The 72,089-nt window shown below is 37.6% G+C and overlaps 1 protein-coding gene and 1 pseudogene across 3 annotated transcripts; both read left to right on the forward strand.

Annotated features, from left to right (window-relative positions):
• The first annotated feature begins 38,666 nt into the window (after window positions 1–38,666).
• Window positions 38,667–49,753, forward strand: ZNF133 (zinc finger protein 133). 3 transcript variants are annotated; one of them, XM_016146125.2, is made up of 5 exons: window positions 38,667–39,120; window positions 40,109–40,164; window positions 43,980–44,106; window positions 44,244–44,339; window positions 47,833–49,753. In XM_016146125.2, the coding sequence occupies exons 1-5, from the start codon at window positions 39,051–39,053 to the stop codon at window positions 49,428–49,430; spliced, it is 1,947 nt and encodes a 648-aa protein (XP_016001611.2). In that variant the 5' UTR covers window positions 38,667–39,050; the 3' UTR covers window positions 49,431–49,753. The 3 variants fall into 3 exon arrangements, with proteins under 3 accessions (XP_016001611.2, XP_016001612.2, XP_016001613.2); XM_016146126.2 differs by having other exon boundaries at window positions 47,836–49,753; XM_016146127.2 differs by lacking the exon at window positions 40,109–40,164 and having other exon boundaries at window positions 38,681–38,771.
• Window positions 49,754–62,855: 13,102 nt separating this feature from the next.
• On the forward strand, window positions 62,856–62,974 carry LOC118610615 (annotated as a pseudogene).
• The last annotated feature ends 9,115 nt before the right edge of the window (window positions 62,975–72,089 follow it).

The raw sequence follows: 72,089 nt of genomic DNA on the forward strand, positions 1-72,089 counted from the left end.
AGAAATGAAGAAGACATTATGTGAGATAAAGAGTATATTACAAGGAATAAACAGAGCGGATAAAGAACAGGATTGAACCACTGGTATAGAAGTTGGAGAAGCCAAGGACACTCAATCGGAATGGCAAGAACAAATAGTCAAGACTGTAACAATAATTTAAGGAGCCTATGGGATACAATTAAATGTAAAAATATCCATGTCATAGGGGTACCTAAAGTAAAACAAGAGGTTGAAGAGATATTTGAAGAAATAATGATGTAAAACTTCCCTCACCCTGTGAAGGAAATACACATACAACCCCAGGAAGCTCAGAGAGTCTCAAAAACCAGGAGCCCAAAGAGGCCCACACCAAGATATATTATAATTAAAACGCCAAAGGTTAAATACAAAGAGAGAATCTTAAAAGCAGCAAGAGAAAAGAAGCTAGTTACCTACAAGAGAGCACCCATAAGACTGGGCGCTGATTTTTCAAAAGAAACCATGCTGGATAAAAAAGCTTGGCTCAAAATATTGAACGTATGAAAATCCAAGATCTACAACCAAGAGTAAATACTTTATCCAGCAAAGCTACCATTTAGAGTCGAAGGACAGAGAAAGAGCTTCCCAGAATTCTTCAATGCCAAGCCAGTATTATAGCAATTGTTGGAGGGACTTCTTTAAGAAGAAAAAACATGTGTCAAAAACATGAATGAAGAATAGCAATAACTACATATCTATCAACAAGTACCTCAAATGGAAAAGAATTAACTGCTCCAACCAAAAACAGAGTGGCTGAATGGATAAAAAAAACAAGACCCCTACATATGCTGCCTACAAGAGACTCACTTCAGATTAAAAGACACATACAGACTAAAAGGAAGGAGATGGAAAAAGATATTGCCTTAATGAACCTAGAGGGTATTACACTGAACGAAATAAGTCAGATGGAGAAAGACAAATATCACATGATTTCACGTACATGTGGAATCTAAAGAACAAAACAAATAAATAACAACAACAACAACGAACATAGAAACAAACTCATAGGTACAGAGAATATTTTGAAGACTACTAGATGGGAAGGGAGCTTCAGGGGGATAGCGAAAAAAAGGCATTAAGAAGTACAGATGGATAGTTACAAAACAGGTGTAGCACAAGGGAAAGAGTTAATAATGTAATAAATATGTAATGAGAAGAGGGGTACTAGATTTAGTGGGGTGTTCACTTTTGTGAGTTGTATAGATCTCTAATCACTATGCTATACAACTGAAACTAATATATTATTGTATATATTATTGTATGCCAACTATAATTGAATTAAAAAGCTCATTGTATTGTACATTGTAAATATGAGCAACTAATTTTCTATTATATTTCAATAAAGCCTGGAAAAAAATAGTCAAAGAATTCCTCCCTCAGCATTAGGATGAACAGATGATGAAAAAAATGCCTGTAAGGGACATTCATGGAGAGCCTTACATCAGCATTGCTAGAGGATTTGGAGAGGCTGGAGCAGTGGGACAGTTGTTAAGGAAGTGGGCAGAGGCCAGCTGGTGAAAGTTCTAGTACCTTTAACTGAGCACTGTGGATCACAGTGGCAGGAGTCCCTGGTTGATGTTGAGTAGGGATGAGAACTGGCCACATTTGAGTTTTTAATAGCTGATTCTGGCCAGTGTGGGGGCTGGTTTTGAAGGGGATGAAATTAGAGTTAGCAAGTCTGATGAGAAGAAAGCTACTGTAGACATCTAGGCAAGAAATGATGAGGACTTCGTTAGGACCAGCAGTGTGGGAAGAAGAGAAAAGGATAGCCTTGGGAAGTATTTATAATATAGAAAATGTAACCGGTTGGCCCCATTTAACCAAAAGGCAACAAATATGTTTTGAACACATTAGTAAATGAATGAATATTAATCGAGCTCTTGCTGGGGACACAGAGGACTGTGGGGTGAGGCTGTGCAGGGTGAGCACTCCCCAAGGGCCGCCAGCTTGAAGGTGAGTGGGGTTATGAGGCCCACCTTGGACTCCACTCGCTAAGCACAATAGAAGAGTTTGTAGGTATTAACAAAGAGATCTGAGAGAAAGATATATTTCCCCCTCCCACCACTAGCAGTTTACAACTTGATTTATAAACCCAAAATATGGCTGTGATCACATGTGAACTGCTGATTCAGGCTGGGCGTGCAGAGTTTTGAAAAGGCAAAATGCCATCTTTCTGTTTTCTCACATAAGATAAGAGTTGGACTTGTTGGAAAAACAACTAACTTTCATTTCTCCCCCGTGGGTGAGATTAACCTTCAACATGTTGACTCAAGTGTAAATCAACCAATGAATTCAAATTTAGGATTTTCTTTCATCAAGGCTAGGAAGTGTTACCAGGACCCTCTGGACTGTGAGTTCAAGAAAAATTTTAGAAAGATGAGGAACTCAATAAATGAAACACTGAAGAACCTTATGTCAGCGGTTTTCAACCCTGGAGCCATTAGAAACATCTGGGGAGCTTTTTAAAATACTTGAACCCAGCTCCATACTCAGAGGTTGGGATACAGTTAGTGCGACAGGGCTCCAGCATCCGTATTTATGTTTTCATCCTCAGAAGAGTTGTAGGGGAGGTGCCTGCAAAGTCATTAGCTCAGGCACTGAAGGAAGAGAAAAAGCACATTGTGAGAGCAGCAGGGATCATGTTTCATTAAAGGACTTCTAAAATTACTAGCTTTTACTGTCTTATTTTATTTACATATTATACTAATCAATGTTCAAAAGTCTTGCTTATGTTCTCAGACCAAGCATTTAAGATTTAAGAACAAGAAAGCTTCAAAATGAAAAAATATATATATTCAAGAAGATTCCATCTTATTAATTCAAAGTTAAGCACATTATCAAGCACTTTGGAGGGTGAGTTGTTATCAGTGTGTGATGGGTTTAGAAAATCACTAAATAATTAAACAAACAGATGTAGTACTTGAAAGCTCTGATGATTAGGTTGACATCTTAATTTTGATGACAATTTTTGTTTCGTCTTCTCCCTGCCCCAAAGTAAACCATAAATCAAGGTTTACAAAGGGCTTAGAGGATTTTTTCTACCTAACAAAGTCCCCCAAAAGATGTTTCAGAGTCTGGGGAAAGCTACTTTTAATGTGCTCCTACATTCAGCTGCCGATTCTCCCAGTGGCTTTTAGCAATTTTTCTTTTCAGTTTCCCCATCAGTGTAAACAGAAAAAAGCACCCCACCCCCATGGACGACACCCACAGCAACAGGATACTCTACCAAGTACATTCAAATCACAGAAAAGTGTTCCCCTCCTCAGACATGTTTACATTCCAAAACAACACATTCATTTACATAATATTATAGTGAGCAAACAGAAAATTATGAACTCCTAAGTAAAACCTAGCTATATAGATATAGATAATGATATAGATGATGATAATGATATAGATATAGATGATAGATATAGATTTAGATATAGATATAGACATAGATATAGATATACTGCTGGTGGGAGTAATAATCTGTAGCAGAAGTCCTCAAACATTTTAAGCTCACATTGCCCTGAGCATCTCAGTAACTTGTTCATGAAACCCCCTAGGCCAACAAGAATACTCCAAACTACTGTTACTAGGTTTGAGTAACACAAATATTATATAACATATAGGAGCCTTTTGAAAAATAATACATATAGTTTGAAAAACATATATTTTATTTCTTTCTTAAATAAGTATCCTGAAATCAATTAAATATTAATGTGCTATTGGGCATTCACAACTTTTCAAATCTTGGGATCAGGTTAGATAATACCACTTCACTTTCTGTACCACATTGATCTTCACATATTTTTTTAAATCATAGCAAACACTGAAAACTTAGCTTTGTAATTTATGATATTGAAAGGAATGAGCATGATCTAAGATGAAAAATATGAACTGCTTCAAGCTAGTCTCAACCTCTCTGAGCCTCAGTTTCTTCCGTCCTGAAACAATAATAAAATAACTTGACATTACCATTGTAAAAAATGAGTGGCATAAAGTATAAAATGGTCTCTGAAAAAATAAAGCACTATGATAGTAGACACTCTTATTTCTAGTAATAAGTAATAAAAATAAGTTGGAAAATATAAAACAAATGGGGTTAAAAAATTAAATAATAAATCTTGAAAATTATTATCATCCTTTAACTCAAAATGTGATCTGAAGGCCAGCAGCTGCTGGGAGTGTGTTAGAAATGCAAATCTCAGCTCCACCTGAGCCTCACTGAATAAAAATCTACATTTTAACAAGATATCCAGATTATTCATGTGCACATTAAAGTTTGGGGACTATAGATTTAATTTATTTTTGTTATTTTATATTAGTTGTCATAGTAAAACTACTTGTCCCAACCATAATGGAATAGAAACCAACAACATAAAGTTATCATGGAAATCTTTAAATGTTTGAAAATTAAATACATACTTTTAAATAACCCATAAATTAAAGAAGAAATCACAAGGAATATTAGGAAATATCTTGAAACTGAATTAAAATTAAAATGCAACAAATCAAAATTTGGAATGCATTTAAACTAGTGCTTAGAGGAAAGCTTACAGGATTAAATTCTTACATTAGAAAAGAAGAATGGCCTCAAATAAATTACATAAGCTTCTACTTCAAGAATATAGAAAGAGAAGAGTATACCAAACCCATAGTAATCAGAAGGAAGAAAACAGTAAAGATCAGAGCAAAAATCAATGAAATAGAAAACAAAAAATAGAAAAATCAATAAAATGTGCAAACTTGGTTCTTTGAAAAAATCAACAAAATTAATAAATTTTTAGCTAGATTGATCAAGAAAAAAATAGTAAAGAAGTAAACTCCCAACATCAGAATGAAAGAGGATACATCATTACATGCCCTACAGAAATCAAAAGGATTAAAAGGAATATTACATCCGTATGCCAAAAATCAGACAAGTTGGATAAAACAAATTTCTAGCAAAAAATTACCAAAACTGACTAACAAAGTAACATAAAATCTGAACATATTAATATAAAGACATTAAATTAGTAATTTTAAATCTGCACAAACAAAAGCCCAGGCCCAGCTGGCTTCACTGGTAAATTCTATCAAACATTTGATAAAAATAAGTGGGAAAATACAATTCTACACAAATTCTATTAAAAAATAGAAGAGGAAAAACAATTTCCAACTCATTTTATTAGGTCAGTATTAGTCTGACACCAAAGCCAAAGATATCAAGGAAAGACTATAGATAAATATTCCTCGTGAACATATACACAAAAATCCTTAATAAAATATTAGCAAGTCAAATCCAACAACATATAAAAAGGAATAGTGGTTGCTTATACCTTAACCATTTTCCAGAGTTGCAACAAATTGATTCTGACAGTTTCAGCTCATTTTTTCAGTGTTTCTCTGAAGGGACAGGTCCTTGGAGCTGCCTACTTCACCATTTTTAATGATGTCATTGTCTCGATGACTTCTTGACAGTAACTCATGAGAGATTTTGATCCAGAACCATCCAGGTAAGCTACTCCCAAATTCATGACCCACAGAAACTGCGAAGTTGTGAGATAATAAATGTTTACTATTTTAAGCCAAATTCATATTAGGTTTTACTCTTTGTGTTGAACAGTTTAGAATTAAAGGTTTTTAACAAATGTATAATGTCATGTATCCATCATTACCATTTAAAAGAGAATAGTTTTACAGCCCTAAATATATCCTATATTCTACCTATATATTCCCACCAAACCTCTGAGAACCTCTGATCTTCTTGTTTCTATATTTTGCTTTTTCCAGAATGTCATATAGTTGGAATCATATAGTATACAGCCTTTTTCAGACTGGATTCTTACATATAGCAATATGCATTTACATTTCCTTCATGTCTATTTGTGGCTTGATAACTCATTTCTTTTTATTGCTGAATAATATGCCATTGTATGGAGATACCACAATACGTATATTTAGTCATCTATTGAAAGTCGTCTTGATTGCTTTCAATTTTATTGATTATGAATAAAGCTGGTATACATGTTTATGTGCAGGCTTTTGTGTGAACATGTTTTCAGCTCATTTGAGCAAATACCTGGAAGTGTAATAGCTGAATCATATGGTAAGGATGTATTTAGTTTTGTAAGAAACAGTCAGACTATCTTCCAAAGTGACTATACGATGATGAGAGTTTCTGTTGCTCCACGTCCTTACCATCAGTTTGTGTTGTCAGTATTTCAGATTTTAGCCCTCTATCAGGTCTGTATGGATATCTTGTTTTCATTTACAATTCCCTAGTAATGTATGATGTTGGGTATTTTTTCATATACAAATAACTCTTTAAACTCAACAATAAGAAAACAAAGAACTTAACCTTTTAAATGGCAAAAGATCTAAACAGACATCTCATCAAAGAAGATAACAGATGAAAAATAAGCATATGAAAGGATAGCCAACATCATACATCACTGGGAAATTGTAAATTAAAACAATAGTAAGATTCCTCTATAGCTCTGTGTTTTGTAAAGATTTTCTCCCAGACCTGTAACTTTGTTTCTCTCTCTTAACAGAGTCTTTTTGCAGAGCGATTTTTCATTTTAATAACCCTCAATTTATCAATTTCTTCTTTCATAGATTGAGCTTTTGGTGTTATATCTAAGTCACTGCCAAATACTTAGCATAATGACCTCAAGCTCTACCTATGTTGTTGCAAATAGCAGAATTTCCTTTTATTTTTTACAGCTAAATAATAGTCCAGTGTGTGTGTGTGTGTGTGTGTGTGTGTGTGTGTGTGTCTTACATTTCCTTTTTCCATTCACCCATCGATGGACACTTAGGTTGTTTCCATGTCTTGGCTATTGTGAATAATACTGTAATGAATGTGGGAGTGCAGGTATCTGTACAAGATCCTATTTTATTTCCTTTGGATACATATCCAGAAGTGAGATTACTGAATCATATGGTAGTTCTCTTTTTAACTTTTGGAGGAACTGTCATACCATTTTCCATAGTGGCTGCACCAACTTCCATTCCCACCAATAATAAGTTACCCCTGTTGCACTATCTAGTGTTGAACTATCTTTGCATTCTGGGGATAAATCCCATTTGATAATGGTGTGTGATCGTTTTAATATACTGTTAAATTTGGTTTGCTAATATTTTGTTGAGAATTTTTACATCTATGTGCATCAGAATATTGGTCTGTTGTTTTCTTTTCTTATAGTGACTTATCTGGCTTTGATATCAAGGTAATGTTAGCCTCATAAAATGAATGTGAAAGTATTCCCTCCTCTTCAGTTTTTTGGAAGTTTACAAAGTACTGGCTAATCTTTTAAATGTTTGGTAAAATTCATCAGTGAAGCCATCTGATCCTGGGAGGTCTTTGATTACTGATTTAATCTCCTTAATTGTTACTGGTCTGTTCAGATTTTCTATTTTTTCATGATTTAGTCTTGCTGGTTGTATGCTGCTAAAAATATATTGATTTCCTCTAAGTTGTTTAATTTGTTGTCATATAATTGTTCATAACAGTATCTTATGATCTTTTGTATTACTGTGTTATCTGTTGTAATGTCTCTTCTTTCATTTATAATTTTATTGAGTACTCTCTTGTTTTTTCTTGGTAAATCTAGCTAAAGTTTTGTCAATTTTGTTTATCATTTTAAAAACCAACTCTAAATTTCACTGATTTTTTCTATTGTTTTTCTATTTTCTATTTAATTTATTTCTGCTCTGATCTTTGTTATTTCCTTTCATCTGCCAATTATGCCTTGGTTTGTCCTTTGGTTTTCTAGTTCTTTAGGTTGTTTATTTGAGATCTTTCTCACTTTTTAATGTAGGCATTTATCACTATAAACTTCCCTCTTAGAAGTGCTTTTGCTATGTGCCATATGTTTTGATATGTTGTGTTTCCATTTTCATTTATTTCGAGATATTTTTTAATTTTGTCTTTTAGACATTGATTGTTCAGGTCTGTGTTGTTTAACTTCCACATATTTGTGAACTTTCCAGTTTTTCTTCTGTTATTGATTTCTAGTTTTATACTATTGTGGCTGGAAAAGATACTTGGTATGATTTCAACCTTTAAAAGTTGCTGAGACTTGCTTTGTTACCTAACAAGTTGCTTTGTGAGCTAACAAATGATCTAAGTTCTATGTGTGCTTGATAAGAATGTGTATTCTGCTGCTTCTTTGTGGAATGTTCTGTATGTGTCTGTTGTCCATTTGGTCTAAAGTTAGTTCAAGTTCAATGTTTCCTTATTGATTTAAAGTCTGGATGATATATCCATTGTGAAAAGTGGAGATACTGAACTCTATGCTATTATTGTATTATCTATTTTCCTTTCAGATCTGTTAGTGTTTATTATATCTAGGTGTTCTGATGTTGGGTGTACATATATTTATAATTGTCATATCATCTTGATGAATCGACCCCTTTATCATTATATAATGACCTTTGTCTCCTGTTATAGTTTTTGACTTACTGTTGGTTTTGTTTGATATTAGCTAACCCTGCTCTCTTTTGATTTCCATTTATAAGTAATATTTTTTTTTCCATTCCTTCAGTTTGAGCCTAAGTGTGTCCTTAAAGCTGAGGTATCTCTTGTAGGCAGAATATAGTTGAGTCTTTTTTTTTATCCAGTCATTCTATGCCTTTTGATGAATTTAATTAATTTATATTTAAAGTAATTATTGATATGTAAGGACTTTCTAATGCCATCTTATTTATTGTTTTCTGGCTGTTTCATTTGTTCCTTCCTCCTTCTCTTGCTATCTTCCTTTGTAGTATGATGATAATTTTCCATAGTGATATATTATGATTTTTTTCTCTTTATTGTGTGTGTATCTACCATAGACTTTTTTTTGTTGTTTTGTGATTACCTTGAGGTTTATGTAAAACATCTCATAGGTATAATGATTTGTTTTAAGCTGATAACTTAACTTTGAAGACATACAAAATTTCTACTCTTTTACTCCATGTCCATATTTTAGGTTTTCAATGTCACAATTTACAACTTTTTATACTGTATAAACATTAACAAATTATTGTGGCTTAGCTATATTTAATATTTCTGTTTTTAAGCCTTAATCTAGAGTTAAGTGATTAAAATGCCATCATTACAGAACCAGAGTTCCCACTAAGGGGAGCTCTTTCAAGCCAGGGAGTTCCTCTTGGCACTGAGCAGTGCAAGCCTGGGGGATGGGATGGTGGAGCAAAATGAAGCTGTCCTTCCTACTCTTTTGTAAAGTTCTTCTCAGATTTTATGTTCCACTCTGTTGCTAAAGCTTTTTAAGTAAACTCCTGAACTCTCCCGGAGCTATTTTCATTCATGGATAGTTGTCTAATTGTTGATCTTTGTTAGGGAATGAAGGCTGGGATATCCTGCTCCACAATTTTGGTTACCTATGCATATACTTTTTTTAAAAAAAAAATATTCCTACTGATTGATTTTTTCACTTAATAAATCATAAACATAGGGATTTAACTTCAAATAAAATTCAAGAGGTATTTGAATTCAATAGGTATTTGCATCCTTCTTATATATTACAATACACAAGTAGAATAGAGAAAACAAATGACTAGTGTGTAGGTACCAAAAAATCTAAATCCTCACACAAATTTGGTCCTCGACCTGCTGTGGATTAGGGTAAGTGATCCCAATTTGCCATATTAGTATTTTTAGTGCCTATTTTATAGTTTTTTTTTAAAAGGCTTAATTAAAAACATTAAAGTAATTATATTACTTATCCCTTAATTTCTCTTTCCATATAATCAGGGCAGAATAGCTTTCTCAGGGCATGATAAAAGATAAACAAAAAGAATAGATAATAATGCAAGATATAAAATACCCCAAAAATTAGGTTTCAAACTTCAAATTTAAGATTTCTTTCTCATCTTAGAATTTACTTGGGGAAGCAAGAAGATGCAGTTAAAAGAGTGGCTTTTGCACAGATACCTGTATTTGCATCCAAGCTTGGTCCCAACAACTAGCTGGCACCATCAGCATGTTTCTTAACCCATCAATGTAAAGGATTCTATAGCTGGTCTGGATTTCCTGTGCTACTATGTCGAAGGTCCATTTCCTGTGGATGACTGGGAGTTGCATAAATGCCCAGGGCTTACTGATGAGCAGTTTTCATTCTAGCAGCTAAAGGCTGCAGATGCCCCATGTGCTCAGATAAGGAGAGCTCTGCCCAATATGGCAGGAGTCTCAGCTTTCCCTGGACAGTACATCATTTTTTGTGAAAGAAGAATGTAGGTCGATGTAGGTCCCTTTTTTGTTGTTTATTTCCTTCACCTAGGTCTCAATTTCCTCATCAATGAAGTGGAGATAATAATCCTCATTTGTCAGGATGATTGTGAGGAGTAAGATAGTGCTCATCATAGAATGCGTGATCAGTAAGTAGATTAATAAGTGAGTTCAGGCTTATTATCATGTAACTTGATTAGAGACACCTAGTAACCCAGGGTTGGTTACAGATGCTTGCTGAGAGACACATGCCCACAAACCACCTTTAGTGAAAGCTCAGCATTCTCTCAGCAGTGGTCTTCCCAAAAGGCCAGCCAAAACATTAAGGCTTCTGATACTTCTGCCATAGAAGAGTTTCTGCAGAGAATGACCTCTATAGCTGTGCTGTTACCACTGCAGACTTAAGGTAGCAGACTAGAGGTACAGAGCAAGTGATGATGCTCTAGTAGGAAGTTTGGGAAGAAGTAAAAAGTGGAATGGATGGGGTCGATGTAGGTCCCTTTTTTTCAAGGTCCCTTTGGAGAAGACTGAGCTGGCTTCTCCAAGTCTGCCTTCTGAATAACCCACAGGACTGGGAGCTGTTGCTTGACTTCCAAGCATTCAGTTAGCCTAGGTGGTATTGATATACCTTTGAGGATTATAGAGAAGGACAGGATGAGACTCTGACATATTCTCTCCCCTTCTAATATTTACAGAGAGTGAAAGCTGGATCTTCTGGAAGGTCAGTGTGGTAGCTTGAAAATTAAGTCCACAAATTTTTTTAAATGCCTCCTCTCAAAAGATAGACTTAATCTCCTCATTGTCCCCTGCCCTTGAATATGGGCTGGATCTAAAGACTTGTTCCTAATGACCAGAATACGGTAGAAATGATGGCCTGTCACTTTTGAGATCAGATTATACAATTTCTCCCTGGCTCTCTCCTTTCTCACTTTTGGAGCCCAGCCACCACGTTGTAAAGGAAATCAGGCCACGTGCTGAGGGAATGTGCGGCTGTTTCATCAGTGGCACCAGTTAGGTCCGAAGCCTGTGGTCAGCATTAACCACCAGATATCAGTAAATGAGCCTTCAGATGATGCCAGCCCCAAATCTTTGAGTCTGATAAACTATTCCCATTGTATCCTGTCTGAATTCCTGTCCCCCAGAAACTATGAGAAATAAATTAATGTTTCTTTAAGCTGTCAAGGTTTGGTGTAACTGGCTATGCAGGAATAGATAGCCAATACAGCCAGTTTGTTGTGAGAAGTTAGAGCATCTTTAAAACAATTCCATGATCAGACCCATGTAATGATATTTAAACATAGGCTGCAGATGACTGTCATCCATTTATTTTCCAAAGGCATTGAAGGTCTAGACAAAAAAAAATCATTATTCAGTTTGATAAGGTAAAGCAGTGATTCTCAAAAGGGTATCATTCCTGGAGGGCATTTTGGAAATTTGTGGAGGCATAGTCGAACATAGAGCCAGGGGTTCTAGATATGCAGGTTCTAGATATTGCAAGGCAGTCTTGAAAAATAAAGGATTAGCTCATATCTCACACAGCCTTCAACAATTCTTTGTTTCCTGGCTTCTGTTAGTCAATGTGAGGCCCTGAGAGGAAAGTGGAGGGTGGTGGGAGAGAGGTCAGGATACCTACTGTGTTGTTTTCCTCCCTGCCCAGCAGTGGATCAGCAGTGGCTAAGTTCCTTTGCCCATGGCTACAGCTCTGATGGGGGACCCTCTCATTCAACTCCATGACTCACTAAGTTCCATCAATTGCTGCCATCCCTTGAACTTTCTGGAATCATTAGCCCCTCAAGAGCCTCAACCTGCCTATACATCCGTTAAGCCTTAAGCCTGCCTATACATCCATGAAACATTCTTCGCTTTCTCCTTCAAGCATGTTGTCTGTTTCACATTTGGGAACCTGTTGATCCTTCATATGTTCACCATTTCTCCTCTTTATAAGTATATTCATCCCAACATGTTATCCCTGCTTATGTTAAGATTATTTCCCTATTTCTCTCATCATATGCAAATAACTCTGGCCTATCTTATCTGATATTTTTATTCTACCCTCCACCTTTTTTATTTTTCTGTACTCTTCATCTGGAATGTATTCTAAACCACTTGCTTACTTTGAAATCCAAACTTAATAGTCAAAAGTAGTTATAACTATCAACTTCTTCACACGAGTGCAAGCATTTGCAATTTTGTTATGTTTTCTAGTGTTGTCATGCTACAGCAACTACAAATTGAAATACATATTACATATTATTTCTTTATAAATTACTTTTCTTCTACTTCTTTATAATATGGAATGTATATAATGTATCTATATGATGTATGTATATATACATATACAGTATAATTGGGTATATATATTTAATTATATAGATAATAAAGGATTTACCTAACAGTAATTATAACAGGGAAGTTGTTAGACCTCACAGAGTTGAGGACCTCTGACATATGCGTTCCATAGTGCTAGAAAAAGATTTAATAAAGTGTCCTTCATGATATTGACTTTGACTACACCACAGACCCCTTGAGTAACCTATAATTTTGTGGCCTTCCAGAGAATGGCAATCAACCCACAAAAAGGACTCCCAAGTGCAAAAAGCTCTTGTTTGAGCCCCTTCCCCTATGAAAGATCCGGAAACGTAGTTGGAATTCTTAAACCCACCTAACTACCTGGAAGCCTCAGAATTGCTCAAGCTGTTGAAGTCAAAATCTCCTAGTGTAGAAATGGACAATGTGTCTTCCTTGGCCTATTTTTACTTATCCTGTCCTTTATTTTCTAAGACATTGGAAATATATACCAACCTAGAATACAGTGGCATAGGCAATGTCATGAGGACCCTCTGAAGTAGATTGCTGGGTACAAGAATAATCACAATGGGATACACAGTGCCTCTTGGAGAAAACTGGGTGTTAAAGGTGGCTATAAGGGAAATACATCATTATAACACACCATCCTACACATTGGCTGGCATTCTTAATTCTCTTATCCTTCTATTTCTCATAAAAACTCCATTGTAATCTCCTTTAGAAAACTGCTGGTTATAATGAAACTAGACAGAGATGAAGTACACGAGAGCAGATTTAACTAAAAACAATTAGACTCTTTACTGCTATAATCATTGTGGCTTCATAATGTCATCTTTCAAGGAGCTAAGAACCATTTGTGGACATGACTTCATTTATCTATGACATATCCATACGTAGGGTATTATCATTCCATTGAGACAGTTAGGAGTGTCTCAAGATCACCTGGAAAACTGGCCATAAAGATGAGACTAGAAACTTAGTGCTACAGTTTTCACTTTAGTTCTGGACCTGTTAGAGCTTGTTGACACTAGCTGCAAGGAGCTCGAGACATTTGGAAAAATGCATATGCATGTTGCCATCCAAATATGAAAACAGCAATATTAAATCTTGGGTGGCTGAAACACTCTCCAAAAAAGGAAACAAAAAAGATGTCGCTAAAAGAAACTGTACAATATCTCTAACTAACACATATACCAAAAGGGCCCTCCAAGTGTCATGCCAGGAAAATAAAAAAAGGAAAAGATGTATAAATTAAAAAATAAAAAGATGAAATCACAAAACATTTCTGTTAACAAAAATAGTGCAGATAAGGGAGAAAGTTTCCTTTTGGAGCCCTCCACTACTAGAGGTGTTAACAATACTCACACATGAGAGGGAATCAAAGACAGAGGAAAAAATACATAGAAATAACACATGTGATAGGTTTATGACCCTATGGATTTGACATAAAAATTCAACCTTGAGCTAAAAATATCCCAGTCTATAATTAATACAAAGCTATTTTCTGAATCAGAAAAGTTAGAACTATAATAGAATAGAACACAGTTTTAAATTAAAATTGAACACAGCTCTTTAATGTATTAAGAGTTCGGTTTTCACCTAGCCCAGTAATGCAAAGCTGTCTGAGCCCACCCTTCTAGATTTCAGTGCACCTTGCAGAGTGGGATGGGGCACTAGACCAGGCTTGAGGGATGGGCACTGTACATTGACCTAGGTGACCTTGCATAAACCACAGTTCCTAAGCCTTGAACCTTCATTGTAGAGCCAACCCAGAAGACCCCAAAGCCCCTTTCTTGAGCTCACACCTGCTTATGTATGAAGTTGCTTGATAAGACTGTTTGCTGCTTTTCTTTGTTTCTCGCCATTTCTGGAGCCAGCTTGTGTCCCCCTTTGTGATGTGTACCTCAGCATGGTCAGAGAATTATCTGATTGAACTTTGTGTACCAACAGAATGTTAAAGACCTTTCTATGCTCACTACCTTGACATGGATATTTCTTTACTTTGTCTTTTCCCCAATGAGGCTGTGAGCATTTTGGGTGCAGATGCAAGGTTCCTCTCCTTTGAATCCCAGAAGCCTGGCTGAGGAGAACACAGTAAGCCTTCAACACTCGTCTGTTAGTTGTCTATATGTTAGAGCATGTTATTAAACTAACATAAATATGTAACTAATATATTAAAGTAACAAATATAAGTGAATATATTTGTGGGAGATATATTTATTTTTTAAATTAATATACTTAAATATTTACAATCTAAGATGACCTTTGTGTTTCTTTTTAAAAAGTTCTGAAAAAACTTGTTTCCAAGCAAAAAGGAAATGAATTTGACATCGATGAATTTAAACAGGCAAAATAATGGGACCCATTGATATTTTACTTTTAGTAGAATCTTGAACTCCAAGAAATTAAAAATATATCATATAAACAAGACTGAATTAGCTTTTGAGACAATTTTGAGCAATAAATTGAAAAATGATATAAAAGGTAACCACTTACTATCTGACCCCTTCCTGGAGCCCATAAATCAATTCCAGAGTTCTGAACTTTCAATTTACTTAGTGATTTTTTTCAGCATCTTTTAAAAAAAAATACTTTAATAGTCATCAGCACAGTTCTTTTTATTTCATTTTGTAAAGCCTCAGTCCACTAAAACCCCAGAATGTCAAGTATACAAAACAGGAAAATTTCTGGTTAAAGTTCTGATTTTTAACAATTTGAGTTTTCTAGCTAGCTAAACAACGAGTGGCCCACCGGGGCAACAGCAGCTTCTTCCCTTTGATCCCTGAAGCTCATCAAAAGTAGTTCAGCACTCCATGGGTGGGTAATTCGCCTGCCTATCTTATCATTCTTATATTCCCATTTCAAGGTTTCAAACAATTCTGAGGGTGTTAGGAAATGAAATGATACCAAAAGCAGTAAGGAGCTGTTGGAGGTTTATAAGTTCAGATAAATGGTCAGAGCTCTGTTTAGATGATAGAACAGAAAATTGAAAGGTGAGGAGCCTTCCCAATACCAGAATACTGGCTGAGAAGCTGTTGCTTTAGTCCCCGAGAGAGAAAGGACAAGGGCCCAAGCCTACATCCAAGGCTGAGATAATGAAAGGGAGAACCTGGCAGACTTAAGAATCTAGAGCAGACAATGGGAGCTTGATAAATGATTTAATGTTGGGGTGAAGGGAAAGGGAGATGTTGAGAAAGACTTACAAAGGTGGTTAATCATTTCTGAAAATAAGAGAGAAATGAAATTGATGGAGATCAAGAAACTTAGGGGAAGAGAGAGAATTGGAAAGGAAGAGAATGGGGTGAATTTCAGACACGTTGAGCTTGAGGCACCTGATGGTCAAGCAGAGACATCCTTTTGGCATTGGAGACTAGGTCTGGAGCTCCAGAAAACTGATATGGGGATGGATCTCATATTCTCTCACATATACAGATAGAGTTTGGTTTTGATTCCAGAGATTGCAGAGCTATTCTAATTTCAAAAAATGGAACAATACTCATTCGGCAGATGTGATAAAAGCATGAAAGTTAATCTGGCAGCTGAAAAATATGGCCCCAGGTCAGATCAAATGGAATGACTTTTGGGGGTTGTTTGTCTGTCTTTTTCTTTTGAAAGGGTATGTGTGCAATTTTGTTTCACTGTTTGTTGTTAGCTAATTGTCTTCTCTCAAGAACATACTTAATTGCTAAGACCTGGTATAGACTTTTAATCACTGGCATAAAATTCTATGTTTGCTTCCAGGTGAGAAGAGTTGGTGACAGGGGAAAGAGTAGAAATAACAATTACAAAATAAAATTATGAAATATGTCTCTCTTCTACATCTTTCTTACAGGACTTGATTAGACCTATCAGGAGAGCTGTTTGATATCACTGTGCAGGGTGTGCACAGAACAAAACTAGGGAGAGCAATTCACATCTTAGATGTTGTAGAAATGAATATCTATTATGAAAATTTTCAGGAAGATGGAAGTAAAGTACCTTAAGGAAGGGGGCATCCTTTTCTAATTGGCACAAAGATGTTGTCTGGACTAATAGAAGCTCTCTTTTCCTGCTGAAGGTGGTTCATTGGTGAGCAATGTAAGAACAGTAACATTTATTCATTTCATCCAGGTATTAGAAAGCTGAAAGGAAACATAATCCATTCATTTCCTATTTGCTGGAATCATACTATGGATGTCAGCCTGTAATTCAGTCTTTGATCAGAACAAGCACAATTCAAGATACAATCAGGCTTAAAATCCTTTTATGATCAGATATAATGTTCTTTTCCCAAAAGGGAATGTGTAGCTTCTCCAGCTGCTTACATCTTGTGGAAGTGTAGAAGGATGCCAGAACATATCTTGACTTCAGTTTTTTGCTAGGATTCATGTATCAATTCCTTAAGTAGAAGATGTTTTCTTACATGAACACACATCTTATCCTGTTTGAGCTGCTATGACAAAAATACTATAGACTGGGTGGTTTAAACAACAATCATTTATTTCTCACAGTTCTGGAGGCTGGGAAACCCAGGATCAAGGCACCAGCAGATATGGAGTCTGGTGCGGAGGGCCCACTTTCTGGCTCAGAGATGGCCATCTTTGCACTGCGCCCTTATGTGGTGAAAAGGGTGAAGGAGCTCTCTGGGGTCTATTTTAGAAGGGCACTAATCTCATTCATGAGGCTCTGCGCTTATAATCGAATCACTTCCCAAAGGCCCCACCTCCAAATACTATCACTCTAGGGCTTAGGTAACAACATATGAATTTGAGGACACAAACATTCAGTCTATAGCAACATATCATTGAGAATACCACAAATAATATTTTAATGTTAAAATTAATTCTAAAGAAAGAAATATAATCATAACACTTTCATTTCTTTACTTTTTAATGTATTTTTGCCTGGCATCCCCATAAAAATTGTAAGCTAAAAAGGTAGACACTTTGCCTTGTTTATTACCAAACTTTGAATGCCTGCAACAGTGCCAGGCACATAGTAAGTAGCTGTTTAAAAACTTTTGTGTGTGGTGGGGTACTAAGTGAATTTACTCAGCCTTTTAAAGCTGAAATTTAAAAGAATTTTGTCAGGATGAAAAGAAATCAGGAACTGGGCTAGTTTAAAACTCTAATGATAATCATGTTGATAAATATGGTGAATATTTATTGAGTAATTACTATATGCCAGGTCACTGTTCCAATGGCTTAAATATATGGACCCACTGAAACTTCACATGACTCACTGATAGTAGATTAAGAAAATCCCCTCCTTCCCCCTCAAATCAGCCAGTTGGTGAGTCGCAGAGCTGGCAGCCTGATTCTAGAACCTGGGCCATTCACTGCAGTTAGTGTTGTAGCTGCCATGGTCGGTCTGAACGCTATCCATTTTACTGCCCTGAGATCTATATATACAAAACTGAGCTGCCTTTCCTGTCTGACTTTCTTTCCAGAATGTTGTATCTATACACTTAACTTATTCAACAGTAATTTTTTTCAATTACCCCATTTTGTTAGGAGGAAAATTCCTGAAGAAATAGTAGATTTCCTACCCCCTGAGAAGTTTCATTTGGATACTGTATAGTATTTGTAAGGGCCGCACTCTTGGTTAGGTCAAATACGGCTCCACATATGCTTTCTAAGGTCCGAGACCCCATTTCAGCCACCATCTTAAAATGCTCATACAATATAAGCTTTAATGGGGACAGGTTTTTTTGTTTGTTTGTTAATGCCATAAACAAATAATATTGGCACATAACAGACCCTCAATAAATATGAATGAATAAATTTATGTCTGATAACCCCGGGACATAATTTGCAAAACCTATCCCTCTACATCTCCTACCCCCCTCCCTTCCCCCAAAAAGAATGGCCATATTAATTATCTGTTTGATTTTAGAGCAGTAAATTACCATAGATTATAAGACCATGAGTCATTGTCTTCTACAATGATATTCTTGCTTAAAATACAATTAAATGTTTCAATCTCACAAATATTTGGTAAGATACAAAATCAACAGATTTCTCTGAGGCTTTGGATATCCACTTGTTCAGAGAGAAGGCTGGCCTCTGGAAAACAGAACCCTGATTTGTGAGAACTTGTCCTGCTCCGCATTCTCCACCTGGACTGTCAAAAGAGCCTACAGGGAACGAATCACTGTGTTTAGGGCGCCCCCTGCTGCTCAGTGGTGCTGAGGTGCTTGGAGAATAGGGACAGGGCTTTCCATAGATGAGTTTCTTGGGCCAAAGGTCAAAGAACCAACTACTTTTCATTCCTGGAAAGGATCTAAGAAGTGATTAGTTCAAACCTACACATTAGAAATGGGGAAACTTCAGCCCAAAAGAGGTCAAATGTCTCGTCCATGGTCTTTCGACTGGTTAAATCTCAAAAGGGAAAGTAGTAGCTGGATTCCCTTTCCCGGGCCTCCCATCAAGGGAAACGGAACTCATAACTCGTTCTTTCTGCCTTTTTAAAAATTAAGACCTTCAAAAAAATTATTTGCTGAAATCTAGCCAACAAAACTATGACATTAATGAAGAGCTCACATTTAGAGGTACTGCGATAAATGGAATATTAGCAAGTATAGAATCCAACTTAATATATATCCAAGATTAAGCAATCATAGGAATTATGGTATAATTTATAGAATGTAAACTATGTAAATTTTTCCAGAATAAAAAAAAGTTCACAAAAATTGAGTGTTGGGGTAGTGTGTGTGTGTGTGTGTGTGTGTGTGCAGTCTGATTTCCACATTTCTCACAGAAAGAAATCAATAGGTACTGTCTAAAATCGAAGTATGTGGAGATTTTTGGAAACATGGCGGAGTGAGAGACGTCACCAGATCTTTTTCCTTGAAACAACAATAAGCTGAACATCTAAAGCTCAAACAAACAAGCAAACAAACAAAAAACCCCAAAACTGCACACCAGCACATCTGGGCATGTGATCTGCATATAAGAGATACCACAGTTCAGAACCCTGGGTGTCAGGCGGTAGACTGGAAGTAATAAAGAAGCTGCCTCTCACAGCTGCCAGAGCTCCCTGCAGGAGGAGGGGGAGGGAAAAGGAGCAACGAGTTCATGCCTCAAGTTCCCTGAACATCCTTTCTGGAATAGGTGTGAGCTCCCTGTGGCCAGCGGGCCATAGGGCCAAGTCATCAGGGCAGAAAGCAGAGAAGCAGGACAGGATCACAGAGGAACAGCAGCTGATCTTTGCTGGCTGTGGTTGCAAAACCAAAGCTGAGTCGCAGCCCCCAACAACCAACCCAGAGGGCACCTCCCCCCATACCCTCCAAGACCGATCACCGTGGAGCACCAGGGGAATCTGAGCAAACACTGCTGAGACTGTCGCTGACACAGGGACTGAAACTGAGGGTAGCGAGCATAATTGAATATCTACAAGAAAATTTTAAAAGTGTTATTAAGGCTTTATATAAAGCAGGGATCCAAGAGGCTTCGATGCCACTGACTGGAAACCAAAAGAAAAATGCCTTCTTTGCAACAGCTAAAGAGAGACCTTTATATAATAAATCTTCTTTCTGGAAAAACAGTAGAATGAACTTCCATTAATGCCCAGGTGGAGAAATAGTCCATTAAACACCATGAAAAATCAAGGTGACAAGTCATCTCAGAAAGGAAGAGAAAAATCTCTAGAAAATGAGCTTCAGACATAGAAATATGCAACTTAAATGACAGAGAATTCAAGTTGGTACTTCTGAAAAAACTCAGTGAAACAACTCAAATCAAAATTTCAAAACAACTAGATGAGCAGAGCAAGGAGATTGAAACCCTCATAAGGAACCAAATAGAACTTCTGGAGTTGAAGAGCACACTGCAAGAGTTGAAAAATTAAATAACAAGCTTGGGAAATAGAGTTGACCAAATGGAGGAAAGGATCAGTGATATCAAAGACAGAAAACTAGAAATAAATCAGAAGGAAGAAGAGAGGAACTAAAGAATGAAAAATAATCAAAGAGAAATTCAAGAAATAGCTGATACCGTCAGGAGAGGAAACATAAGAATAATGGGCATTATCAAAGGGGAGGAAAAGGAGCAGGGATTAGAAAGCATTTTCAGACAAATAGTTGACAAGAATTTTTCAAATCTAAGGAATGAGCTGGAGCTTGGAATTCAAGAAGTCAATAGAACACCCAATTATCTCAACCCAAAAAGGCCTTCGTGAAGACACATCGTATTAAAATTATCAAAAATCAATGACAAAGACAGAATTCTCAAGGCAGCCAGGAAGAAAAAAACGGGTAACTTATAAAGGTAAACCAATTAGATTATCCTCAGCCTTATCAGTGCAAAAGTTACAAGCCAAAAGGGAATGGAATTGAATATTTAAAACTATTAAGTGAAAGGAACTACCAGCCTAGAATAATATATACAGCTAAGCTCTACTTTAGATATAAAGGAGAAATTAAGACTTTTCCAGACATACAAAAATTGAAGGAATTCTCCACTACAAGCCCTGCACTGCTGAAAAAGTTCAGTTCACCTAAAACAAAATGACAAACAAAACAAAATATAATTAGGAGTAAAGTGACTACTATCAGGCAAATAGAAGCAGAAAAGTGCAACCCTTACTAAAAACAGAGCATTATGAGCTTAAATAATAAGAAGAGAATTGTTATAACAAGATAGTAATGAACATTCAGCATACATAGGAACAAATGGAGATAACAATGACTGTAAAGGGGGGGATTCAAAGATCCAAATTCGCAAAGGGGAATGGAGATAAGGCACGCGCAGAAGAAAAGGAACGACTATATATATATATATATATATATATATATATACATACATACACACACACACATATATATATATACACTATTTTATACATATTCGTAATAGTAACCACATGCCAAAGATTCAGAACTGAAGTATACAACATGAAACAAGAAGGACCAGAGTGAAAACCCACAAAAGCCAACCAAAATAAAGAAAACAGAAGCACAAGGACAAGGAAGCAATGGAAACACCGAGCTACCAGAAAACAAAAGATAAAATGGCTATAAGAAGACCTCATATTTCTATAATCATCCTAAATGTAAATGGATTGAACTTACCAGTAAGTAGGCACACAGTTGCAGAACGGATCATAAAACAAAACTCAACTATATGCTGCCTCCAGGAGACACATCTCAGTTCCAAAAACAAATATGGACTCAAAATGAAAGGGTGGAAAATGATATTTCAAGCAAATGGCATTCAAAGAAAAGCGGGAGTAGCGGTACTAATATCGGATAAAATAGACTTTGAAATAAAAAAGGTAAAGAAAGATACTGAGGGACACTTCATAATGATAAACGGAATCATGCACCAAGAAGACATAACGCTTATTAATATCTATGCTTCCAATCAGGGAACCCCGAAATATGTAAAGCAATTAATAACAGAACTAAAGGGAGAAACAGACCAAAACACTATTGTAGTAGGGGACCCAAATACCCCACTGTTGGATATGGACAGATCATCCAAACAGAAAATCAATAAGGAAATAACAATCCTTAAATGACACATTAGACCAACTGGACATAATTGACATTTACAGAGCCTTCCATCCCCAAACAGCTGCTTATACATTCCTCTCTAGTGTACATGGAACATTCTCAAGGATTGACCACATATTGAGACACAGAGATAGCCTCAACAAATTTAAGAGGGTTGAAATCATACCAACAATATTTTCTGATCGTAATGGTTTGAAGCTAGAGATCAACTGCAGAAAGAAATCAGGAAGAACCACAAATGCATGGAGATTAAACAACATGCTACTGAAGAATAACCGGGTCAGAAAAGAAATACAGAGAGATCAAGAGATACACAGAAAAGAATGATAAGGATAGTACAACATATCAAACTTTTGGGACACAGCAAAAGTGATCATAAGATATTGCAGAGACAGTGAGGAAGAAGAGTCGGAGTCTGGAAATGCCTTAACTAACATGGATAAGGGAGAGGGGATGAATGGCAATGTTAGCATCCTCCACGCATCTCCATGGTTTTTTATTCTCTTTCACAAAGCTGGCTTTGTTATTATTATTAGTTACTATCAGGTTAGTAATTACAAACTACAGCCAACTCCCAGATTCAGCCTCAAGGGCACCACCCTGTTATCAGCTTTTTCTTCTCCTTTGCTTATCTTTGTCCCTAGAGCAAGAAATCCCAGAATAGGTGAGGTGTGTGTGCACCCTCCCTGCGAGGTTTCCTTGTTGCTCCAAGCACCAGGCATCCTACCAGGACTGCAGGCATCTCGCACAACAATAAGAGGAAAGTTTACATCATTACAGGCCTACCTCCAAAAACAAGCACCAGCCAAATAAATAACCTAACACTTCATCTTAAAAAAACTAGAAAAGGAATAACAAATGAAGCCTAAAGTCAGCAGAAAGAAAGCATCAAAATTAGAACAGAAATAGATGAAATTGAAAAAAAAAAAGAAAAAGAAAAAGAAATGCAACAAAGAGCTGGTTCTTTGAGAAGGTTAATAAAATTGACGAACCTCTGGCTAGACTCACTAAAGAAAAAAGAGAAAGGACATAAATAAACAAAATCAGGGATGAAAGAGAGGAAATTACTACTGACATTGCAGAAATACAAAGGATCATAGAAGAATACTATGAAAAAATATACAACACCAAATTTAATAACCTAGAAGAAATGGACCAGTACTTAGAAAAATACAACCTTCCTAGACTGAATCAAGAAGAACTGGAAAATCTAAATAGACCGATTAGCAGTACGGAAATTGAAACAGTCATCAAAAACCTACCAAAAAGTAAAAAGGCCAGGACCAGATGGCTTCACCAGTGAATTCTAACAAAATTCAAAGAAGATTTAATACTTATTCTCCTCAAACTATCTAAAAAATCGAAGATAAGGCAATACTTCCCAACTCATTTTATGAGGCCAATATTACTCCGATACCAAAATCTAGTAAAGATAACACAGAAAAAGAAAACTACAAACCAATATCTCTCATGAACACAGATGCAAAAATCCTAAATAAGATACTAGAAAACTGAATATAGCAACATATTAAAAAGATTACACACCACAATCAAGTGGTCCTTATCTCAGAGGCACAGGGATGGTTTGGCATACATAAATCAATTAATATGATACATCGCATAAACAAATTAAAAAATAAGAATCATACAATCATATCCATAGATGCAGAAAAAGCCTTCGACAAGATACAGCATTCATTTATGGTCACTTAACAAAGTCAGTATAGAAGGAAAGTACCTTAACATAAAAAGGCCATCTATGACAAACCCTCAATGAACATTATATTTAATGGTGAAAAAATAAAACCCTTCCCTCTAAGATAAAGAACAAGGGAAGGCTGTCCACTCTCACCACTGTTATTTAATGTAATATTGGAGGTCCTAGTGAGTGCAATCGGACAAGAGAAAGATATAAAAGGCATCCAAATACGAAACGAAAAAATCAGACTGTCAGATGACATGATTCTCTAGATAGAAAACCCTAAAGACTCCACAAGAACACTATTAGACACAATAAACAAATACAGTAAAGTATCTAGATTCAAAATCAACGTTCAAAAATCCATAGTGTTCTGAAACATGTGAAGGACCTATGTAATGAAAACTACAAGACTCTATTAAAAGAAATCGAAGTAGATACAAAGAAATGGAAAGATAATCTATGTTCTCAGTTTGGAAGAATCAACATAGTCAAAATGACCATATTACCTAAAGCATTATACAGATTTAATGCAATCCCCATCAAAACCCCATCAGCATTTTTTAAAGAAATAGAAAAAAAGTCATCAGATTTGTATGGAAGCACAAAAGACCCCTAATTGCTAAAGCCATTTTGAGAAAAAAGAATGAGGCTGGAGGCATCACTCTGTCTGACTTCAAATTATGTTACAAAGAGACAGTAATCAAAACGGCATGGTATTGGCAGCGAAACAGACACATGGACCAGTGGAACAGAATCGAGAGTCCAGAAGTAAACCCATATTTATACGTGCAAATAATTTTGACAAAGAAGCCAAAAACATACAGTGGAGAAAGGAAAGCCTCTTCAATAAATGGTGCTGGGAAAACTGGAAAGCCACCTGCAAAAGAATGAAACTAGATTGCTGTCTATCACCACACGCTGAAATTAACTCAAAATGGATCAAGGACCTGAATATAAGACTTGAAACAATAAAATACATAGAAGAAATTATAGGAATGAAACTCAAGGACCTTGGACTTAAAGAGGATTTTATGAATTTGACCTCAAAGGCAAGGGACGTAAAAGCTAAAATAAACGAATGAGACTACATCAAACTAAAAAGCTTCTGCTCAGCAAAAGAAACTATCAACAAGGTAAAGAGACAACCATGAGAATAGGAAAATATGTTTGCAAGCAACACCTCTGATAAGGGCCTAATATCCAAAATATACAAAGAACTCAATACAACTCATTAATGACAAAAAAACCCAAATGATCCAATCAAAAAAAAAAAAATGGGCAGAGGATCTGAACAGACATTTCCCCCCACCCCCCCGCCCCGGATGACATACGAATAGCCAACAAACATATGAAAAAATGCTCAACATCGCTAGCTATTAGAGAAATGCAAATCAAAACCACAATGAGATACCATCTCACACCTGCTAGAATGGCTCTAATCAACAGGACAAGTAATAACAAATGCTGGAGAGGATGCAGAGAAAAAGGGACCCTCATAAACTGCAGGTGGGACTGCAAATTGGTACAGCCACTATGAAAAACAGTATGGAGGTTCCCCCCAAAACTAAGAATTGATCTACCGTATGATCCAGCAATCCTTCTACTGGGTATTTACCCCCAAACTTAAACAATCATATCCACAAAAATATTTGCACATCGATGTTCACAGCAGCATTATTCACAGTGGCCAGGACATGGAAGCAACTGAAGTGTCCTACAATAGATGATTGGCTAAAGAAGCTGTGGTACATATATACAATGGAATATTACTCAGCCATAAGAAGAGATGAAATACTGCCATTTGTGACAACATGGATGGACCTCGAGATAATCATGCTAAGTGAAATAAGCCAGACAGAAAAGGTTGAAAATCACATGATATCACTTATATATGAGATATAAACCAAAAGCAACAAATGAGCAGGACAAACAGGGACTCATTGACATGGAGTATAGAATAGTGGTTACCAGAGGACTATAGACTAGTGGTTACTAGTGGGGCGGGGGAGGAGGGGAGAGGTAAAGGGGAAGATAAAGGAGGTCAAATATAGGGTTTAGAGGGATGGTGAGTGGGTAAAGGGGATCAAATATATGGTAGCTGAATGAAACTAGACTTTGGGTGGTAAATATACAATAGAATATGCAGATGTCAAATGATAATGTACACCTGAAAATTATATAATTGTATTAACCAATGCTACTCCAATCAACTTAACTAAAAATTAAAAAAATAAAAAATAAAATTAAAAAATAAAAAATAAAAAAATAAAAAATAAATAACAAATAAAATAAAATTGAAGTATGTGGTTAAAAATTGTTTGGTTGTTCTATGTTTTTTATAATCTTTTTTCTTTATTTTTAGAGGTATAATTTAGAGGAGGGGTTCATATTATAAATGTTTAGCTGATGTTCAAAGTTCATTTAGATTGATTTAATTTCCCTCTTTCCTATAAATTCAAGTAAATCTAACAATATGTAAAATCTTTAAAATAGCATGACTAATATAATCTCAATGCTGTAAAACTATAACAAAGGGGTTAAGAGTATGAATTCTTGATTCAGATTGCTAGTATGACCCTGGATAAGTTACTCATGTTTTGTGTTTGAGTTCACCTGTATAATAGGATTAATTGTCCTTAGTTTATCATTTACAGGTAATCCATGTAAAGCACATGGTACAGGGCTCAAAAGTTAGCTATAATTATCTCTCCTTCCATCTTTGTTATTCATATCTGTAAATGACATTCACCAAATGTTAATGAATATAATTTTTGGGTGATGGGATTTGGGGTCTATTTTCTTCCTCATGCAGTTCTGTACCGCTCGATTTTCTTTTTTTACAGTGAATAATACAAAGCGGTTCCTTAAAAAATTAAGAAAAAATATATATAAATTTTAAAATTAAGGGTAACTAATCATATTGTGCCTATTTCTTACGATTTACAACTTCAACTTCCTATGTTAACTACTCATGTTTTCAATACATGATTTAAAAAATCAAACCATTTTTAAAGTTAACTATTATTTTTGGACCCCAATGGCTCCCCAGTAATGACTTTCCTAAATAAATGAAGAGAGGCTTGTTTCTTTTTAGCCTAGCCATTTCTTCCATTACTTTTCTTCATAGACTTCATATTTTAAATGTTTTTGGCCTACCAAAAAATTGCACACATTTAGAGGAAAATGTGTTTTCTCACTTTTAAAAGTACAGACACAATTGCCATGTCTGAGAGGTTATGCTACTAATATTATCCAATGATGTGAAAACCACTTAAAACAGACTGAGACAGAGCAAATATTCCGGAAATGTTAACTATTATGATTATATAATAGCAGCCAAAACCAAGAGGGGGGGAGCTATTTTTGTCAGTCTGTGCTGCATTGTGGTAAATTAATGTATCACTTCTATTTGACATTTTGAAATACACAATATAACAATAAGGATTCAAAGGTAACCCCAAGCATACCTGGAGGCCTAGGATCTCCAGCTTGGGGCCAACTGCTGCTAGCCATTGACTCTCCCACTCTGGGGGTCACTCTACTCTCATATGGGACTGTGATGCTCTTTGATTTAGGGTGTTAATGTGTGGAGCTTGTTGTCAAGGACATGCGCGTGCAACCCTCCAACCTTCCTTTCAACTCAGTGAAAAGGTTTTCTATAAACTAATTCTTACATACACATGCACATGCACGCGCGCACACACACACACATACACACACACTCACGGAATCTAATTAATATGCAACTGTTTTTTAAGATCAAAGGACTTCTCTAAAAGAAAAAGCTAATTACATTTATATAAAATTCTAAGACAGAATTCACTAACTAGTCATTGCTTTTGAGGCTGTGTGGATGAGGGTTTATTAACAAGGGACATGAGAGAACTTTCTGGAGTGATGGGGACATTCTATATCTAGAGAAGGGTTTGGGTTTCATAGGCATCTGCATTTGTCAAAATTCACTAAATGGTATGCTTAAGATTTGTGCATTTCATTGTAAGTCAATTTTACTTTTAAGAAGAACTAAACAAACAGTAAACTCTAGTTAATGCTATGAATGCTGATGTATTTACGGGTGAAATGAATTGGTATCTGAAACTGAAATGAAATAAAAATTAGATGGACTGATAGAGGGATGATAGAAGTGTGTGACAAAAAATATAGTAAAATGTTAACTGTGGTGGGATCTGGATATTCGCTATGATTCTCCCAACTTTTATGTTAGAATTCTCAAAGTAAAATATTGAAAGGAAAGAATTGAGGTAGATTTAAATATTTATTATCTTTAAATATGTTATTCCAGCTTATTCAACTTTTAGGATTCTGCTTTGTAAAAGGGCATTTACTATATTTCTAACCAAAGAAGTCTTCATAGTGGAAGACTAGTACCTTGGTGGTATTTCTCTGCATGAACGTGGCTTGACGGTAATGTACACATTCTTTGCCCCCTTAGTTTTTGTCAATGGAGGGCAAGGAGTGTGATGCGCTCATCTATTGATCCTGTGCATGGTGTGAGGTGGGCACTTAATTAATGTGTGTTGAAAGCAGGGTTTTGGAAACAAGTAGGTTCAGATTTGGGTTCTGCAACTTACTGGCTGCATAACCGCGGTGAAATTACTTATCAGCTCTGGATTTTTATCCATAAAAAGGGTGCACGAAGGTTCAATGACATGATGTGGGTAAAGCACATCGTGTCATTGGCTTTTGAAAGAGCTTTAAATATAGTAGCTCATACCTGAGGTTGAGTCACACCTTTGTCATCAAGCCCTCGCAGAAATACTGGGAACCAAAATCTCAATGGAATCACTAGGTAGTGACTGCTCATTCTCATCAAGACTGAGGTATCTTGTCAATCCACTTCCAGGACAGACCTCACTTGGCTGCTCCTTCTGAAGTTCACCTTCCTGTCATTTACAACATGCCTCCTGGAGAATGATCACTCTAAGCATAGGCCCCAACCAGGAGCACCTCCCTTACTGGCAAGCTCAAGTATCCCAATCACAATCTGCAACTTATCAGGATCCCCAGCATATTCAAGTCTGAGAAGCTCTGGTCTAAATTAGATGGGTTTTCTGATGATTCCCAGTTGCCCATTGATGATAAATCTCACTTGTCTTTACCACAGCTACCTCCAGTCCTTTATTCTCTTTATCTTATTGTCTTTAATCTCTTCATTCTTCAAGGATCTGCTCCTCACAGCTGTCAGCATTATTGTCATTAAAATAAAAAAAATCTGATCATGACATGCAGCCTTGCTTAATTATGAACATGGTAAAAAAAAAACTTATTGAGACAATCAGTTTTTCTGAATATATTTGAATATGTGTAGATGGATGTATTATTTAAATAAAAAATTAATATATCAACAAAATTCCTATCCTCAACAATAGGTGATCCTATGTCTCAACATAGGATCGAGTCTAGACGCTTCAGCCAGGCAGGGTAGGAAGTTCATGGAGTCCCAATTTCCCTCAGCAAACTTGCCTCCTGCCACGCCCCACCTAATGTTGCATTCTCTTATCCCTTTTACCATTGCTGAGAGTCCACAGCACTTCAGTGGTGCCACCCTCTGGGCTTCCCCACCCAGTTTAGCTCTGAGTTCTGAAATGGCAGCTTAAACTATTTCCTATAGTTGACTCATTTTTTCCCCTATGAGCAGGAATTCCATTTTTCCAAACCAAAACTCATCACCCAACTAGAGCTTTCTAGGAGGAGCCACAACATCTGCTGGCTCCAGTCTAGGTAAGGGAGAGCTGAGTGCAGTTGACACAGCAGTTAGTGTCAGGAAGGAGAAGACATCGCTAAAGTACTAGAGAGGAACCTGTTCTCACTTCCTAGGCTGCTATTTAGACTGCCTGACCTTGCCTCCTTTCCACATTTTCATTTTTACCTGAGATAGGGGTTTCTGGTATACTTTGTCTCCTTCCTTTGCTGGGAAACCATGCTTCCTCTCACTGGGCTTCTCTAGTTTACACAGTCTCTATTTGCGCATTTATTTCAGTTGGACTAATCTTAAATGAGAACCAACCCTGTATGTCCAAGCCTGCCCAAGAAATTGTATGTTGAGTGTCAGAGGGAGCTAATTAATACCTTTCTCTCTCCTACTTGGTTCGTGTATTCTAAGCCAATAAATTTGACTTAGGACATTTGGTCCCAATTGACTATATGATCATGGGCAAGTGCTGGTCTTCTCCAAGTTGGTCAATATCATGGATTCCAGTGCATGAAACAAAAGAGTGGCACTAATGTGCCCTGTGAAGAGACAAAAAAACCCCAGGATCTTGGCATGTGTCATACTTTAACTTTTATATATATTATGATCCCCGATCTTATGGCATTACATTTAAAGGGTTGTATTATAAGGAAATTAAGAAAAGAAAAAAATAAGTCTTACATTGTAGCATAAGCACCTGACATTAAGCTTTCAATTGCCAAGGCACCCATTATTTGAGACATCCATCTCAAATAAATGTTAGCATCTGTATGATGGCTACCAGCTTCACAGCTAGATAAGGAACCAGGGTGCCCTTTCCATGAAGGATCCTCTTTCAGAAAGCTCTAGGTGACCTAGGTAATTGATCATTTAAGTGACCCCACTTTTTCCCTCTCACACCCTAATTACTACTGTTTTAAATTTGGCTGTTGTATCCTTAAATAATTTTCAGCCTCTTTTTCAATTTCTTCTCCCTTTGTGTCTCCTCAAATTATACATATTTTAGACTTTTTGATTGTCCCACAGTTTACTGAGGCTCTGTCCAATTTTCTCTAGTATTTTTTTCTGTTTGTCAGATTGGTTAATTTCTCTTGATTTGACGTCAACCTCACTGACCTTCCTTTTGCCATATTCAATCTCTTAAGCCTGTCTGGTGAATTTTTAAATTTTATTTATTATACTTTTCAGTTCTAGAATTCCCACTTGGTTCTTTTTTCATAATTTCTGCCTTTTAGCTGAGATTTTCCCCCATTTGTTCACTCATTAAGTACATAGGTTTTAAAAATATATTTATAATAGCTGTTATAAAATCTGCTAAACTTCCAGGCCATCTCAGGATCTGTTTCTGTTAAGTGCTTTTTCCCCCTCTTGACTATGGATCATACTACCTGTTTTTCTATGTGTTCAGTAGTTTAAAAATTATATACTGGGAATTTTTGTTGACTAAATTCTATGTTCCTCTGAGGGGTGTTCTTTGTTGTAGGTAGTTTAATTACTGACTGGTCGTTTTGAACTTATGTATCCTGTATTCTGACAAGAAAGTAAACTAGAGAAGGTTAAGAAAATCATAAGGGAGAGAGAGAGAGAGAGAGAAGCTTGCTCACCTGGGCAAATAAGAGAGAACCTGGAACAAAATGTTAGTAATAGGTGAATCTGGGTAAAGGGTATATTCCTGTTCTGTGTACTACTTTTGCAACTTTCTGTAATTTTAAAATTATTTCCAAATAAAAATTCTAAAGTTTTGAAATATGTATTTCCAAATTTAAAAAAAAAAAACTATTCAATGAACTGTTTCTCTAAGCAAAAGTAAACCATACACTATCAGGAATAGAAATGCAGTAAAACTTGTGAGAAACCAACTGGTAAAGGTAAGACTAGAAGGCGATTGGAGGGGAATGTGAAAGCAACAGTAATGAACCCTAGCTAACAGATACTGAGTTCTAATCACTTCACGAGTTTTATCACAGTTTACTGTTTTCCATGTCATTCATTTATGCCTGTTTCTTTTTGCTATTTTTTTTCTAACTTGGGTTGAAGGTTCCATTTTCTTATCTTTTTAATCTTTTCTTTCAATAATAAAATCATTTAATACAGTGGATTTGCTATGATCAGAATCCTGGTTTCATATGTAGTATTTTTGTTTCATTTTCTAATGTAAAACAAAAACTACTGGAGCTTAAGAAAAAGGCTGAATTTACTACATGCTACATGCACCACTGGAAAAATTTCCTAAAGTTTTTCATTGAGGGGAAGTTTCATTTGTTTTAGAATATTAGAAAGTAAAAAGAATGTTTCATTGTAACTATTCACCGAAGATTAAAAACTAGCACTCTGGATAGGTCAGAATGAATCCATAGAACTGTTACATGATTGGTTAAAAGAGGTTCCATTTTTCAGATGTCAAGTAAAATTCTTAAGTTGGAGCCAACAAGTTTTTGTCCTAATGGAGTCATTCAAATTTCATGGTTCTTACCAGATCTAGCTGAAGGGAGATAGCATTCAGTTTTATTATCTCCTAAGTAAGAGCTGCTGTGAATAAAATATTTTCCTTTTACTATCCTTCCTTTTGGTCCTTTCTTTTCCTAAAATGAAGGGATGATCAAACCAATAACAGCCAAATTATCTCAATTCTACATCTCCAGACTTTTCAGAATCATTCTCATGATTTCCTTGTTTCTATCAGAGTCACTTCAATTCCCTTTTAATATGTCTGGTTTGAACCAATGGGTTGGTATCCCTGTCAAAGAATTTACTATCCTGTTAAAAATATACTTGACAGTAGCAACGATTATGAATAAGGACAAAAATACCCTAAATATCATTTGTAGAAGATTCTTCAGCCAACTTCCTATTTCACCAAACCATGTCATGTAAAAGAAAATTTGACAGTTGAGTTTGTCCTACCTGGGATACTTACTAGCTTTTTCTTGAACTTTATTATTCATAAGCATTTATCCAAATACGACTAAAGTGATAGCCAGCACACAAATGCCGACTTGTTTGGTGCACAAATATCTCAAAGCAATTCCTTGTCCACATCTTTGCAGCCAGTGATTTAAGCCTTTTCTGTTCAGTTTGTATAGTAGATACAGTTTACAGGGGCATGATTGCCAGAATAAAGGACAGGTGTCATATGTAGCCTACTAAATTCAAGCACTCAAAACCTAGGGATAAACTGGACACAAAGCAATGGAAACCAGTTATCTCTAACTCCTCCTGGGAAGTCTGCACTTCAACAGGAACGCTGACGAGAGAGGATTAAGTCATTTGAGATCTCAGCAAGGAGTACTGACATATTAAACCAACTAATGACATACTCGTATTAAACCAACTAATGACATACTCAGTGGCAGATTTCTTCCTTTCTCCAAGACCAGCATTATGTGGTGATCATACCTTGGCATGAATACATCAAGCCAGAAGAGGTACTACCAGTGTAAATTCGGTACATTCTATAAGTGTATTTCTTAGATGTCAGGAAATCAATGTACCCAAATATACCTAAGGTTATAATTTAAAGGTGTAATTAAATCAACTAGAACAAGGACATTGAATGTTATGAATGCTATTACTTATGTCCTGTAATTTAACATCAGCACAATTATGTATTATAGGTTTTACAGAAAAGCTAAAATATCATATAGCTGAAAAATTCATGTTATATTTTCAAAAATAATAACACCAACCACATACCTTTAAAACTTTTAACCCATTAAATGACCTTATTTTACCTCAAAACTGTTACTAAATATCATTTACCTGTCAGGTGCATTTTTGTGAATCAATGTGAAACGTAAATAAACTTTTTCTGTGGATGAATCTTATCACAATTATAGCTGATGATTTTTTAGTAGGATACCCTACTAAGGTACCTACCTCACTGGCTTTCCAGAGAAAGGGTGACAAACCCAACATTTAGTTAAAGTACCTGTTGCGGAGACGGTTAGGAAGAAGAGTCGGAGTCTGGAAATGCATTAACTAACATGGATAAGAGAGAGGGGATGAATGGCAATCCTCCCCAAGCCCTGTCTCCAGGGCTTTTTATTCTCTCTCTCACAAAACTGGCTTTGTTATTATTATTAGTTACAATCAGATTAGTAATTACAGATTACAGTCAACTCCCAAATTCAGCTTCAAGGCCACCACTGTGTTATCAATTACTTCCTCTACATATCCTTGTGTCTGGAGCAAGAAGTCAATGTGACCTTGTTGCTCCAAGCACCAGGCGTCCTGCCAGGACTGCAGGCATCTCTCACAACAGTAACTTATTTAGCTGTGGCCTTAATAATTCTTTGCCCCCAAATAGCAACTTTATTGAGATATAATTAGTATACAGAAAAATGCATGTAATTAATATATAATTTAGTGAGTTTGGACATATATACACACTCATGTTACTATCAGCACAATACAGGTAACAAACACATTCATTCTCTCCAAAAGTTCCCTTGTGTCCCTTTGTGTGTTTGTGTGATTAAGAACACCTGAGATTTACCCTCTTAAGAAATTTTTAGGTACACAATACCTTATTGTTAAGTACAAGCCCTATGTTGTTTGGCAGATCTCTGGAACTTACTCATCTTGCAAAACTCTTAACTTTATAAACATTGAACAACCCCTGATTATCCTCCTTCTCCAGTCTCCTGGTAACCATCGTTCTATTGTCTACTGCTATAACTTAGACTATTTTAGATGCCTCAGATGACAGAAATAATGTAGTACTTGTCCTTCTCAGACTGACTTATTTTACATAGCATGTTTTTTCCTGGTCCATCCACATCGCAAATGCTACGATTTCCTTCTTAAGGCTGAATGGCCTATTGATTCTAATAAATTAGTTGCTCATGTAAAAGATTAGTTCTAAAATTAGGAAGACTAAAAAAAGAAATATAAATTTTGTAATTAAAAGGAGTTACCAAGTAAACTTGCTCTGCTGGCCATGATGGAATAACTGGTACCAAAGCATCATTCTCATCATAAATAACCATAACACTGGAGAAAGTATGAGGCAACTATTTTCAGGCATTGGACCACAGCACATGACTGTGATCCCTGAGATATGGGAAACTCAGGTGAGTTCTGCACTTTTCCTGACTAACTGCTAGGCCTGGAGACAATTTATGACTATGATATAGGGTGGTGGAGCCAGCAGAACACACTGGTCCCACTAAGGTAAAGTGGCAGAAAAGACTTCAAGGATGGTAAAAAATAAAATTTATAGAGCAGATCAGAGGCAGGTAACTGTGCAGAGCCTGTCTTTGGCTGAGGGTGGGCTTTGCAAGGGTGAACTATGCAAGGATTACCAGGGAACAGCTGCTGTAGGGTTGAGAGAACAGAAATACTAGAAGTTAAGTAAGGCTGGCAATTGTAGAAATTCTGACCAACCCAGAATAGATAGATTTCATTAATGCCTCAATCTGAGAAACCAGAAAGGCCATGCCATAGGAGCAAAAACCACACTTTAAAGAAAGGTCTTCTCTAGATACACTCTAATAGAAACTAAAATAAAGACAATGTTTGCATGGGTGAAGGAACTTGGGTTGGTTCTCATTTAAGATTAGTCCAACTGAAATAAATGCGCAAATAGAGACTGTGTAAACTAGAGAAGCCTAGTGAGAGGAAGCATGGTTTCCCAGCAAAGGAAGGAGACAAAGTATACCAGAAACCCCTATCTCAGGTAAAAATGAAAATGTGGAAAGGAGGCAAGGTCAGGCAGTCTAAATAGCAGCCTAGGAAGTGAGAACAGGTTCCTCTCTAGTACTTCAGCGATGTCTTCTCCTTCCTGACACTAACTGCTGTGTCAACTGCACTCAGCTCTCCCTTACCTAGACTGGAGCCAGCAGATGTTGTGGCTCCTCCTAGAAAGCTCTAGTTGGGTGATGAGTTTTGGTTTGGAAAAATGGAATTCCTGCTCATAGGGGAAAAAATGAGTCAACTATAGGAAATAGTTTAAGCTGCCATTTCAGAACTCAGAGCTAAACTGGGTGGGGAAGCCCAGAGGGTGGCACCACTGAAGTGCTGTGGACTCTCAGCAATGGTAAAAGGGATAAGAGAAGGGTGTTGCAAGCCAGGCTGCCCAAAGTCAGAGGAAGCCCCTCGCCTGAATATAGGAATGACTCAGACCTGTAAAGATAAATGTCCTTCCTGACATTGCCCGGGGGACTAAGGTTCCAGGAACTGGAGACAATAGTATAATCCTTTCAAAACAGCGAGCTGTTGCTCACGTTACCAAGATAGATAAAGAAAGTTAAGAAGTTAAGACGTCTTGTGATTAGGTAACTCCCGCCTAAAGCTACATGTTCCCTCCCTTAAACCTGCCCCTATATATGTAACCCCCCTACTTACAATAAACAAGACTTGATCAGAAAGCCTGTCTTGTCTCCATTCTTTGCGCCTCTTGTCCCCCTTCTCCTTCAGTCCTAGGACCTCCGTTGACTGTCCCGCGGGCCGGGACAGAAGGGAACCTCAGATTAGTAGACAGCACATTGTCTACTCCTTATTAGGTGGATGAAAAATCTCCCCTGCTTATAGCAAGAACATCTAGGAACAGATTCCAGCCTGGAAAAAAAAGGCCTATAGTTCTCTCTCTCTCTCTCTCTCTCCTCTCTCTCCACCCCCCCCCCAACACACACATGCACGCACACACCTATCTACTTATTCTCGACTGTACATACACACAACAGACTTTCCTGGGGGGTGAGGAAGAGTCATGGGAAACATTGTTGCTGTCAAGTCCAATTCTAAGGTAAAGGTCAGTTATGCCTGACAGCTGCTTCCTGCATTGCCTTTTCTGGATTTAAAGATTTAAACTGTTCTGTGGGTCAGTTTTTAAATCCTGGTGCTTGGATTCCAAGACCATTAATTCCAGTTTCTATCCAACCAACATCACTTATCTACCATCTGGGTCCCATTCTGGCAATTATAGGGTTTACAAGCAAAAACACAGTTCCAAATCTTGAGGTGTTTTGAATTGAGGAAAATCACATAAAACATATATAGTCATAGTCTTTATGAATTTTAGGAATTTGGAGATTACTCGATCTAACTGTATTAGCTTTAAGGATCTGAGCCCTGAATGGGTTAAATCTTTGCTACCTAGTGTAGTCTGATATTGACAAGCTTCGTTAACATCATTTGGAAGCTTGTCAGAAATGATGATGCTTGGGCTCCACCCCAGGCATGCTGATTCAGAACTTGCATGTTTACAAGATCCCAGATGATATGTATGCCAATTCGACAAGCACTGATGTAAATATCAACCCTATGCAGTTCAGTAGTTGCAACAACTAGCCAACAATTATACTTTTGATCTTCCAAAACAGGGTCTTTCCTCCACATTATCACATGACACTTTCCTTCCTTGGGATGAAAGCAGCTTTGTTACAAGTAATGGATGCCAGGCCCCCATCCCAAACTCATAATCTCTTATAAGTAGTATTCAGGCACTGCATTTTTAAAAGCTCCCAGGTACAGCCAGGGTCAGAGGACTCTCAAGAAGTCACCATAAGATAGAAACCAGGGATGGTCTTGTGAAAGAGCGCTGGGAATTTGGTCTTGAAGGATAGATAGGATTTAGAAGAGTTAGAGAAGTTCTGGATGAGGTATGGAGTGGGGTAGAGTGGGATGGGAATTACTACAGTAAAGGAAGAGATGGAGAAACAAGCAAGCAGGAGTGTTTTTAGAAAGCAGGCAATCCAGATTTCTACATTGAAATACTATTAAATGCTGAGAACTCTTTCAAATATGAAACGTGAGGTTGGCCAAATCAAACATCTGTTTGCCACATGTGGACAGCTTGATGGCATCCTTGCCTATATGCATGAAAAACTGGACAGATGCAAAAGCATTCCCTACTGAAAAACACTGTAACCGAACCCAGGGCAGTCTTCCCCGTGGCTCAGACCCTGAGACTCTGACCTTGCTTCCTGCTCTCTTGCCAATTGCCTTTTTCCAATTCTTCAACTTGCTTATTCCCCTCAGCGGAGCTTAGACAGCCCCTAATCTTGGAAGTCTTCCCTAGTCTCTTACCACCAGGACCCTGAGATCCCAGTTATCCCTGCCCTTAGCACCGCTGGACACTTAAATATGGAAGTCCTTGCATAATTACTTTGAACGTCCCTGCGTGTTAATAACTTACTAGATGAATTAATGAGTTACAGGTGGGGCTGAGAGAGAGGTCAAGAGGGGTTCTCCTTTATCCGAGGCCAGAGATGAACTACTTTCACTAGGAACAAGGAAGCCTAGGGCCAAAAGAAGAAAACAGAGGCAAGAGAAGGGAACAGATTCATCCTTCGGGAGCTAAGAAGGAATATTCGAAAATTCTCCTCTCTTCCTGACTCTCTGGGCCACGTGGGCACTTTCTTGGTCTTACAAGTTTCAGAAAGCATACCTAAGTGAAGAGATTTGAGAGGGTGCCGGGATGCAGATTCCCTTCCACAAGTGCAGTGGGGCTTGCTCTCCCGCTCCCCAGTTGTGTCTCAGACGGCACCAGCGTAGCCCCGTCCTCAACCACAGCACCGAAAAAAGACCCAGAGAGCCAAGCCGACAGCAGGCTCAGCTCCAAGCTGTGGTCCAAGAATGAGGCTCCTTTCCCCCAAAAAGATGAATGAGTTTGCCCATAATTTTGTGTACTCCAATAGAGGAAAAAGGTCTCAAGGCACTCGCAATAGGATGTTCGGTTTGAAAACATGCGCTCAGAATCCGGGTCAACCTTGCACTGACGAGATCCCGCGAAGAATGATGTACCGCCCCCAGCTTCGATCAGGGTATGTGAGCTGGACGAGACCACGCCTGCCATGCTCTCAGAGAACACCGGACACAGTTTTGCAACCCACGGCAGGAGCTGGAAATCTTGACTGCCAATCGGCAGCCAAACCATGTCAAACCAAGGATCAGAACAGCTGGTACCCTGTTGGGAAGATGACGTCACGTCCGCGCGCCGAGGGCGGGCCCGACACCGGATGCGGAAGTCACTGCAGGTGACTCCGGAGAGTGTAGTCTTTGAGGCAAAGGTGTTACAGAAGGGGAGACAGCACAGCAGAGAGCTTCACCCAGGGCCATCTACATGTTTTGTGAACGTGGTTTCAAGAAAAAAAGAAAGGAAATCGAAGTGCCACAGTGGTCATGAACCAGTGACCGGGGAACGTTACCCAGGAACGGCAGCCTTGGAAGCCAACGGGAGCTGCGGGCCGCCAGCGCACTTCTGGGGCGCGGAGCATCCTGGGAGGTGTAGTCCCCGTTCCAGGCAGAGGATTCTGGGTAGTGTAGTCTCAGCCTGCTGCTGGAGTAGATTCCCCAGCTGGTGGCTGAAGTGACCTCTTGTTCTTTAGTGGCGCTGGTGAGACTCCCGCGGGACCTTTGCCACAACCGTGTCCTTCCTTGCGCAGAAAAGTAGGTCTTGAAAGGGTAGTATGTGGGCTGAGGCTGGGAATAGTGCAGATGACGAAGAGCGAAGGTAGTGGTGGGGACGCGTTGTCGTGGCTCAGGCCGTGTTCTCCCGGATGTCTTATTTGGGGGTGTGGGCGCGGATTTCCGAGGGTGAAGCTCAGCTGTGAAACCCAGTAATGATGTGTGCTGGGCTCCTGCCGTTCGTCCTAGGATTCCTGTGGTTTGGGACATGTTCGGCCTTGGTCGAAAGAGCGATTTGGGGAGAGGGAGTCGCCCATGCCACAGTTTTGAGGCGTTGAGTAAGTAGGTTTTGAGGGGCCTGATATTTCCCAGGTGGTGGAGTGGGGTCCACCCCTGGGTCCATGTGTCTGGGGTTTTGGTGGATGGGGGCTGATAGTCTTACTTAGGACCCAGCTACTCCTCAGCTGTGCTGAGAAGGGGCGAGGGGCGTTCTTGCTTGGCCAAACGTGCCTCTCCTGAACTAGGTATTGGGAGTGGCCATTTTGGCGTAAGGGTCTCGATTTGGCAGGTCGCCTCTGGGATCGAGGCTTGGAGTAAGAGCTTGGGCTGGGGCCCAATTGGCAAGCTATTCAAAGGTCCTGGGGACTGTCACCACAAGCATCATGGATTCCCTCATCTCTGGTGTGGCCACGCTTTGGGATTTTAAGTTTCACTTTTAAGTTTTTATTACGGAGAAATTTCAGACAGAAAGTAGAACTCCATAGACCCATCACCCAAATTTAATGTTTGTCACCTCATGACCACTCTTTATTCATTTCAAAATGATATACCGAGAATCCTCATAACCACAGTGATTTGCCATCATTGCCCTATTTAAGAGCATGGCCTCCAAAGCCATATTTCATCCATGCTTCATCAGTTAATAGTTATGTCCCCTGGGTCAGAAGACTGACCTAACTGCGCCTCAATTTTCTTATCTGTAAAATAAAGATAATAAATTATACTTATCTGGGTTGTGAGAGTAGAATACGGTAAAACTCATACGGTGCCTTGACAGTCTCTGGTATATACTGAGTGTCGGGTAGGTATTAATTTTCCTTATTAAGAGCTCAGGGTCAGCATCGGTAGTGTGTCTATGCAGGCATAGTTCACAGTCCACATATCAGTTCTGTTCCCAGCAAGCTGCCCACAGTCTTTTCTCCTGTGGTAGGTCCATTTCTGTTGCCTTAAAGGAAGAGAAGGCCCCACCCTGCTGAAACTTTAGGATTTCCAGTGACTCTCTTTTGTTCTTGTTCTGCCCTACCTATGACTCCTGCCTGCCCAAAGAGGACTGCCTAGTAGGGAAAGGGAGGATTCCTGGGCCCTTGACAGCATGGCTTCAGGTAGGAACCACTTACCTTTTGTATGCTGAACCACTGGTGGGTTTTCCTTCCTCGACTTTGACATCTTGTGCCCTACGATGTCCCCTCCAGTGATCAGAGACCCAACTGGTTTTCCAGGAAAAAAGGCCTGTTTTAAGGGTGAAGATTTTCACAGGGACTATTCTTCATTCCTGGTGTCCTCGTTCATGCCCCTTCCATCCTTGCCCTGCTATTTCTTTTCTCAGCATTAGCTCAGGCTGCTTACTTCCAGTGCTTGTCTACTTGGGAAGTTATCAACATTCTGTTCTTGTTCCATTCAGTGCTATCACTTACTCTTTTCCTTACTAGTTTGTAGCAAATCCTTGTGATAGCATTTCACCTTTAAATACTTAAGTAGGCATCTCTAACACACAAGGACTTCTTATTTTAACATAACCACAATTTCATTGTTACACCAAACAAATTAATATTTTCATGTCCAATCGTTTAAAAAAATCTTTTTTTTTTTTTTGGTCAGTTGGAACAGCCCTCATCAGAGGTAGGAGAGGGAGACATAGTTGGAAATTCGGCATGGTGGTTTTCCCTGTCTCTGCTTCTCTTTCTTCCCATTTCTTCTTATCTTGCTAGTCCTGGTTAACAGCTGCAACTGCTACTCATGAAACAAGCCAGGACTCTTGAGTTTTCCTTGCCTCTTTCTTTTTTCCAAACCTACCTCCCATTCGGTTGGCTGTTGTGTCCTCTCAATTCCACCTATGCAGTACCTCGTGATTCCTTTGTTTCCACACCTGCATCACCCTAGCTTCCTGTCTGTTCTCCACCTTTGAGTTCTTCTTTCCTCACATCTTTTGAGTTAGTCTTCTAAAGTATAAACATAAATGCTGCTTAATGACAGGGATACACCCTGAGAAATGCATTGTTAGATGATGTTGTCATGGTGCAAACATCATAGAGTGCACTTACACAAACCTAGATGATATAACCTACTGCACCCCTGGGCCAGATGATATAGCCTGTTGCTCCTAGGCTATGTTACTGTGCTGAATACTCTAGGCAGGTGTAACACAGTTGTATTTGTGTATCTAAACATAGAAAAGGTACAGTAAAAATATGTTCCAAAAGATAAAAAGAGGTGCAGTTAATGGGACTGGAAGTTGCTCTGGGTGAGTCAGTGAGTGAGTGGTGAGTGAATGTGAAGGCCTAGGATGTTATTGTACATTACTGTAGACTTTTTAAACACGCTATACTTAGGCTGCACTAAATTTATAGAACTATATGAGATTAAATCAAGCACAAGAGGAAATGATGCAATCAAGAGATGCTGTAAGCATGAGGCTGCTTCTTGCATAACATAGCATACTGTTCTACAGCAAACTCTTTTTACATGAACCAGTAACATGGTTGTTTATTATCATTATCAAGTGTATGTACTGTGCATAATTGTATGTGCTATATTTTTATATGACTGGCAGTGCAATAGGTTTGTTTTTTACCAGCATCACTATAAATGTATGAGCATTGTGCTATGACAGTGTAACTAGACAAGAAGAATTTTCCAGCTTCATTAGAATCTATTGGGACCTCCATTGTATATGTGGTCTGTTATTGACCAAAACATCATTATCCAGCATGATAGTACTGACTTGCCATTTAACCTGCTAGAAAGAGATATTTCTCATTATCTGTTTGCTTCTGTTTAAACTGCAAAGTCAGACTGCCTGGGTTCAAATCTCAGCTTCACGGTATTCCAGCTGTGCAGCCATTAGCATGTTATATGATCTCTCTGAGCCTTCTTTTCTCATCTGTTAAATGGAGGTTATCAGTGGTGTCCACCTCATAGGGATGTTGGGTTTGATAACACTTGAGATGAGGTTAGAGCACTTGGTACATAGGAAATAGTAAATAATTGTTAATTAAGATTATTTTAATTCTAACTTCTCCAAGTCACCTTTTCAGTTTCCTCCCCTACTCCCCACCGTTGTCAGACACAGCCTTACAGAAATATATTCCATTGTATGCTTTTATTTCTCCATCCCTCTCTGCTTTGGTATCTGTTGATTGAGCTCAGATGTGATCCCACTGTAGAGCTTCCTGGAATTTCCCAGGCAGTATTCCCATTTTCCCTGTCAGCCACAGAACACTTACTATATGAGGACTCCAGGGCGCTCAGTCTGCATCATGACTGTCTGACTGTCCCACTGGACTGTGAAGAGGTTGTTTAAAGGTTGGGCACCTCATCTTGCTCCTCTTGGGCCATTGATACAATACCTGGCACCTGGCTAGACTTAGTGGATAATGTAGTATGAAGACATGACTTGTCCTTGCTGGCTAGGAGGGAAGTTCACATTGGGAGTCTGATTGGAAAGGTGTGGGTTGGGCATTATTAGAGTGAGCCCTAAATGACAAGTTAGTGAATGTGGACTTGATCTGAGGGCAGGAGGGACCTATTCAAGTGTTTTGAGCAGAGTGCTGACCAGGACTTTCTCCCCTAGCTGTTGCCCTTTGTCTCTCCCTTTAGAGCCAAATTCCCTGAAAGGATTGTCTGTACTTGCTGTCTCCATTTCTATCCTTTCATCATACTTTAAATATTGCAATGAGGTGTTTTTAGTTCTGCCCACTAAAAAATATTCTTATCAAGGTCACCAATGACTTCCCTGTAGCTAAACGCCACAGTCAGTTCTCAGTGACATTTTATGTAGTCACATATTTCCTTCTTCTTAAAATATCCTCTCACATGGTTGCTCTTGGCTTCCAGGTTTTCCTCCTACCTCTTAGGCAACTCCTCCTCTTCTCCTTTGCTGGCTTCTCTTCTCCCAGACACCCACTGTCAAAGGCCCTGGTTCTGTTCTTAGACCTCTTATCTTCAACCACACTCTCTCCTTGGTGGTCCTGCCCACTCTCACGGCCTTAAATGCCATCCATCTCTTTGTGGTTCAGCCTAGATCTCTACCTTCAACTCCAATTTCCAATCTCCTACTGTCTACTTCACATTTCCTCTTGAATATCTTTTTGGCATCACACCCCTGATGAGTCCAACAACAAAGTCTAATCAGCTCCCCCAAACTTGCTCCACCCTAGTGGAATGTAGACAGTTCTTTCAAGGAATTTAGCTCTGACAGGGAGCAGAGACATGGCAACTTCTTCCTTCAGATTGCCCAGGCTGGAAACTTTGGAGTCACCCTTGACATTTTCTTGCTCTTACCTTATATTGCAAAAAAAGCAAACCTGGACTCTAATAGTCTGCAACTTCCACTGCTTCGACCATGGTCCAGGCCACCATCTTACCTAGTTGAGATAGCCTTTGAGTGGTCTGTTTGCTTCTCCCTTTTCCCCCAAGGTATATTAATCAGTACAACAACCAGAATGATGTTTTAAAATGTCACTCAAATCATGTCTTAGAGGAAGGACTGAATTGTAGTTTAGTCTATGCCATTATTAAATTTAGTCACTCAGATGCTTCAATATTGATTTGATTGGTTATACTGTTGAATCTTTTAAGTTCTTAAAACTCAAAAAATGTGTTATACTTTACTGTTATTTAATTTTTATATGTTTTCTCCTCTTTTCTCTGCCAAGATTTAAAGTTCCTGAGATTTAGGGACTCTTTTTGCATATATTCTTCAAACAACCCACCCAGATTACTGAATGTATAGATTTGCAGGTGCTACTGGCTGGCAACAGAGGTTTAAAAGTCTTGGAACATGGCACCAGGGTCTCAGTCAAAGGCAGGACCTAAGTATCTCTCCTGCCTCCTCCAGGACAGCCTTCTCCCTGCCTCCCACCCTGAGTCATAGGCAAGTCTGGCTACCCAGTGAGTAAGGCTGTGTTTTGTGTTACAGGCACACATGGCATTCAGAGATGTGGCTGTGGATTTCACCCAGGAAGAGTGGATGCTGTTGAGCCCTGCTCAGAGGTCCCTGTACAGAGAAGTGATGCTGGAAAACTATAGCAACTTGGTCTCGCTGGGTAAGCCGGGCATCTCTTAGGACTTGTGTTCTTGCTGCTGGGCATTTTAGGATGTGCTTGAATCAGCTATCTTGCTGTCTGGCTTGGCCCTTGAGTCTGTAACCTGCAGCCACCTTGTTTTCCTTTCCTGTGAGCAGGAATTCCATTTTCTAAACCAAAACTCATCACCGAGCTGGAGCAAGGGAAAGAAACCTGGGGAGAGGAGAGAAAATGCCTACCAGTCACCTGTCCAGGTGAGTGGGGAACACTGGGCAAGTGGAGCACAAAGCTGCAAGCAACTTGGAGGTGGGAGAAAGGTGGCATTGCTCAGGCGCTCGAAAAGGCAGGCATTCTCCTCACCTCCTGGGCTACTGCTTGCATTGCCCTTCCAGGCCTTCATCCCCACTTAAGTGTGAGGCTTTTCCAGTGTGTCTTTTTTCCTCTCACTGGTTTTGCCTTCTCTACCTCACTCAGTTTTCTTCCACATTCCTGAGTTCCTTTCTCTTGTTACTATTTTTTAAACATATCAAGCAAGAATGTGGGGGAAAAAACTGAGTGAGCTAAAGAAAGAAGCCAAGCCCAAGGAAAGAGAGGAAGGCTGAAAAATCCAGTTGACAAATTGAAATGGAATTCTTAAAAAACTATGAGCCAAGAATAGATTTTAGATTTTTAAATGGTTATGTAAGTACCTATACAATTTTCTCAATTTTACCTTAGCCCTTAAAGTTTAAACTATTTACTACCTGATCATTTAAGAAAAAGTTTGCTAACTCCTGCTCTAAGGGATTATGATATATAGCTCTAATTTTTCCTTTCTACTTATTCTGGCTATCACTTTATGTAAAAATGTAAGAACATTTCAATTGCAGAGTTCCAATAACCCCTCGTCCCAACATACTTTATTCTATAGTTGTCATTTGTATTACACCTAGATTGGTTAATTTTTTCATTACTTTAAAGATATTGTTCCAGTGTTCCTGGCCTCCATTATTTCTGAGGAGGAGTCAGCTATTGTTTCCATACTTGTTCCCCTGTTTTTATATCTTTTTTCCCTCTGGCTAATTTCAAAGTTTTCTTTATTTTTTATTATTCAGTTGTTTGAATCAGGTATGCTTTTCTTTGTTTTTCCTGCTTGGAGTTCACTGAGATTTTTGAGCCCAATTTGGAAAATTTTCAAACATTATTCCTTCATGTTTTTTTTTCTGCTCCACTCTCTTTCCCTTTTTGGGACTACAATTACATTTGTGTTAGTCCTTTTGGTATTGCCCCACAGGTTATGAAGTCATATTTTTAAATCCTTTTTTTTCTCTGTTCATCAGATTGGGTAATTTCTGTTGATCTGTCTTCAAGTTTACTGTCTTGTCTGTCATCTCCAATATGTCGTTAGGCCCCTGGCCATTGCATTTTTCATTTCAGATATTGTATTTTTTTCAATTCTGTCATTTTCATTGATTTCTATTATGATTTTCTGTTTTTGTGTTGTAATGATGAGCCAGTTTTCCTTTAACTACTTTAACAGAATATTTCAGATACTCAATGTATATATGTTATTAAATGAAAATTTGCAGAAAAGTGTATAGTATACTGTTCAGTTTTTGTTAAGAAAGAAAAGGGTGTGAAAGACTGTATACCAATATGTTTATGTGAACATAGAAGTCTATATTGTTATTTACCATGACTAGTGTTTACCTTGGTGGAGATAAAATTGGAGAGAGTAGGGCAAGGGTTTCTGGGAATTTTTCTTTCTACTTGGCATTATTTTTTAAATGATAGAGGTATAGATATGTTTAAGGAATTTTGTGTGTGTTAATTTTTAAAATACTTTTGACAATTTTGTAAATGTTTCAAGCATTGAGAAGTATATGTTTTCTTTTTATGTGTAAGAAATTTTCTATTTCTCTGTTTTATTAAATTTAAAAGAGAGCCTTAACAATTATTCTAGAATCAAGGGAATATATCATATATATAATAGAAATTATTCTTATTATTCAAGTTGTTTCTGTTCTTTTTATTTGCTAGAAAGGTCATAAAGCTCCCAATGTCATTGTAATTAGTATCAAATTCACCATTTATTTCTAAGTTTTTTGCCTTATATTTCACTTGAGTAAACAAACCATTAGGTAGAAAGATTTATGACCATTTGTTAATGAAGTTTTAACGTTAAAATTCTCTTTGTTCCATTTGACAGTCTATTAACTTTCCCTTTCTCTTTGGCCAGTCTTAGCACCCACTTTCTTCTTCTTCTTTTTTTTTTTTTTTTTTTTTTTTGGTATGGCATTTCTGTGTTCATCGTTTATTTTTAAATAAAAATAATGCGATTTGGGTGTTTTTCTTTTAAGCAGCAGCACGTAGCTGATATTATATTTTATGCCAACCAAATGTTGTCTTTTATAACAGGGACTGTGACCCTTTCACATTTACTGTAATAACTGATAAATTTCACAGGACTTGCTTAGGGGCTGGGAATGGGGCAGATGCATAGGTGCTTGACTACAGTGAAAGGAAAAGTCGGGGCAGAGAAAGTAAAGCATCTGCCTTAGCTTGTGTGCAAAAGCAAAATACCATAGACTGGGTGGCATAACAGCAGAAGTTTATTTTCTTACAGTTCTGGAGGCTTGTAGTTCTTGGACAATCAGGGTATCAGCAGATTTTCTTGGCTTGCAGATGGCTGCCTTCTCGCTATATCCTCACGTGGCCTTTTCTCTGTGCATACTCATCCCTGCTATCTCTTCCTCTTATAAGAACACCACTCATATTAGATCGGGGCCTCACCCTTTTGAGCTTTTTTAACCTTAATTACCTCTTATTTCTAAATACAGTAGTAATTTATATAGGATGAAATAAATTTGGAATGTCGATGTATACACAATTGGTTTTTAAAAGTTCAAATCGTGATTCAAGGAAAGAGTGTTCAGGTAGTACCAGTGAGATCTGTACCTAGGTTTTCAAATTGTTGTCATTTATTTTCTTCAGCTCATTAGAACCAGTGTAATGAAACAATACATTCATTGTTGATATCGCCTATGCAAAAAGTACCATAGAAAGAAAAATTTTTCTTTTATACTGATTTCTGGGGAAATTTTTATTTAAATTAATTAAAAAATAATTATCACGGCTTGAATTGGTCAGGGGTACCAGGAAGAAGCATCTTTTAAGTCTGTTTGTGTTGCCCATTACTGAAAACCTACTGCGTTATAGGAATTCTGGCACAAAATAATCCTCTAATAAATATTTGTTAGTAAGTAGGGAAACTCTAGGTCAGGCATCTCACACACGATCTCTTTAGCTACTCTTTTGTGCTGCTTCCTAATCTAGGGGTTCTCCAGTCTAAATGACTGCTCTCTCAATCTATCCCTTTGTCCTTATAGGAAAATAAAGAAAGATGTAACATTTCCACATGTGTCCTTTGGTTAAATATCTGTCAAAGAAAATATTTGTGGACACAGTTTATATCAGTGTGAGTCGTTGCAGTTACAGGGAAAAGATTGTTGCATATTGGCCCTATTTACAGAGCTGAAGCTTCCTGTGATGCTTTTGTAGTCTGATACATAGAATAGGTTTAGGAGTAAGTTTTTTGGATTGTAATGGAAGGTGGGATGGGCTGGAAAAATAGGTCTTGTTAAAGAAGTCTCGATTGGGTAGCAATTTAGTTTTAAGCATTTTGAAGAGCAGGAAATCAAGTCTCAGCAGAATTGCTCGAGTTGCCCTACTGAGTCTCAGTTCTGATTCAAGCTTCTCTCTCTGCAGCAGAACCAAAGCCAGAATTCCACCTCTGTCCTTTCTGCCTTCCGGATTTCTCCAGTCATAAGTTCCACATGCAGCACATGCTGTGTAATCATCACCCCTGGATCTTCCCATGCTTGTGTGCAGAAAATCATGTCCAGCCAGGGGATCTGTACCCAGGGAACCAAAAGAAGCCCGAAGAAGCCTCTGATCTAAGTTCCTGGAGTAAAAAGGCAGGTCAGGAGAGAGAAGGTGCCAAGCTTTCATTTGGAAAGACAAAGAAAAGGACTTTAACAGCATTCTCCAAGCCACCTCAGAGGCAGCCAGTCAGCTCTAGGAATGGCATCAAAGGGGTGGAAATAGAGGCCAGCCCTGCTGAGATGGGAAATCCTGAGGAAACAGATAAATTGTTGAAGAGGATAGAAGTCTTAGGATTTGGAACAGTCAATTGTGGAGAGTGTGGACTGGGCTTCAGCAAGATGACAAACCTGCTTAGTCACCAGAGGATACACTCAGGGGAGAAGCCATATGTGTGCGGGGTGTGTGAGAAGGGCTTTAGTCTAAAGAAAAGCCTTGCTAGGCACCAGAAGGCCCACTCAGGAGAGAAACCTATTGTGTGCAGAGAGTGCGGGCGAGGATTTAATCGGAAGTCAACACTCGTCATACATGAGAGGACACACTCAGGCGAAAAGCCTTATATGTGCAGTGAATGTGGGCGAGGCTTTAGTCAGAAATCAAACCTCATCATACACCAGAGGACACACTCGGGAGAGAAGCCCTATGTGTGCCGAGAATGTGGGAAAGGCTTTAGTCAGAAGTCAGCTGTCGTTAGACACCAGAGGACACACTTAGAAGAGAAGACCATCGTGTGTAGTGATTGCGGACTAGGCTTCAGTGATAGGTCAAACCTCATCTCACACCAGAGAACACACTCGGGTGAGAAGCCTTATGCCTGCAAGGAATGTGGGCGATGCTTTAGGCAGAGGACAACCCTTGTTAACCACCAGAGGACACACTCAAAGGAGAAGCCTTACGTGTGTGGAGTTTGTGGACACAGCTTTAGCCAGAATTCAACCCTCATCTCACACAGGCGGACACATACCGGGGAGAAGCCTTATGTGTGTGGGGTGTGTGAACGAGGCTTTAGTCTGAAGTCACACCTCAACAGGCACCAGAACATACACTCAGGGGATAAGCCCATCGTGTGCAAGGATTGTGGGCGAGGCTTCAGCCAGCAGTCAAATCTCATCAGACACCAGAGGACACACTCAGGGGAAAAGCCCATGGTGTGTGACGAGTGTGGGCGAGGCTTCAGCCAGAAGTCAAACCTCATTGCACACCAGAGGACACACTCAGGGGAAAAGCCATATGTGTGCAGGGAGTGTGGGCGAGGCTTCAGTCACCAGGCAGGTCTTATCAGGCACAAGAGGAAACACTCAAGGGAGAAGCCTTATATGTGCAGACAGTGTGGACTAGGCTTTAGCAATAAGTCGGTTTTAATTACACATAAATGGGTACATTCTAAAGAGAAGCCCTGTGTATGCAGAGAGTGTGGCCAAGGCTTTATTCAAAAGTCACACCTCATCTTACATCAGATGACACACCATGGGGAGAAGCCTTAGGTATGGAAGACGAGTGGGCAGGGCTTTAGCCAGAAGTCTCACCTCAACAGACATAGGAGGATGAAATCTCTCTACCACAAGCCACCACACCAGCCTGACTCTGAAACCTGTTCAGGGCAATCTTCTGACCCCTTACATGGTCTTTGAAAGTGAAGATGGTGGCAAGAACTAAATAAAATTTTTACACTTTCATGAAGTGGAGTAGGAAAATGCATTCCATAAGTGACCGAAGGACATTGGACTTAGTTTACTTTCTCCACACTAAGTCTTCATGCTTCGTGGCTTTTTGTTCTAATAAACTTTGCTTCTTTACAAATCTGTAACCTTGGCCATGTACCTCATTCACTTGTCTGTAAAGACAGGGAATCCGAAGTGGTACAGGTATCTTGAACTCTTAAGTCCACTATTCCACAAGAATTCAATTCCTTGGAAGGTGTAAGAACTGGATCACTAGTATATTTATTGGAAAGTCTGGTACCTTGTATAGGTAGAGAATCTAGGAACTGTATTAAGTGATTTCATGTGAGGAGAGGGAATCTTTCAGGTTTCTTCCAGAAAACATGGCTTCATCTGGAGCCCACTTTCATCTGTAACTACCCACTTCCGTTGGCCACTAGGCAATTCTCTTTCTTGCATCTCTCCTTTTAGCTCACAAATGTCTGTTGTTCCCTTTGCTGAATCATCCCCTAACCACTGTTGCTGCTTTTTCTCGACTTTAGTCTCTGGTTCTCCCATCATGGAGCCCCCTCAACAATACATTGTCCCCAGCACTCAAATCTCAGGGTGTGGTCTTGCAGCTATAACCAAGCATTTCTTTAGTCACAGAGTTTGGGCCTTCAGTCGCACCCATATCAGATCACCCCTAACTATACCACCTGATCAGCACTCCAATAATATAATGACCTTTAACCATGTTCTCTCCTCAGACCTCCAATAAGAGAAATAAGATTCTTAAAGCCACACTGTAATACCAGCGTTTAGAACATACAATCACTCTCCTAAGCACTCAATCCCAGCCCCAGTCTGCATGCCAGCCATCTGATAAACTATTCTAAATTCCCTTAGCCGCACACCCTCAGTAGTTCTCCAGTTACAAAGCTAAAGATATTCAACCATATCTAAAGATTCTTAACCATACCTCTTCCATTGTGCTTCAGTTGAGATTTTGCCCAAAACAAGTGGCCTTTAAGGTAAAGACCATCTCAAGGATGCAGCTGTAAGACCCCTTTGTAAGACTTGAAAAAATTTTAGTGTACATCTCCTAGATCCTCTCAACTATAGAAAATGGTTTCTGTAAATTTTAAGGATATCATACCACAGTGCCCTGACACTCGACCCAAACCAGAGAGGGGCTTGACTTGAAATGCTTTGTGGATGAGGTTTTATCTAATGGAGTGAACTTCAATAAGAGGCACAGTGGACCCATGACATTTGTAATAAAAATACCAGCTTAATCTGAAAAGGACAAAGAAAAATCCCTTCGGGCAGGGAGGCAGGATGAGAACTCTGAGCTTCAAACACAGGCCATTTTCTTATAGAAAAGGAAGAATAACTCAGAGCGTAGATACAAAAGCCATGGAAAATTACTCCCAGGGGGCAGTACGGAGCAGTAATCAAAGAGCTAGTGGCATGTGCCCATCTGAATTTCAGAGTTTCAATGAACCAGTGCCTGCTGTGTATATGCTATTTCTGTTTTTTGAAAAGAAACATTTATTGTGGTCATCCTATTCCTGAATCAACATTTAATGTTAGGTATGCTTCTTTAGTCACAAGTCTTCAGATAAAGCATCATTTATGCCCTGACCTGATTTAGATCCTGAGCTTTGAGCCAGTGCCATAATGAGATAAGACTTTGGGGATCTTAGGGATGAATGTATATTTCACATGAGATAGACATGAAGTTTGGTGTTTAGAGGGTGGACTGTGGACATAGTTCTCATGGTAGACATCATCAGTTTCTTCTCATTTAATCTCATACATATTTGATGAGATGGGGTCTAGTTACCCTCCCCAGGAATCCAGGCTGGCTTTAGTGACTTACTTAACAGAATGTAGGGAAGTAGTATTATGGGATTTCTGATATTGGTTCATAAGAAGCCTTATGGTTTTTACTCTTTGAACTCCACCACCGTCCTGCGAAAACCTCAAGCCACATGGAGAGGCATCATGAAGCACTCTGATCAACAGCCCCAGCTGAGCTAGCCAACTGTGAACATCAACTCCAGTTATGTGATTGAGTCATCTTGAAAGTCCCATTCTGCCAAGGCTTATGACCTCAAGTTAGAACCATTCAGCTGATCTCAGGCAACCTACAGAACTGAAGTATAATGATAATAAAATTGTTGTCTTAATCTCTAAATTTTAGTATTGTTTGTCATATAGCAGTAGATAACACAGGACTGACTTTTTTAATGATGACTCAGGATAAAACTTAGCCATACAGGAGTGATATCGCTGAAAATGTTAGAATAGGGAACTCCAAATTTATGCCCCTTCCCCAAAGCAAAGGATAAATTGGCAAAAACTTAGAATCTACTTTTCGGAATTCTGGAATCTATTTTTGGAAAAAGAATTTACAACAACCAGGGGAATGCTGTGGCATTATGTATTATTTGCCTAACATCTCCCATTCCCCACTCAGCAGTTTCCATGAAGATAGCAGCCCATATACTGAGTGAAGGTTGTTGGTACCAGAAGGAGCAATATGAATCATTTCCCCAAGGAATCAAGGCCGTGTATTTTGATTCATCTGGTTACTCCCTGAAGGATTGGCTCAAGGGTTTGCCTTTGTTTCACCTAACTTCTACTTTCCCCAGGACAGAAGTAGCTTCTCAGGTGGCATTTATTGAAAGCATTTAAAGGTAAATATATTAACCTCAGCAAGATAGAGCAAGAGCTAATATGGGGAAAGCAACAGACAGCCAAAAAAAAAAAAAAAAAAAAGTCTGAGAAGAGGTCAGGAAAGAAGATACTTGGAGGAAATGGGAGCTTTAAAAGGCCTATACATACATCAGGAAATCTAGAAGGCCACCTGCATGCCTAGGGCTGGACATGCTCATAAAAGACCTGAGAAGACTAATCTTTTGCTTCTGGCTGACTTTTAGGTTCCACAAGAAGAATGAAGGCTAAGGCTTAGTTTTGAACAGCTTGGCTAAACATTGAAGGAGTGCCTCACATAACCAACCTGCAAAACCGGGGGACTATTTTGTATTTTTGGCTCTAGATGTTTAAAGAAATCTCTGTCAAATCATTAGCTGATCACTAACATAACAGAACAGGGACTTCAATGGCTACACATGATAAAGAATACAGTCTTTACAAAAATGGTTTAGAAAAATCACTAAACAAACAAAACCCCATAACAAACAGCAAAACAAGGCCTGGAAGGGAGCAGAGTCTGATTTCTAGAGCTGCCATATTATAGTATTCAAAAGTTTCAGTTTTCAACAAAAAAATTATGAAGCATGCAAAAAACTATGAACAATTCACAATGAAATAAGAAATTAATAGAAACAGTCCCTGAGGGAGCCCAGACATTGGACCTACTAGGTGAATACTAAGTAAACTGTCTTAAAATACACTCAAAGAGCTAACAGAAACTTAAAGAATTAAAGAAAACCAGAATACTTTGTCACCAAATGGAGAATATCAATAAAGATACAGAAGTGATAAGAAGAAAACTAACGGAAATTCTAGAGCTGAAAAATACAATAACTGAGGTGAAAAATTAACTAAGGCTTCAATAGCAGAACAATCAGCAAACTTGAAGGTAAGTCAATGAGATTATCAAGTATGAGAATCAAAAAGAAGAAAAATGAAGAAAAATGAATGGAGTCTCAGAGATCAATAGGAAACCATTCTGCATACCAACTTACACATAATAGAAGTCCCAGAAGGAGACAAAAGGGGCAGAGAAAATATTAGAATAAATAATCCATATTCGAGAGGCTCAATGAACTCTAAGAGAAATGCAGAGACCCACGCCAGAATATACAGTCAACTTGTCAAAAGAATCTTGAAAGCAGCAAGAGAAAAGAGACTTGTCACATACAAAAAATCATCAATGAGAATAACAGCCAATTTTTCACTAGATACTGTGAATGCCAGAAGATAGTAGGATGGTAAATTTAAGGTGCTGAAAGAAAAAAGGGTCAATAAATAATTTTATATCTGGCAAGACTAGAGGAGAAATCGAGACATTTCCAGATAAACTGAGAGAGTGACATCAGAAACATGGCAGTATGAGAGATCTCTCATTACCTCTCCTCTTGAAACTACAAGGAGCTAAACACCCACATCCCAACAAATAACACCCAAGCTGCTGCACACAAGCTCATTTGAGAGATCTGTGCATCAGAGCATCTGAAGGTGGGCCATTCATGCATGAGACAGGGAGGTGAAAAGAGAGAAGCAAAGGCAGGAGCTGCGGGAAGCGGACCCAGCCCAGAGCTCCCAACAAGGTGAGGGGAAGGGAGAACAATGTGATGGTTTCTTGGCTCTTTGAAGCCATAAACAGTCCTGCCTGGGAGATAAGCACATTCCATTCAGTGGAGCCCAATAAGCAGGGCAGAGACTTAGCATGGACAGGTGATAGCTATATTTTAGGAACTGCCTTAGCCAGGCAGAAACCTGAATGATGGAGCCTGGCTACCTCTTCCAACCATCCCAAAATGTGCCCTACCCTACTCATACCACCACACCCCACCCCCACTTCTGCAGTGCTAGCACCAAGCCACAGGAAATATTGTGCAACCAAGACTGAAACAAACAGCAGCTGGTCCCAGAGATAGAGGAGGAGATACAGATGCAAAGGAGCTGAAGTCTGAGTGAGCATTACTAGAAGGAAAACAGTCACACACAAAGCTGTCCTCTCCCAATCCACCCCACCCCCATCTAGCAAGGCAGCAGAGCATTGCACCTGACAGTTGGAGCAGAAAAGGCCTGGGACTTCAGGGCCTTTTCAGAGACTTGGACTCCCATCATCCTTTACATTCTTCCATGGGGGTGGAGCCCTGGGACTAAGGTGACCTGGTCACAGAGGAGATACACACCTTCCAGAGAATAAGGGCATTCTAAACCTCAAAGTAGAAATCCAGCAGGATTTGGCAGTGTAGGAAGCTTGGGCATCACCTACTGAAAATGAAAAAAAAAAAACTTATCAACCTGCTGAAGAAAGACCACTCTATAATAAATTTTCTATAGATCACTCTATAATATTAATGCCTAGGTATAGAAATAATCCCTCAACACCATGAACAACCAAGTTGACAAGGCAGCTCAAATAAAATGGAAAATCTGCAGAAAATAAACTTAAAGATATAGAAATATGTGATTAAATGACAGAGAATTTAAGATTGCACTTCTGAAAAAACTCAATGAAATGCAAGAAAATTCTTATCAACAGTTCAAAGAACTTAGAAATAAAATCAACAACAAACAGGAATACTTTACCAAGGAGATTGAAACTAAAAAAAAAAAGGACCAAATAGAACTGGAGATGAAGAACTCACTGAAAGAGATGAAGATTGAAATAGCAAGCTTAAGAAATACAGCTGACCAGATAGAGGAAAGAATTAGTAATATCAAAGACAAATCTGGAAAAGATGCAGAAAGAAGAGGAAAGAGACTTGAGTGAAAAAAAACGGGTGAACTTGGACTCCAAAGTTCTATCTGACATCATCAGAAAAAGCAACTTTAGAATAATGGGTATACCAGAAGGATAAGAGAGGGAGAAGGGAACGGAGAGCATATTCAAACAGTCAATGAGAATTTCTCAAACCTATGGAAAGAACTGGATCTGCTAATCCAAGAATCAAACAGAACACCTAATTATCTCAACCCCCAAAGGCTTCTCAAAGACACATTATATTTAAATTGTCAAAAATTAATGACAAAGAATTGTCAAAGCAGCCAGGGAAAAGATGACAGTAACCTATAAAGGAAAACCCATTAGATTACCATAGGACTTCTCAGTACAAACCTTACAAGCTAGGAGGGAGTAGAGCCAAATATTTAATCCATTGAAAGTAAGAAATTACCAGCCAAGAATAATGTAGCCAGCAATGCTATTTTTTAGATATGAAAGAGAAATAAAGACCATTTCAGACATACGGAAGCTGAGAGAATTTTCCACCAGAAGCCTGCATTATAGGAAATACTGAAGGGGATCACTCCACCTGAAATTAAAGGACAAAAAAATATGTAACTATGAGTAAGATGACTAACAGGCAGAGAGAATCAGAAAAGTGCAACCCTTATTAAGGACAGGGTATTATAAGCTCAAATATTGTATAATGGTTAAAGAAAAAAACCCTTTAGGAAGAAGGCAACAGCTACTGCAACTTAGAAATGAACATACAGCATAAAGAGGGATAATGTGAGACAATGAAAACAGAAGAGGGAAGGGAGTAAAGATCTGAATCTGCAAAGGGGAATGGAGATAAGGCGCAATGCAGAATAAAAATGACTACTGTATATATGTAACTTTCTTTTACATAAACTTAATGGTAACCACACACCAAAAAATCAAGAACTAAGACACATAAAACAAGAGGGAAAAGAGAAGAAAACCATGAAACATCACCAAATTGAAATAACAGACAGAAACACAAGGACAAGTAACAATGGAGACACCAAGCTACCACAAAACAAAAGATAAAATGGCTATAGGAAAACTTCATATTTCAATGATCACCCTAAATTTAAATGGACTGAAATCACCAACAAAAAGGCAAAGAGCAGATTGGATCAAAAAACAAAAAAACTCAACCATATGCTGCCTTAAAGAGACACATCTCAGCTGCCAAGACAAATATAGACTCAAAGTGAAAGGGAGGAAAACAATACTCCAAGCAAATGGCATTCAGAGAAAAGGAGATGTAGCCATTCTTATATCTGACAAAATAGACTTCAAGATTAAAAAAGCAATGAGAGACAATGATAGACATTTTATGATGATAAAGGGGGCCATACATCAAGAAGATGTAACATCAATATTTATGCTCTCAATCAGAGCATCAAAATATATAAAGCAACTAGGAACAAAACTAAAGGAAGAAACTGACCAAAACAATTATAGTAGAGTATCTAAATATCCCACTGTCAGCTATGGCTAGATCATGCAAACAGAAAATCAATAAGGAAATATCATCCTTAAATTACGCTTTAAATCAATTGGACATAATTGACATTTACAAAGCCGTTCATCCCAAAACATCACATTGTACATTCTTCTGATTCTTCTGTAGTGCACATGGAACATTCTGAAGGGTAGACTATATTAGGACACAAAACTAGTCTCAACAAATTTAAGAAGAATATCAAGCATGTTCTTTGATCATAATGCTTTGGAACTGGAGGTCAACTGTAAAAAGAAAGCAGAAAGAACTACAAATACACGAAGGTTAAACAACAAGCTACTAAAAAACAACTGGGTCTTAGAAGAAATAAAAGAAGAAATCAAAAGATACATAGATACAAATGAAAATGAAAATACAATATATCAAAACTTTTGGATACAGCAAAAATAATAGAGGAAACTTTATATCATTACAGGCCTATCTCAAGAAATAATAAAGATCCTAAATAACATAACATTACATCTTTAAAAAACTAGAAAAAGAAAAATAAATGAAGCCAAAGGTCAGCAGAAGGAGGGAAATAAAAATTAGAGCAGAATCAAATGGAATTGAGAACAAAAAGACAATAGAAAAAATTAATGCAACAAAAAGCTGGTTCTTTGAAAAGATTGAGAAAACTGACAAATCCTGGCTAGACTCACTAAGGAAAAAAGAGAAAGGACATAAATAAACAAAATAAAAAATGAAAGAAGAAATGTTATGACAGATACCACCAGAATACAAAGGATACAAGAATACTATGAAATATTATATACCACCAAATTTAATAACCTAGAAGAAATAGACAAGTTCTTAGAAATATAAGCCTACCTAGACTGAACCATGAAGAACTGTAAAATTTAAATAGACTGATCAACAATATGGAAATCGAAACAATTATTGAAAATTTCCCCAAAAGTAAAAGTCAAGGACCAGATGACTTCCCCAATGAATTCTACCAAACATTCAAAGATTTAATACCTGTTCTCAAACTTTTCCAAAAAAATTGAAGAAGAGACAATACATCCTAACTCATTTTATGAGGCCAACATTACCCTTGTACTCAAACTAGTAAAGATAACACACGCGAAAAGCTATAGACCAACATCTCTCATAAATACAGATACAAAAATCCTGAAAAAATATGAATTGAATATAACAATACATTTAAAAGGTTATGCACCATGATCAAGTGGGCTTCATCCCAGTGGCACAGGGATGGTTTAACAAATTGATTAATGTGATACGCCGCATAAAAAATTTAAGAATAAAAAGCATATGATCATAACAATAGATTCAGAAGGAATATTTGACAAGATATAGCATTGATTTATGATTAAAACACTTGATAAAATGGGTATCGAAGGAAAGCACCTCAACATAATAAAGGCTATATATGATAAATCCTTAGCAAACATCATACTATAAAGTGAAAAACTAAAAACCTTCCCTCTAAGTTCAGGAACAAGACAAGATTATCTGCTATTACCACTATTATTCAATATAATATTGGAAGTCCTAGCTAGAGCAATAAGGCAAAAGAAAGAAATAAAATGTGTCTAAATAGGAAACAAAGAAGTTAAACTGCAGATGGCATGATTCTCTGTATAGAAAACCCTAAAGAATCCACTAAAAAATGATTAGGAATAATAAACAGTAAAGTTTCAGGATACAAAATCAATATTCCAAAATCCATAGTGTTTCTATACTCTAACAATGAATTTTCAGAAAAATAAACAGAAAAAAAATTCTTTTGCAATTGCAACAAAAAGAATAAAATACCTAGGAATAAACCTGACTAGACATGTGAAGGACCTATATGCTGAAAACTACAAGACCTTATTAAAAGAAATCGAAGAAGATACAAACAAATGGAAAGATATTCCATGTTCTTGGATTGGAAGAATCAACTTGGTTAAAATGACCATATTACCTAAAGCATTATACAGATTTAATACAATCCCCATCAAAATCCCAATGGCATTTTTTAAAGAAATAGAACAAAAAATCAGATTTATGTGGAAGCACAAAAGAACCTGGATAGCCAAAGCAATCCTGAGAAAGAAAGAATAAAGCTGGAGATATCACTCTGCCTGACTTTAAATTATACTACAAAGTGACAATAACCCAAACTGCAGGGTATTCGGAGAAAAACAGACACATAGACGAAGGTAAAAGAATTGAGAGTCCTGGAGTAAGCCCTTATACAAATAATGGGCAAATAATTTTCAACAAAGGAGCCCAAAACATAAACATACAATTGAAAGGTAAGCCTTTTCAATAAATGGTGCTGGGAAAACTGGAAAGCCACCTGCAAAAGAACAGAACTAGACTACTCTCTATCACCATACACCAAAATTAATTCAAAATGGAGCAAGGGCCTGAATATAACACTTGAAACAATAAAATGCATAGAAGAAAACATTGGAACTAAACTCATGGACCTTGTATTTAGAGAGGATTTTATGAATTTGACCTCAAAGGCAAGGAAAGTAAAAACAAACAAAACAAACAAAAATGAATGGGACTATATCAAATTAAAAAGCTTCTGCACAGAAAAAGAAACTATCAACAAGGCAAAGAACCAACTTCCCAAATGGGAGAATATATTTGCAAACGCCTCCGATAAGGGCCTAATTTCCAAAATATGTAAAAGAACTCATACAACTCAACAATAATAATAATAATAAAATCAAATTTAAAAATGGGCAGAGGATCTGAACAGAGGCTTCTCCCAAGAAGACATACTAGTGGGAAAAAGACATATGAAAAGATGCTCAACTTCACTAGCCATTAGGGAAATGCAAATGAAAACCACACTGAGATACCATCTCACACCTGTTAGAATAGCTGTTATCAACAAAACAAAGAATAACAAGTGTTGGAAAGGTTGTCGGGAAAAGAGAACACTGCTGGTGGGGATGTAAATTAGTACATCCACTGTGGTGAACAGTATGGAGGTGCCTCAAAAAACTAAGAATAGAATTACCATATGACTCAGCAATCCTTCTTCTGGATATTTACCCTGAGAACTTGAAAACATTTATCTGCAAAGATATATGCACCCTGATATTAATGGCAGCATTGTTCACAGTGGCCAAACATGGAAACAATCAAAGTGTCCATCAATAAGTGATTAGATAAAGAAGATGTGGTACATACATACAATGGAATATTACTCAGTCATAAGAAAAATGCAGTACTGCCATTTGCGACAACGTGGATCTTGGGATTATTATGCTAAGTGAAATAAGTCAGACAGAAGATGTTGAAAACCATATGATTTCACTTATCTGTGGGATATAAAATGGAAAGCGACAAACAAACATGGCAAACAGACTCATGGACACAGACAGATTAGTAGTTACCAGGAGGAAGGCAGATAGGGGTTGTGGGGGTCAAATGTTTGGTGGTAGAAGGAAAATTAATTTGGGTGGTGAACATACAATGCAATATATATATAATGTATTATCGAATTGTACACTTGAAGCCTATTTGACTTTATTAACTGATGTTGCCCCAATAATTAATTTAAAAAATAGGTAATTTGGGAAAGAAACAACAAACTAAGGGAGTTCATCACTAGTAGTCCTGTCCTATAAGAAATACTAAAGGCTGAAATGGAATGATACTAGACTGCAACTTGAAGTCATACAAATAAATAAATAATGCCAGTAAAAGTAACTGCATAGTAAAGTATAAAGTCAGTATTATTGTATGTTTGCTAGTAACTCTCTCCCCCATGTGATTTAAAAGACATATGCATAAACAATAATTATAAACCTGCGTTCGTGAGCACACAACGTATAAAGATATAATTTGTGACATTAACCACTAAGGGGGAATGGAACTCTATAGGAGGGGAATTTTTGTATTTTATTTAAATTAAGTTGGTATTAATTCAATCTATATTGTTATAAATTTAAGATGATAATTGTAATCCCCAAAGTGGCTCTGAAAAAAATAACTAGAAAACAATATATAGAAATATATCCCACACATATATAAATATGTATATACAGAATATACATTTTGAGAAGGAATCACAATGATACACTTTAAAAATTAAACGCAAAAAGGCAGTATTGGAAGAATTGGGAAACAAAACTACATAAGTCATGTAGAAAATAAAAACTAAAATTGAGAAGTATGTCCTTCTTTATCAGTAATTACTTTAAATATAAATCAATTAAACTCTCTAATTAAAAGTGAGAGACAAACAGAATGGATTTTTTAAAAAACAAGATTCAACTATATGCTATCTTCAAGAGACTCACTTAAGGTCCAAAAATACGAATAGGTTGAAAGCGAATTGATGGAAAGATATTTTATGCAAATGGTATCCAAAGTGGAGCAAAGGTAGCTATACAAATATCAGACAAGATGCACAAGTCAACAATTGTTTTAGGACAATGACATATATTGATAAAAGAATCAATTCATCAAGATGATATAACAAACAAACATATATACATCTAACAATCATGTCCGACAATATGAGGCAAAAAAAAAAAAAAAATGAACGGAATTGAAGGAGAAATAGTCCTACAATTATAGTTGAAGACTTTAATGCCCTACCTTCAATAATGAGCAACTAGAGATCAATAAGAAAACAGAGGACTTAAGCATCACTATAAATCATCTAGACCTAACAGACGTATACAGTACACTCTACCCAAGAACAACAGAATACACGTACTTCTCAAATGTGCATGGAATATTCTCCAAAATATATTAAGCCATAAAAGAATTCTCAATAAATATTAAAAGACTGAAATTAGGTGGAACAGGAGAAAATGGCATAGATGATAGAGGCTTTGTTCATTCCTCTTGTAACCAAATCAAAGGTGTAAAAAAAACATGGAGTATACAGCAAGCAAAGTCACCTGGGATCTAGATGAACAAAAGCGACTACAACTAGGGAGAGAAACAATCAACCTGCAGCAGTAGAAGGTAGGAGGGGGCCAAGACACGAGGCTGCCAGGTCCTAAGTGGCTGAGTGGGATATAGGCTACAGCAGCAGCCAGAAGCTGCAGACACCTCTTAAAGGGGCCATGTCTGTGAGCGGACTTTCACAGTGACAGATTTGCTTGCTCTGAGCTCCAGCACCAGGTCAGCTGCTTAGAGGGTACCAGGGACTTACAGGGGGACACTGAGTTGTCAGATTAAGGCTGGAGGCAAGGCTCTCTCCCAAGCAGAAATGCCAGCAGTATCTGTTGTTCCTCTGTTGAGCCCACTCCACCTCCCAGTATGCGGACACAATGCCTCCATAGCTGAGACTTCACTAAACTGGATTACAGAGGTCACTCTATTGAGATGATTCCCTGAAATTCCTCCTCCAACTCAGGGACCTACTCAAGCCACATCCAGCTGTGTCATTGGCAAGTCAGGTGCTCCTTGCTGAGTAGACCAAAGACTCATTAGTGGCAGCTGGCCTCAGTTTCTGGTGTGGTTTCTTGAGACAACTATAAACACAGTATCTGTGGATGGCTTGTTGAATCTTAACAGGCGGTTTGGGAGGGGCACAGGCTGGGGGCTAAACTTGGCATGCAGCTGAACCCCTCTCAGGATTATGCCACTGGACACCTACTACACAAAGCCTCACTGATAAGACCAGGAGACTTAGAAGCTTTGCTTGGTACATAGAAAGAGACAAAGAAAGGCAGCCAAAATGGGAAGACAAAGAAACAGAAACCATGTGAGAGAACAGAACAGAGATCTGAATCTAACAGAGTCAAGTAATTTAACAGATGTGGAGTTCAAAACACTGGTTATAAAGATACTCAATAAACTTAAGGGAAGTATAGATGAATTGAGAGATTTAACAAAGACATAGTAAACATTAAAATAGAAATGGAAATTATAAAGGGAACCAGTCAGAAATTAAGAACACATTATTTGAGATAATGACTATGTTACATGGAATAAACAGAGTGGATAAAAAAGAGGATCAAATAACCGATATAGAGAAAAAAGAAGCCAAGGCTATAATAATAATTTAAGAAGCCTATGGAACACTATTAAATGTAAAAAATATCCATGTCATAGGGGTACCTGAAGGAAAACAAGACAGCAAAGAGCTATTTTAAAAAATAATGATGGAAAACTTCCCTCACCTGGTGAAAAAAATAGTCATAAAACCCCAGGAAGCTCAGAAAGTTCCAAAAACCAGTAACCCAAAGAGGCCCACACCAAGACACATCATAATTAAAGTGCCAAAGGTTAAATACAAAGAGATCATCTTAAAGGCAGCAAGAGAAAAGCAGTTAGTTACCTACAAGGGAGTACCCATAAAACTGGCAGCTGAGTCTACAGCCATGTCACATTGAATGTGCCTGATCTTGTCTGATCTCGAAAGCTAAGCAGGGTCAGGCCTGGTCAGTACTTGGATGAGAGACCACCTAGGAATACCAGGTGCTGTAGGTGTTAAAAACAAACAAACAAACTGGCAGCCGATCTCTCAAAAGACACTTTAACAGAACAGAGGGCTTGGCACATAATATTCGACATAATGAAAACCCAGGATCTTCAACCAAGAATAATTTATCCAGCAAAACTATCATTTAGAGTCAAAGGACAGAGAAAGAGCTTCCCAGACAAAAATAAGCTAAAGGAATTTATCACTACTAATCCAGCATTACAGGAAATGTTGAAGGGACTTCTTTAAGAAGAAAAAACATGTATCAAAAACAGGAATAAAGAATAGTAACAACTACATTCCTATGAATAAGTACCTCAAATGGAAAAGAATTAAGTGCTCCAATCAAAACATAGAGTGGCTGAATGGATAAGAAAACAAGACCTCTACATATGCTGCTTACAAGAGATTCACTTCAGATTAAAAAACATACACAGACTAAAAGGAAGGAGATGGAAAAAGATATTGCCTTGATGGACCTAGAGGGTACTGAAATGTCAGATAGTGAAAGGCAAATATCACCTGATTTTATGTGTGTGTGAAATCTTAAGAAGAAAATAACAAAAATTCTCTATATGAGTTTATATATGAGAATATTTTGAGGGCTACTAGATGGGAGAGTGGTTGGGGGGGATGGCGAGAAAGGGAAAAGGGATTAAGAACTACAAATGGATAGTTACAAAATAGACAAAGAGATATAAAGTGTAGCATGAGGAAAATAGTTAATGCAATAAATACGTAAGAGGGAAAAAGGGTACTAGATTTAGTATGATGATTACTTTGTGAGCTATATAGATCTCTAATCACTACACTGTACAACTGAAACTAATATATTATTGTAAGCCAACTATAACTGGGAAAAAACTCATTGAACTGTACAATGTAAATATGAGCAACTAATTGTCTATTATATTTCAATAAATGCAGAAAGAAAAAAAGATTGAAATCATACAAAGTATCTGCTCTGGCTACAAATAAATCAAACTAGAAACAAATTACAGAATGAAAACTCCAATTTACAAATAAATAGAAAGTAAACAATACACTCATAAATTTCCAATGGTAAAAAAAGAGATTCCAAGGTAAATTAGAAAATGCTTTACTGGAGCACTTATATCTACTACTAAGGTTTCCACCACGAATGTAAGAAAAAGTTTTTTAATGAATCTAAAATTTGAGTTTACATTAAAAGTGCTGGAAAATTATTTCTCTTACACCTTTGTCTTCTGGTTGATTTTATTTTAAAAGCTTAAAGTTCAAAACTAATTTAGATTAAAATCAAAGTGATGATTTGTCAATAACGAAACTAATTGCTCTGAGGTGAATAAAATGAAAACACATTCCAAAACATTTGGAATACAGCAAAAGTAGTTCTTAGGAAAAAAAACTATAAATATAAATGCCTACATTAAAAAAAATGATCTCAAATCAATAACCTTACCTTTTACCTTTGTAAAATACAAAAACAGTAGACTCAACCTAAAGACTAGAGTGGAAACTAAAGTAGGTAATAGAAATTAATAAAATCAATGAAACCAAAAGTTAGTTCTTTGAAAAAATCAAGAAAACTGACAAAACTTCAGCTGGACTTACCAAGAGGAGACTCAAATGGCTAAAATCAAAATTAAAGTGGGGCCATTACTAATGATGTCACTGAAATCAAAAGGAGTAAAATAGCATGCTATGAAAAAAATGTATGTCAACAAATTAGTTAACCTAAATGAAATGGACAAATTACAAGAAATAAAAATTACAAAATCTTAATTATGAATAAATAGAAAATCTGAACAAACAAATATGAGTAAGGAGATTGAATCAGTGATAAAAAAAAATCTTCCAACAAAGAAAATCCCGGGACCAGATGGCTTCCCTGGTGAATTCTACCAAACATTTAAAGAAGAATTAGCACTAATCCTCCTCAAAATCTTCCAGAAAGGAAAAGAGAAGAGAACACTTTCTAACTCATTCTATGAGGCCAATATTACCCTGATAGCAAAGTCTAACAAAGACATTACAAGAAAAGTCAAATAGACCAATATCTCTTATAGATATAGATGGAAAAATTCTCAACAAAATACTAGCAATCAAACCAACAGCATCTTTAAAGGATTTTACACCATGACTGAGTGGGTTCCTGGTTCAACGTATGGAAATTATAATACACAACATAAATAAAATAAAGGGAGAAAGATACACTCCATTAATATGAAGTATCCAGAACAAGCAAATCTACAGAGACAGAAAGCAGATTTGTGTTTGCCAAGGGCTAAGAGGAGGAGGAAATTGGAATGACCTCTCCCCATTAATGATACAGAATTGCCTTTGAGGGTGATAAAAATGTTCGAGAATTGGGTAGTCATGATGGTTGCTAAACATTGTGAATGTACTAAAAGCCATTAAATTGTACACTTTAGAAATGGTGAAAAAGTTAAATTTTATATTAGGTAAATTTTATCTCAATTAAAATTAAAAGCTTAGCTACCCAAATTTTGTAATTGATGGAAGAATACAACAACAACAAAAATCTAGGGTCATGTATTTACTGTTTTGGTGCCACAAAAATATATGAGGACTAAAATTACCAAAAGAAAATGATACTTACACATTTGATAAAATCCTAAGGCATCAGCTTTTCCATTGTTTTCTTACGTTTTTCCAAACAAATCAGTTTTCATTCAAATCAAATGAGAGAAATTAAAAAAAAATAAGAGCTTTTGCTTTATTTGTGGCTTACGGCTGATTGTTTGAGACTGTTAAATACTCTAAGTGTTTATTTTTTCCCTTTTCTTTTTTTTCTTGTTTTATAAGCTTTTGTCCATTTGAAAATTTTTTAGAAACTATTTTTAGGTAACATTGGTTAATAACATTATATCAATTTTAGATGTACAACATTACAATTCAATATCTGTATACTCTATTGCTTGCTCACCACCAAAAGTCTATTTTCTTTCTGCTACCATATATTGAGACAAAATGCTTCTTTCTTAATCTATAAAATGTGGAAGCATCCATCTCAGAAGTAGATGTAGCTGTCCTGCTGGCAAGCCAGCCAGAACGAGCACCTGGTATTATAATATAATTTGGGGGAGAAGCAAAATTTTGCATTCTGATCCCTGTTCTTAAGATTCATACAATGTTATTGATAAGAACAATGCCACTCTCGTGGAACACAGGCGGTCCACAAATAAGGGCTCATTTCTCTGACCCGATCTCTTCGAGCTACTGGTAGAAGAAAGGGGATGCCTTCACAGAGAGAACTGTAGTCAAGAATGTATTCTTAAGAGGGGTGGAACTTTAGGTAGAAATCAAGCAATGATGAAAAGGATTTGGAAAGTCAAAAGAGAGAATAATTCAGGAAAAATAAAGAATCTTTAGGTATGGAAATATCAACAAAAGACAAGACTCCACAAAGAGACTGGTTTGCCTGGATTTTAGGAAACGTGTTAGGGAAATGATTTTAAAAATGTTAATAATGGTCAGGTCATATTATATAGAGGGCTTCAAAAACCAGTTTGAAGAGTCTAAAATTGGAATTATGAAGAAGGTAGACAAAATTAAAAAAAAAAAAACACTGAGGCATTTAAACCATGAGAGTAACTTCATGAAAAGGGCAAAGGAAAATCAGCCTGACGATAGCACCCAAGTTTGGGTATAGAGGACAGAAGAAAAAAGGTAAGATGCTTATCCTTTTGCAAGTTAACCATTAAATATCTTTTAATGCTAGTACATTTTTTTACCTTTACTATTATAATTTATCTCAAATCGAAAGGCCACCCTATGCTTCCAACTACATCTATAACTTTTTTAAAAAGCACATCTCCGGTTTCCTTGATATGTCTAACTGCAGAGTTTCTCACCAGCATTCAGACTACTGAGTAAAAGACATTATTTTCCATCCTGAAAATATGCTCTGCTGTCCCATTGTTCTGAGCTTTGATAGGAGAATGTGGTATGGAGACCAAAGAAAATTTAAGTCCTAATTTGTAAAAATTTAGTGTTGTGTAGTAGAGTTGATGACCCTTTATTATATTTCCTTCCTAGTAAATCAATACAATCTCAATTTTTTATACTGGGTTACTTCCTTGAAGAGAGAAACTTGTTGACTCACTCCAAGATTCTGAGGTCCTGAGTGATATAAATACCAAGGCCTTCTGAGAACTTATAAATCTACATCTCTGCTCAGGTTTCTAAAATGGAACTCATTCTGACATATTCACTAAGAAAACTGTAACTAATTGGAACGAATAGAAAATGTCAATAGGAGAAACTATTTGATGAGGGTAGGGGAAGGAGATATATAAGAACTCTACTTTCTGCCAACATTTTCTGTAAACCTAAAACCGTTCTTTTAAAAGATCTGTTAAGAGGCTTTCGGATAAGACAATAGGTGCTGTGCTTGCCTCCTCTCACAACTACATCAAAATTACAACTAAACTACAGAAAAACTATATTGGAAATCACCTGAAGTCTGCCTGAACAGAGGTCCTGTGACTAGGGATATAGAAAAGGAGCCAAAAGAAAACTGATAGGAAGTTCAGAGACACCAGAACAGGCTAGTCCCACACCCGTGTGTGGTACTGAAGACTGAGAGGGTTGTCTCAGCTATGGAGGTCTCCCCTGAGGAGTAACAGGTCCAGCCCTATATTGGGCTCCCCAGCCAAAAGTTTCCAGCCAAAGATACTGGAAAGAGAAGTCCCACTACTTCTGTCCGTGAAAACCCACAGAGATTGTGGCTTAGTGAGACAGAGGGCAGCTGGAGTGCCAGGCATTTATCTTCAAGGGTCTGAGCATAAACTTACTCACTGAAAGACTCACTCACTCTGAGCTCCAGCACTAGGGCAGCAGCTCAAAAGATTCCAGGGACACATGGGGAGGAAATGAATTGTCTGTCTTCAGGGCAAGAGCTGGAAGGGTAGCTTTCTCCCAGACAGAAGTACTGGCAAAAGTCATTGTTCCTTTTTTGGGCCCTCCCCCTACCAGTGCGCAGACATAGGGTAGCTGAATGGATAAGAAAACAAGACCCTTATATATGCTGCCTACAGGAGACTCACTTTCAATCAAAAGACACACAAAGACTGAAAGTAAAGAGATGGAAAAATATATATCATGAAAATGGAAATGAAAAAAAGCTGAGGTAGCAATACTTATATCAAAAAAATAGACTTTAAAACAAAGGCTATAATAAGACACAAAGAAGAACACAGTAATCTTCCTTCTGGGTATTTATCTGAAGAAACCAAAAACATTACTTGGAAAGAACATGTTCATCCATATGTGTACATATATACAATGGAGCATTACTTGGTCATAAAAAATAAAATCATGACATCTGCAACAACATGGATAGACCTGGAGGGTATTATGCTGAGTGGAGTAAGTCATACAGAGAAAGACAAATGCCTTATGATTTTATTTATATGTGGAATCTAAAGAACAAAAATAAACAAAACAGAAATAAATTCATAGATCCAGAGAACACTCAATGATTGCCCGATGTGAGGGGGGTTGGGAGAAGGGTAAAAAGCTAGAACGGATTAAGAAGTTTGAATTGGTAGTTGCAAAATAATGATGAGAATGTAAAGTACAGCGTAAGGAATATAGTCAATAATATTGTCATGACTATACATGGTGTCAGATGGGTACTAGATTTATTGAGGTGATCACTTTGTAGGTTATATAAATATCTAATCATTATGTTGTATACCTCAAACTAATTTGATATTGTATGTCACCTGTAATTGAAAAATTAAAAAAAGATTTTAAATTAAAAATCTACTAATTTTTTAAAAAGCTATCTTAGTAAGAAAACCATGTAAGAAATAAATGAATAAAAAATTCTTTTGTATCTGCAAAATCCAAGAAGAAAATATCATTAAAGATCCATCATTTAGATATGAAGAAACAAAGTACCTAGCAATTAACCTATGAAGAAATATCCAAGATTTGAAAAAACAAAGTTTTACTGAGGATATTTGGAAAGGCACATATAATTGAAAAGATACAAGTAAGAATTATGGGAAATACTAAATATTTTAGAAATGTCAATTTCTCCCCTTCTTCCCATGTGTATATTGATCTATAAATAGCATAAAATGAAAATTTAATTTAATAAGATTTTTAGCAGATCATCTTAGGTTCTAAACATCACCTAGCGGAGAAAATTTCTGAGAAGAGCAAAGAAAATTTTGCTAAACAATGAGACTTCCTCTAAGATTTCATAGTAAGATTTCATAGTATACTAGAGAGCCATAATTACTAAGGCAGCCTCCTATGGGCATTGAGTTTGTGACAAATACTGCATTAAAAAGAATGAAATAATTTTTAAAGTGCTCTTACAACCCATTCTTATAAGTATACCTTGCAAGTTAGAATGTCTGCTTTAGAGCACTCTCAAACTTAAATTCTGGAAGGCAGGTGTGTAGTACCTATTAATGGTACTAAGTGGTACTTACCAAAGAGAAGTCTTGGGAGGTAACTCAATAATGCCTCTGACAATCTACCCTAGAAAGACAGGCTTTCACCTTCACAGGAAGAAGGACAGGATATTAGAAAATGGAAACCTTGTTGCAATTTGAGGGAATCACCAGTACTGTATTACATCTGGAAATACCTCTCCAGAGGTAGCCGGTACTTTGAAGTGTTTGTGCTCCTCGTATCCAAGAAACCTGGAACACAGAATGCATAGCCTCATGGAAGAAAGTTCTGAAACACCATCAGTAAGGCACGAAGGAGGCATCTGTGGAATGCTGTGGCAACTGACCACCATGAACATGATTCTCAAGAAGAGATAGTCTCACTGACAAATGATCCCTTGAAACTCAAGTTGGGACTGACACTGCTCTGAAGATTTGTTTACACCAAATATCCCTGAGTTTTTAATTTATACAATTGATTACATTTTCAATGAGTTTAGAGAAAGTGCGATTAAGGGGATAACTTTTCCCAAACAGCTCTTTCTATAAGCATAATATGCACCTAACAGAGCTTCAAAATACATGAAGCAAAACTGACAGATTGAAGGGAGAAATAAACAATTCAACAATAATCATTGGAAACTTCAACACTCCACTTTCAATAATAGATAAAACAATTAGCAGGTCAGCAAGGAAATAGGAAACTGAACACTATAATTCAACTAGATATAATAGACTACATAGCTCCCTAGAGCACATGAAACAAATTCCATTGAACAGACTGACTATATATTAGGCCATAACAAGTCTCGATAGAGTTAAAAGGATTGAAATCATATCAAGTATGTTCAAAAATCACAAAGGAAAGAAACTAGAAAGGAAGACTGGCAAAATCACGAATTTGTGAAAATTAAACAAAGAAGAAATCACCAAGAAAATTAGAAGGTACTCTGAAATAAATGAAACTGAAAAAATATAAGGGAAGCAGTGAAACCAGTGCTCAGAGGGAAATTTATAGCTATAAGTATAAACATTTAAAAAGATTTCAGGAGTGATGTCAGAAACATGGCAGAGTGAGAGATGTCCACAGATCTCTCTCTGTGAAACAACCATAAGTTGAACATCTAAAACTCAACAAAAAAATACCCAACCTGCACATCAGCATGCCAAAGTGAGGGATCTGTGAATAAGAGCTACCACAGGTCAGAACCAAAGGAGTCAGGTGGTAGACTGGGAGAAACAAAAAAGTTGCCTCTTGCAGCCAGAGACCTTTGTGGGGTGGGGAGAATGGGAGGAGTGGTGGGTCACTGAACAGCCCTGCCTGAGAGAGCTTCGAGCTCCATGCAGTAGCAGCGCCCAGGAATCAGGGCAGAAAGCAGTAAAGTGGGGATGGCAGAGAAGCAACAGTTGATTAGTACCAGCCAGGGTTGTGAAATGCAAGGCTGAGCCACAGGCCCCATCCTTGAACCCAGAGGGCACCCCTCCCCAATATCCTCCAAGACCGAACACCACAGAGCTTCAAGGGAATCTGAGTAAATGCTACCGAAACTGTCACTAACACCAACAGGGACTAAGACTGAGGGCAGTGAGTGTGATTTAATATCTATAAGAAAAAAAAAGCATTATTAAAATTTTATATAAAGCAGGGATCCAAGAGGCTTAGATGCCACCTATAGGAAACCAATGAAAAATGCCTCTTTGCAACAGGCTAAGGAGAAACCTTTATATAATAAATCTTCTTTTGGGTGGGGGTGGGGGGTGGAGAAAGAAAGCAGAATACACTTCCATTAATGCCCAGGCAGAGAAATAGTCCATTAAACACCATAAGCAACCAAGGTGACACGGTATCTGAGAAAAAAAAAGAAAAATCGTGAGAAAATAAGCTTACAGATATAGAAATAAATAATTTAAATGACAGACAATTCAGGATGGTACTTGTGAAAAAACTCAGTGAATTCCAAAACAAGTCATATCACCAATTTCAGGAACTGAAAAAACACCTAGATGAGTAGAACAAGGAGATTGAAACCCTGAAAAAGAACCAAATAGAACTGGAGATGAAGATCACACTGCAAGAGTTGAAAAAAGAAATAGTAAGTTTGGGAAACAGAGTCAACCAAATGGAGGAAAGAATCAGTGATATCCAAGACAGAAATCTAGAAATAAATCAGAAGGAAGAAGAGGGAAGCTGAAAAATGAAAAATAATGAAAAAAATATAGAGCTAGCTGATCTCATCAGGAAAGGAGACATAAGAATAATGGGCATTATCAAAGACAAGGAAAAGGAGCAAGGACTAGAAAGCATTTTAAAACAAATAGTGGACAAAAATTTCCCAAATATAAGGAATGAGCTGGAGCTTGGAATTCAGAAAGTCAACAGAACACCCAATTATCTCAATGCAAAAACGCCTTCACCAAGACATATTGTATTAAAATTATTAAAAATCAATGACAAAGAAAGAATTCTCAGGGTAGCCAGAGAAAAGAAGAAGGTAACCTATAAAGGAAAACCCATTAGATTATCCTTGGACTTCTCAGCACAAACCTTATAAGCCAGAAAGGAATGAAATCAAATATTCAAACTATTAAACGAATGGCACTACCAGCCAAGAATAATGTATCCAGATAAGCTCTCCTTTAGATGTGAAGGAGAAATAAAGACTTCTCCAGACATACAAAAAGTTGAGGGAATTTTCCAGTACAAGACCAG

This window comes from Rousettus aegyptiacus, unplaced genomic scaffold (assembly GCF_014176215.1).
Source record: "Rousettus aegyptiacus isolate mRouAeg1 unplaced genomic scaffold, mRouAeg1.p scaffold_m13_p_12, whole genome shotgun sequence".
Classification (NCBI taxonomy): domain Eukaryota; kingdom Metazoa; phylum Chordata; class Mammalia; order Chiroptera; family Pteropodidae; genus Rousettus; species Rousettus aegyptiacus.

Bases quoted from the DNA above. Each gene is read 5' to 3' on its own strand.
- ZNF133 (XM_016146125.2), top strand. From the start codon at position 39,051: ATGTTCGGCCTTGGTCGAAAGAGCGATTTGGGGAGAGGGAGTCGCCCA. The intron at 44,107-44,243 runs GTAAGCCGGGCA...TCCTGTGAGCAG, and splicing joins TAGCAACTTGGTCTCGCTGG to GAATTCCATTTTCTAAACCA. The intron at 44,340-47,832 runs GTGAGTGGGGAA...CTCTCTCTGCAG, and splicing joins CCTACCAGTCACCTGTCCAG to CAGAACCAAAGCCAGAATTC.